This window comes from Ixodes scapularis, unplaced genomic scaffold (genome assembly GCF_016920785.2).
Source record: "Ixodes scapularis isolate PalLabHiFi unplaced genomic scaffold, ASM1692078v2 PGA_scaffold12__126_contigs__length_90152505, whole genome shotgun sequence".
NCBI classification, from domain to species: Eukaryota; Metazoa; Arthropoda; class Arachnida; order Ixodida; family Ixodidae; genus Ixodes; species Ixodes scapularis.
Genome location: NW_024609838.1, coordinates 50,624,544 through 50,696,632, shown reverse-complemented (window position 1 = coordinate 50,696,632; position 72,089 = coordinate 50,624,544). Strand labels below are relative to the sequence as shown.

General features: G+C 46.9%; 1 protein-coding gene across 1 annotated transcript; it reads right to left on the bottom strand.

Moving 5' to 3' along the window:
- Positions 1–41,023: 41,023 nt before the first annotated feature.
- Positions 41,024–52,608, bottom strand: LOC120837060. Its single transcript, XM_040206234.3, has 5 exons — positions 52,499–52,608; positions 52,349–52,390; positions 50,997–51,193; positions 50,399–50,558; positions 41,024–41,174 (listed from the first exon to the last, which is right to left on the bottom strand). Exons 1-5 carry the CDS (start codon positions 52,584–52,586, stop codon positions 41,062–41,064), a joined length of 600 nt encoding a protein of 199 aa, XP_040062168.1. The 5' UTR covers positions 52,587–52,608; the 3' UTR covers positions 41,024–41,061.
- Between the last annotated feature and the right edge of the window lie 19,481 nt (positions 52,609–72,089).

Here is a 72,089-nt window from a genome sequence, read left to right as displayed (position 1 = left end):
TAGTTCCTGGGCAGTGCTAGTAGCATAACGTCTCCAGCAAAGCCTTTTTGTTATGGTGCGTTATCGATTCCCATGTTGGGCTCCATGGCGGGCGGCACACCACAGGTTCCGAACAAACTTCGCCTCTTATGGCAACCCCCCAAACCAAAACCCCAGTTCTGGACGTGCCGCTAAGAGGCATCGTCCCGAACGAATGGTCATAGTGAAAGATAAAGATGAAACTTTTTCAAAATTTATGGTGATCCACTCCGAGGTCCCTGACAATCCTCATTCAAAGATGTCACCGTTCCTTGTTGCGAAAGTCCTTGACAGTCAGATAGGTGATGGTTACAAAGCGAAGAAACTGCATTCTGGTGATCTGCATGTTGAAGTTGCAAAAAAGTCCCAGAGCACAACTCTTCTAAAATTGACATCCCTAGGTGACGTGCCGGTAACAGTGAGCTCCCACAGAACCCTCCACACCATTCGAGGGGTGATTTCAGAAGACTATCTTCTTACCAGCAGTGAAGACGAGATCTTAGAAGGCCTGCAGGCATCTAGAGTAGTGGCGGTCAAACGCATTATGACGAGGCGTGACGGTGCAGAGGTGAAAACTAAACACCTTATTTTGACTTTTGAACGTCACACGCTTCCTGCACTCGTCAAAGCTGGCTACCTGAATTGCCGTGACAGACCGCACGTCCCGGACCCACAGCGATGCTTCCGTTGCCAGCGTTTTTGTCACGGGTCGCGCAGCTGTCGGGGGAGGGAGACGTTTGCAAAGTGTGGGAGCTACGACCATGTGGCCGACGTCTGTGAAAGACCAGTTGCCTGTGCTAGCTGCAGGGGTCCTCATCCTGCTTACTCACGCTCCTGCCCTCTGTGGCGTCAAGAAAAGGAAATTCTTAGCTTACGAGCCAAAGAGAATTCGTCATATCCTGAGGCAAAACAAAGGTTTTCCTTCATTTCCAAAGGCACCTACTCCGACGCGAAGCGCAGGGGCCCTGCACCACGTACGGAATCCAGGTCCACTCAGTTCTCTCTTAAAGACTTGGTAGGCCCCTTTCAGGCCCCGAAACAACCTGCCGGGAAGCAGGGTGCCCCAGGTAACGCTGGGAGCACACAGCCGCCCCAGTCGATTCAGGCACGACCTCCGGCTGACCGGCAGTCTCGTGCCAGCGGCTCTTCTCAAGATGGGGAGCGAGGCCGCGTTCCAATACCTCGGAGGCGGGCCGCCTTGCTACGGAGCAGCAGGGCCCACCTGCTGCTCCCTTAAAGTCAAAAGATGTTGAAAGCGTGAATGCGGGAGGGTCCCGGCCTGGTACGTCGAAGCCTTCTTCGGCGGGGTCTGGCTTTGGCAAGCAAACTCGTGGCTCAGGTCTCCGACCACGTCGGAACTGGCAAACCTGCGTCCAAGGTTCAGGATGCAGTGGGAGTTGCTGACATTGCCGAGTCTTCGTGTCCTTCGTCGGATCAGGAGGACATGGAATGGCAAACCGCTAAATCAAACAGAAAGGAAAAAAGCTGGTGGTCCCTCCTTAGGGTGAAGCAAATGCAAAATGGCTTTAATTCATTTATGAAATCTTTTATCCTTTAAAATGGGCTGTCTAATTCTTCAGTGGACCTGCCGTGGCTTATTCACTAACCTCACAGATGTTGAGTTGCTTTTAGAAGAGTGTAAGGCATCTAGATGCCTTATGCTTGCAGGAAACACACTTGAATACATCTCACACTAACTTTCTGAGACGCTATAGTGTGTTTCGTAAAGACCTCCCTACCACGTCCATTTCCTGTGGTGGCGTTGCGGTGGTGCTTCCAAAACATATTCCATGTGCAGAGGTTCCGCTACAGACACCACTCGAAGCTATCGATGTTCGTCTCTTGTTGCATAAACCCATAACTCTGTGTTCAGTGTACTTTCCACCTTCTCTTTCTCTGAAGCGACAAGATCTCGACTCCCTTTTATGCCAGCTTCCAGAGCCCTTTCTTTTACTTGGTGATTTTAAAGCACATAGTACCCTTTGGGGAAGTGATCATACAGATACACGCGGAAAGATAATCGAATCCATATTATTTGCCCATCCACTATGCAGTTTTAATACTGGCCATCCCACATATTTTAGTCCTTCCTCCTTGTCATCTACATGCATCGGTCTTTCTATTGGCAGTGCAAATCTGCTACCTGATGTTTCATGGACTGTTAATCAAAATCCCCAGGGAAGTGACCACTTTCCCATTATTTTAAAATGTAACGACACTCCTCAGTCCTCACTTCTGCGCCATCCACGCTGGAAGTTTGAAAAGGCAGACTGGAGCCGTTTTAGGCAGTCGTCACTCCTGGCCTGTTCTCGCCTCGATCAGCTTTCAATTGATGAGCTCAACCATCTTTTAACATTCCATATTCTCACTGCAGCGTCACTTTCTATCCGTCGTTCGTGTGGACAGCTTCCTAGACGACCGAAGCCATGGTAAAATGAAGAATGTAAAGAAAATCGCAAACAGCAAAACAAACTTTGGAGTGTTCTAAGACGTTATCCAACTCGGGATAACCTGATATCTTTCCGAAAAATGAAAGCTCGTGCTAGGTACATTCGTCGCAAACGAAACGTGAGAGCTGGCAAAAATATGCGTCTTCTATCAATAGCAAAACTTCTCCCATGGAAGTATGGGACAGGATTCATAAAGTAAATGGCTCATACCATGCTTTCACTATTCCACTTCTTTCCAGAAATGGAAAATGCCCAAGCAATCTTGAAGAGCAGGGCAACATCCTTCGCGAGCATTTTGAATTTATTTCCAGCTCGCAGCATTACCAGCCTACTTTTCTGCAACATAAAAAGAAATCTGAAAGTATGGTGCTGAAAACATCCGGTGGTGAACGCGAAGCTTATAATGCCCCCTTCACCTTACACGAACTGAACATAGTGCTCCAAAACTCTAAGTCATCGGCTCCTGGTCCAGATGGTATTCATTACTGTATATCTTCAACATCATCCTTCCACACTTGATATTGTTTTATACCTTTTTAATCGTATTTGGTTCGAGGGCAACTTTCCATTGGACTGGACAATGGCAACGATCGTACCCATACTCAAGCCCGGTAAGGAGCCATCCTGTGCGGCTAGTTATAGGCCTATCGCTTTGACGAGCTGCTTCGGAAAGACTCTTGAACGAATAATTAACAGAAGACTGATGTATTTCCTTGAACTAAACAAACATCTAGATGTGAACCAATGCGGGTATCGTTCGTCTCGGTCCACTCTTGACCATTTAGTACGGCTGGAAACAGTCGCGCGTGAGGCCTTCGTTCATAGACAACATTGCCTATCTGTATTTTTCGACCTCAAAAAAGCCTACGATACAGCTTGGCGTTTTGGTATATTGAGGGACTTGTATTGATATGGGTATCTGTGGACGATTGCTTCGTACCTCAGCAGGCGCGCCTTTCGTGCTCAGATAGGAACAACTTTATCTAAAGTGTTTGTCCAGGAAAATGGCGTTCCTCAGGGAGGCGTTCTTAGTGTCACTTTGTTTATTGTGAAAATGAACTCCCTTGCATTGGCTATACCCCCGTCGGTGCAATATTCACTCTATGTAGACGACCTTCAGATCTCTGTGTCGTCTTGCAATCTGTCACTATGTGAACGACGAATTCAGCTAACCATCAATAGCATATCCACCTGGGTCAATCAAAATGGGTTTAAGTTTTCCTCAGATAAAACTGTTTGTGTGTGCTTTTCTCGGAAGCGCGGACTATTTCCAGAACCTGTTCTAGCACTAAACAATGCCACAGTTTCTGTGAAGGCTGAGCACAAGTTTCTGGGTCTTATATTTGACAGTAAACTAACCTTTGGTGCCCATATTAAGAATCTAAGATTAACAGCTCACAAATCACTTGATATTCTTAAAGTCCTGTCCCACCGATCCTGGGGTTCCGACCGGACGTGCCTTTTTAGGATATATCGCTCGATAGTGCGATCACGATTTAACTATGGCAGCATTGTTTACGGTTCAGCTAGGCCTTCCATTCTAAAAATGTTCGACCGTATCCATCATCTTGGGCTGCGATTGGCGACGGGTGCACTTCGCACGTCTCCTCTGCGAAGTCTGTACGCAGAGGGCAACGAGCTGTCCCTTGAGAAGAGGTGATTTTCACTGGGCTTTATGTATTCCCTGAGAGCCAGGTCCATCTCTGGTCACCCTGCGCGAATGGCTGTGGAAGACATGCACTCTGAAAGGCTGTTCCAAAACAAAGCCACAACTGTGCCTCCCTTCTTTTTGAGGTTAAAAAGTGCCAGTGAGAACATGGGACTCGATTGGAGGCCCCTTGTAGTGCAGTCTACTTTTTGGGAGCACCTTGGGAGCACCGTCTCATTAAGTGTGACCTTTCACTCACGAGGTACAAGAAAGCTGATACTCCCAATGGTGTGTTTCTTCAGGAATTCTTTGCACTGCAAAGTCAGTATTCCGAATATGTAAGCTTCTACACAGATGGTACAAAGACGGAATCTGCTGTTGGGTGTTCCATGATTGGCCCGACAGTTCAATTCGTGAGGAGAATCAACTCCTCTGCTTCTATTTTTACAGCAGAGCTCTATGGTCTGCTTCTTACCATAGGCTTTATACTTGATAAAAAGCTCTCTCGCTCTATTGTATACACCGACTCCCTCAGTGCATTGCATGCACTGTCTTCACTAACACCCCTCAAGCACTTCCTGCTCCTTGAACTGCAAAATAAGGTTGTTGCTGCCTCGAGACAGGGATACAAAATTATATTTTGCTGGATTCCCAGCCACGTGGGCATTCCGGGCAATGAGGCAGCAGACCGTGCAGCTAGTGCTTGCGTAAAGCGAACAGTTGACCTCCACAACATTCCCGATGCAGATTACAAAGGCCTTCTCAGTCGTCATGTTAAGTGCAAATGGCAGGCTGAATGGGATCGAGAAATCGGCAACAAGTTGCACATGATCAAACCCCTTTTGAGCCAATGGCTGAGTGCACGCCACCAGGAACGCTTTTTTAAGGTTGTCCTTTGCCCGCTCAGGACTGGTCACACTCATCTGACTCATGGGTACCTCCTTTGTGGGGAAGATGCCCCCACTTGTGAGCAGTGTGACAATGCCTTAAGCATTCTACATATTCTAGTTGAATGTCCTGCTTACCATGAAGAACGTCTTTTGTATTTTTCGCGACTGTATCAAGAACAAGTCCCACTTCACCCAGCTCTGCTCCTAAGAGACGATTCTATTGTGACACACACTAATCTTTTCAAATTTTTAGATAGTATCGGCGTTCTACACCGATTGTAGCTTTCTTAACCTACAGGTCATGCCCATCACCCTTTTAATTTGTGGCACCCCATTACCATCTTTTGTCAAACTACTGGCTACTAAAGCCTCTTTTTTCTCTCTTAACCTTTTCCAGCAATAGTCTTGTTTTTGGCGCTCTATGGCCTTAGTAGCTTTTGCGCCATAAACACTAAATCAACCAACCAATCGATGTGTGCAGCGGTCAGTTTTCCTGCTGCAAAATGAAAAGTCCATCTGGAAATTGCCTATTCAAAAGAAATGGCAGCACGTCGTGACCTAGGATTTCGCCTTATTTATCTGCAGTCAACTTTCAGTGAATTTTAACCAGGGACGTCACTTGCCAGTGCCTGGCAAGTGACGGCGTCTCAAACATTGACACAGGAGCGCCTGCTCCGTTCGACGGGCAGCGTGCATTCGGCATCCTGGCTGTGAAGTAAAAGACATAGCAATTAGCAGCAATGTTATTGTCCCATAGTTATGAAAAGCAGTGAAAAAGCACGTTAACTTATACCATAACTCAAACGTGTTTCATAGTTGCGTTGTTGGTGTCCTTCATGCAATGGTTCTACGTTCAGGACACATCGGTTAAGGACACAATATTTAATATAACCTAACTACAAGGAACTAGATCCACTTAAGAACTGATAAAAAAAAAGTCGCAGTCATGTTTGTTCACTTTCAGCGGCTCACACTAATAACCAGCAGTTTATGGTTTCTGTTTAGTTCAGTGTCTGATATGATCGGGTATATTCTTGAGATGATCTCCCCGCCTGAATTCCGGCCGCCAAACACGTCGTTGCTGGTCCCATAAAGTGCAAAAGGTGCACTTGACGGCGAACACGACCACCTTCCAATGATCCAGTGTCCATGTGAAAGGCACCCGAGCAAACTCAAGACGCAGTTGCTTGTGCGTAAATGTAAAACATGGTTTCCGGCGTGCCACGCCCGAACGGAGTCCAACTCGTCGGAGTCTTCTTCTTATGGTCTTTGCGCTCACCCGAAGTCCGAGCTCCTGCTGTGTCTCTTTAGTTTTAATTGTCGGTTTCTCAACCACCGCTGCAATTATCCACTGAGCTTACCCAGCGTTGTAGATGATAGTTGACGTGCCTGTGGTGCATCGTGAATGCGGCCTTCGTCGCAGAAAGCGCGGATAATCCGAGTGACTGTTTTCACATCGCAACCAACTCTCAAAGCAACGTGTTGCATGCTTTGTCCATTTTCAGCAAGCGCGATTATCTTATTTCTTGTCTTCTTCGGAACATGTGACATACCACGGCAACTCTGCGGCAACCGCAATAATGCTTTAATCTTACACACACGTCTAAAATAGGATTTTCACACGGAACGCGAATCATAAGCGACCAATAGGGTTTCACTTTTTTATTTAAATTCATTGTGAATCATTTCGATTATCAGAGCCATTCTTGCTTGTCTGTGACAGTGAAACTATAATAGCATGACAATACTGAGATGGACAGACGCGTGTGTAAAGTCCGGCCTAAGTGACATGGTCTTTTGTGTTTATAACAAAAAATCAAGAAACCAAATTCTTCTTCCTAGAGGAAACAAGTCGCATGCTCTAAGAAAATCAAATAAAAACATTTGAGACGGTAGGCATGATACTATTTGTATGGATATTGTGTTTATCAAATTGTTTCATATTAAGCCCAATTACTACCGCTTCCCCCCTCTTAGGTATCAATCAGATAATGACCGTCACGTGCTGCTGTTGCGAGACATTCTCTACAAGATGACTTTGCAGATGGCTTTGTGTTCGGCCAATTCTGGCTTACAGAGGGATAATTGTTGCTTCATGCCTAATATTATATAAAACATAAGGGTTTTACATTTTTAAGCATCGAGCGAAAGCTGCTGCGTTATCTACGCCCAAATCAAGCTCCACTTTAACAGCAGCTACAACATCATCTCCGAACACTTGGGGCCAACACCCGACGGCGGCAATTCTAATCGGCCATGTTTTTTTATAATTCACACTTTGAATCTCGATAAAAGCTCTGCGTCCACCCCTTTGATTACGGAATGGTTTGGTCCCAAAAGCCCGGCTCCCAAAACGCGGCAGCGCTCGACGCGCCGCGTGCGTCATTTTCGCTGCTCCGGTCGGCGTTCGGCCGGAGGAGCTCATATAGCCGGTGACTGTACCTGAAATGTGTTGCTCTCGAGGTCGACAACATCCCGAAAGCAACAGGCATTGGCTCACAGCTTCATTGAGGCCAAAGACAGTTGCGTCGGCTAACGTGTACTTTCTAGCAAAACGTTTGCATGTTACAAAAACAACTCCAGTAACAGTCGACATTATTGTCCAGGTAATAAATGAATTCGACCGAAAACGCCGTCCTAATGTGACACCAAAAACTCCCGCCACAAGAATATAACGCAACAACGGCTCTCGCTACAAGAACGACTAGCGCGCGCGTGGTAGATTGGATTGGATCGACTCGAATCACTTCGCAATGATTGGGCCAAATTCTTTGATAAGTTGTTACCGTAAAGAGGTGAAACATCAGAGAAAAATACGGGTTGAAAAATATAGCATTGCTATGTATTGTGCACCGCGAATGTGCGGTGTACATATAAGTGTAGCACTTACAATCGAGATAAGTGTGCGTGTTTTGTTGCTTCTCGTTTCGTTTCGGTTCACTGCTCCAATTCCTCGTCGCCATGACAACGCAACAAATCCTCCTACTGCGCTCGCTTCGAAAAGTTCGTGCGCAGTTTTTCTCGAGTTCTTCATATTTCCAAACTGGTGCAAAAAGAAAAGCCTCGTTGTCTGCTCAGAACGCGGGTAAACAGGCGTTCCCATTCTGTGTGACAACATTGCGACCGCTCTAGCGTGCACGAGATCAAGGCTTGTGCCAGCTTATACATCCTTGAGTGCAGCAAGGATGAGGACAAAAGAAGACAACAGGACACAACAAGGCGCAACTTTCTATTGAATTTTATTGAATACGCGTTCCGGTATTGATAGACTCAACCATCGTCGCAATGACAACAAACAAAACGGCAAAAGCAAAGCAAAACCACCATCAAAGAGCATAATTGAAAAATAACACTAGTTCGTTCTCAGGAAAACCAACTCCTTCTCCGATAACGCAATCGACCTCATAGTAACACACGTGTCTCCTAAATAATCAATGTGCTCGGCTTCTACGATCTCGCTTGTTAATGCTGACTTGAATTTCCCAATTTTTAAGTCTGCATCCAACAATCCGGTACAACCGCATGTCCTGCAATGCAAGTCAAGAAAGCCACTGTTCTTTTTTTTGCACATTGTCATTGTGCTCGCGAAGCCGATCATTTAGGCAGCGCCCCGTCTGCCCGACGGCGTGCCTGCCACAGGACAGCGAAATGCGATAATTCACACCATCGTGTGCGCTTCACATGCCCGAGGCAAGGTAAGTCAAGTGCACTTCACATGCCCGAGTGCGCTTCACATGCTCGAGGAGCTCCATAGTACCGGAAGACGTCCAGCAAGTTCTACATCTTGGACCCAAGTTTGCGGTCGAGCCGAAAAAGTCGCCACCCGAGCTGCTGTCTCTGGTTCGAGAGGTATCGAGGCGCGTCCCTGAAGAGGACTCTGCCCGCTGCGTGCCTGAGGGTGTTGATGTTGTCCGTTCCTGCAAGCCAGCTGCTACCAAGGTACCCGTAAAGCGAGTGTTGACATACCTGAAAGATAATTCTCTTTCCGTGTTAAAAAGCCCTAGAAGCTGTTGAGAAGGTGTTTAATTGCCATGCGAGTGGCGTCGCTGCCAAAACTTCTGGGGCACAGTGAGCAGCACTGCATGTAGAGGGACGGCGCCGGAAGAGAAGAAGTTGAAGAAATACGAGGCTCGTGGTGTGTGCGCGAGGACGGGGACAGTTCCAAGGGCCGTGACTAACGGAGGAGACGGTGCTCAGCGCTCCCAGCGAAGACCAGGTTCACAAGGCAGCCTTGACCCTCCACAGCACCCTACCCGCCCAACTTGACTATCGATAAAGTGTTTCTCCATCATAGCGCTCCCTGTGTGACTTTTTCGGAGCGAGTAGAACTCGGCCTGATTAGGCGATATTGATAGGCGACCCACGTACCTGGCGCCCAACGTCGGGCTCGATGAGTCTGCCGTTGTTTCTTTTCGCTCCCAGGGAGTCCCACGAATCGCGATTTCTAGATTTAGGTATCTTTTGTTTTCCCATTTGAATTTTTGTTACTCCGTTGAACATTAGTGTTCAACGTTCTGCCGCCATGTCCAGGTTACGGAATAAGGTCGCCCATCCCGAGGCCTCAACCCAATCAGTGGCGGATATTGACTCGGGCGTGGGAGAAGGCACGAGTGGGCAAGCGAGCATCGCGGCAGCGCTAGAACCCCCAATTCTAGCTGCGAACACGGGAGACGTCAGCGAACCAATGCACGCCATGACGGCGTTGTTCGCGACGTTTACTAGGCAGATGGGTTCGGCCCCAGGGGTGGTGACGCCCGTGCCTACGCTCGTGCCCCGCCCACGGTTGAGCGTGCCGACTCCTACCTATCCGGACTGCTCCGACGCAGCATTGGTACACGATTTCCTGCAGGATCTAGACGCATACATTGCCGCGTTGCGCGCGTCGGGTGAAACGGCCCTGATACAGATCGTCCCAATCACGTTGACGGGTGACGCAGCGCGTTGGAGACGAATGCAGGGGCCGTTCCTTTCGATGGCAGATTTCCGGAAACGATTCAGAGAGGAATTTCTGCCTGCCGACTATGAGATGCGGATCAGAGAGGAGCTAACCAGCCATACTCAACATCCGGAAGAGAGCCTCGTAGAATACATCCGCGCTCTCCAGGAGCTCTACTCCAGAGCCGAACCTACAGCGTCAGACGCGGAGAAGGTAGCTAGGGCGATCCTCCAGCGTCACCCTAGATTTAACCTACAGGCGCGGACGTGATTTCGCTGATGTGGCAGCACTTGCCAGAGAGGCGCGCATCGTTCAGGCAAGCTTGCTCGCCGAGTTGACGTATCGCCCCCCTCCACGCGCAAAGGAATCTCTGCAGCCGGGTTGCGCCCGGACAGGACGAGGCGCGGGAGCTTGCGACGACCCATATACGCCGGAAGTGGCCGTTACTGGACATATGAGTGGAGAAACTGCTGTGCCCCACGCCTTAGATCCCTTCGCTTTGAACATTGGCACAGAGCAGCTAACGCGGGCTCTTCCAGGGCGCATCCCCGTAGGGGAGGTGGCATAGCCGACCACCGCGGAGTCGCGAATCGTTACGGGGGTCGCGGGAACAACAATTATTTTTTACGCGACACTGCATCGCGTGATGGTGCCGGCAGACGCTCAGCACACAAAGGGAGAAGACAGGTCAGGCGCTATAAATGCAATCAGCTTGGCCATATCAAGCGTCGGTGCACATGGACGGCAGCTCCCCCCCCCCCCCCCCCCCCCATGGGTCTCAGGGCAACGGGAGAGGCCGGCGCCGCTAATTGCACTTCCACTCACGGTTGCTGGCCGCTGCCGAGGCCACTCATCAGTCTGCCAACGGGGCTGGAGTTGCGATCAGCGACAGCTTGGTGTTCGCCCCGTCGGCATGTCGGACTCTGGGTTTGACATCTGAGAAGGGGCCGTACGTGCGCGGCGAGATCGCTGGTAACATTTACCACGCACTAATTGACACCGGCTCGACCCTTTCCCTAATCGGCGACAGAGTCTACGAAGGCTGTCGTCGCAGAGCACTTTAAGTGCGGGAAGTTTCCACCGCGCTGCGTTTAGCAGCAGGATCGGCTAAGGCACAAAGCGCAATACGCCTTCACATTAGCCTTGCCGGCAAACGAAGGAGGCAGCGTTTTCTCTATATGCCAGACATGCAAATTCCTGTGATCTTAGAACAAGACTTCGTCTGCCGGGAGGGGATTATCATAGACTTAAAGAATAACGAGTACCACTATAATCCGTTGACTCCACTTATCCACTTTTCTGTCCCACCGAGTTTCAGTCGGCAGCATCCCCCCTGGGCCGACCCTGGCGGAAGGGCCGAGCGTGGATTAGGGCCGAGCGAGCCGGAACTGCCGAGTGCGGGGGCTAGGCAGACGACTGCGAAAGGGCCGGGAGGGGTGTCGAGGTCGAAAGAGGGGGGAAGGCCGGGCACGGCGGCAAGGCTAAGGGAAGCGTAAGGGCCGATAACGGGGGTGGGAATTAGAGCGATCGGTGCATGCGTGGCTCCTTCCTCGACGCGGGGATTCGTTGCAAAGAAAACCGATAGATGGCGCGCCCTGTTTTCGCTCCTTTCTGTTTGGAGACCTGTTTGGTTTGACGAGTCTGGCGTGGAGCACGGTGGAAGAAAAATGTCTTCCACCGTGGCCTAAAAACCTTCTTTTGTTAAGACACATTTTGAGCGAGCGATTGTAACGACAGTGAAGTCTGGAAAAGCGAAACAACGTACTCCCGCTGCATGAGCTCTCGTGCAGCCAGATCCTCTTGCAGTGCTATGAACTCGTGCTAAAGCTTTCGCTATAATACAGGGGGCTCCTAAATAGACCGATCTCACCAGCCAGTTTGACCACGCTGCCGCAGTGCATCGCGGGAGCTTTAGTCTTTCCGCATGTGCGACAATTGCGCTGGAGCTCTCCGCGTGTGGAGCACTAGCCCTTTCGTGCACTGCCGTTTGCTTTATGTGAACTAAAGTTATGGCGGCGTCACGCATGCGCCAAACGCTTAGTGAGATTGGTATATTGTCTCAACATCTTTGTCTTCTATGTGCTTGCCCAATAGGGCGCGGGTACAAGCCCTGTTTGAATAGAAGCCTGTTGGCTCCCCTCTAGGCTGACTGGCGCAGTGTCTTCACGCGGCAAGGTCAGGAGCTTCGTTTCGTCGCGTACTACTACTTCCGACTTTATAAGCCCTCACAGTGGAAGGCAAGAGGCAGAGCCTCAGTTTTTTCTGCGCCCCTGCCAATAGAAGAAAAATAAAGTTACCATGATCCCACGGATAAATTCGGAATACACTTGATGCGTGGTGTCTGAGCTGGCCAAAAAAAAAGTGCAAAATACTCCTACGAGGGCAGCTAAGCCTATCGCACATATTACACATTCTGTGCACTCCGAATTGTGTGTGCGATCGATCTAGGTAATTTGCAAAGAAAAAGTCTTCTAAGCAAACGTTTGGATACAAAACAAATGAGGAGATCTACGGAATGGGATTTGCACCTTTTTGATCCAGAGGCCCGACATGGAATTCTAAATTGAAACCCGGCTCACACCGCTTACACCTCATACAAAAGACAGTCTGACAGACACGATCGAGTCACCGCGAGATCCGTGTTTCGAATGCCGCGTGCCATGTCTCTTCTTCAACTCAGTGCCCTGCAGCATTCGAAGAATGGACCTCGCGGTGACTCGCGCTCGAATCTGTCCGCAGACCGTCCTTCGTAGGATTTATGAGCAGTGTGACCATGGCTTAACGTTCAGGTATCAATTTTATCATGAAAATCCCGAAAGATTACGTAGACGGGAGCGGTATGTCGTAAAGCAAAAGCGACGGGATTGCCATGGTGGGGAAGAACAATCAGAGATGCTTAAAAGAGATGTAAAAAAAAATTGCAAGGCGAGTAGAAAAAAAGAATTACGATTAATTAACCGCGTCTCTATGAGAAAGAAAATGACGTCGCACTGAGTTGCTATTTGTGCACGAGCTCACTAGGTAACCGGACAAAAGCTCACCGGACAAAAGCTTACCGACAAAAGCTGCAAAAGCTCATCTAATTTTTTTGGCTACCAGGGCGAAAGACAGGCTGGGATAAAGTGCGGACACGATGGACATTGCACCATTTTTAGGATAACTGCTATCCCTTACCATACAAAGATGTCGACAGATAAGCCATAACAGGCAAAGCGACGATTTGGGAACAAAAGTTAGGTCACCGATATTGAGTGGAGCTGATAACATAAAGCTTGCTTAACTTAAGGTATGCCGGAGCACCCTTGCGCCACGCTGAAGGACCTTCGTGGATCGAAGTTTTGAACCACCTTTTTCAATGTTCTTATGTCACGCTAAACGCGCACATAAAAATTATGCAGAATCTACTCATCGACATTGCAAGAACACAGTGGCATATAATGGTCAGTGTTAGTCTGGAAATACCTTTAGCTTATTACTGGAAGCATGCTTAAATAGGCCGGTTTAGGCGTGTTAGCTTTGCCTCGAGAAGTTGAAGTTGCTTGAGCGCTTGCAAACTTTGCTTAATTTTGTCAACGCGCGATTCAGGTGAATTTCTGCAAAGTAAAAAAAAAATAGCGTGTAACAGGAATTATATATGTTTTGCTGTTTCTTTGTGCATATTAAGGCGTCGCAACCAAAATGGGTTCATCGGGACCGCCAACTAGGGCTGCCGTTATGTCCACGCGTCTATGCCTCGCCATTCCGTCGTGGCCAAATGCATGGGAATTTCGCTCTAGATTATTATATTGACTCTATAATCCCCACAGACAAGCTTCGTACCCCAACTGCGGGTTTATGGACAACACTTCGTGTCAGATGAGGAACCTCTTTGCGATTGACTAGAAAAAAATATATTCTGAAATGTGATTATAAAAAGACGGCTCTCTGTCTACGGCACTACCGCTGCCACACTAAGACGCAGAATGCCTCCAACATGGCGTCAAGGCACTGATAGCAGACGACAATGTTGGTTTCGATCGTTTCGATTTCGAGTCTAACCGGAAGTGACGTCAGGTGCAAACTCTAATAGCGAGTTCGTTTCACACGCACTGGCACCGTTCGAGTTCTCTCCCAGAATCCCCAGAATGGAACGCACTTGCAGAGTGTTGCACGGAGAACTGGACTCAAACGAACACGTTAAATGCACCGAGTGCAGAAGACTGATGATGACGCCATCTATGTTGTAGAAAGAGTACCGACCTCAAACCGAAACTAGCGCCTTTCTGTTCGGAGTGATGGGTGCGAATGCGAGAATGTAGTCACTACCAACGTTTATCTATACAAAAGTTGAACGCTGCAACCCGTGGTTCACAGTTGCGATGACTTCAAACAACTCGGCTGTCGTAGAGATAGTTACAGACGGCGTAAATTTCCGCATCCAGCTGTCTACAAAGCAGCTGGTTGTGTTTACAGTGAAGAAAACTGATGAGGCTGTCCGAGCAGAAGCTTGATCAGTTCGAGCACGGTATTATGCGTGAACCACTGAAAGGGTATGGCTTGAAACTAGTCTGTTGAAATATCCAGCAAAGCTTTTCGTGGGACTTTCGATTTCGGTCGTCATTACAGGAGGATCAAATATCAGCCTTGGTGAGGACGTCAAGAATGAGAGCTTTCTCGAACAAAATACAACGGGGCAAGTTAGCTGACGTAGGTAAATGTTAAACATGATGATGTTGCCCAAGCCTCGAGTAAAGTCACTATGTTTAGCCTTCTCGTATGCTTATTGGGCTGACAGAGGTATCTGTTGGAGGAGTTTTGTCAAAAAAGGTTCAATTTTTCACCGCACACGGATGGGGATAAACATCTAGGAAGCCGCTGATGCGTTTGTTCTGAGCATTTCTTGACACAGAGCGGCTTAAAACCTGCAAATAAAGCACGGGTTGTTAATTGCTTCTTTATGAAATAACAGACGCTCACAATTCAAGCTCGCGTTTGATTATGTTGCACGCGGGACGCGATTTCTATCAGAAAATCTACTTTTTTTCTTTTTGGTTCCGCGACACATCGTAGCAGACGAACCCTTGTCGTCTGCTCCCGCTCCTCGTCGGCCTTGCCGGAGCGAGGCATGACGGGATTGAACTTTGGCGCACGCCCGATTTTCTCGGTGCAGCGAGTACATGCACGCGTGGGGTTGCCGCCGCTGAAACGAACTCGGAGAGTGCAACCACTCGTGGAGTGCCTGTCGAAACGAACTCGCTTTACGCCGCGAGTGGGCACGCGTGGACACGAGTGTTGTGAAACGAACTCGCTATTATACTTAAAGACGCAAAGAAAATGAGCACAAAGAAGTAGGCGTGCGCACTCGGGGCACTACAAGCAACTAAATTTTATTTGAAAAAAAAAACAAAAAAAAAACCTATATACGCACTTTATAATACCTCACCCCAAATGAACCTGAATTCCTTATTTGATAAAACGAATGAAGACGCAGTGATGCAACCGTCATACTCATTTACACTGATTTTGAACGCCTCAAAAATTTCTACTCTGTTTTGGGTTCCTACTTCCCCGGAATCTGTGTTTTATCCAGCAAAGGATCACACGAACACTTATTACAGTGGACTTCGAAGTTCCACGAAGGAGACCGCTTTACAGAATGTGATGTTCTATGTACTACGATCGGGTGGTGCACGAAAGCACCCGATGACAAAATCTCTGTGGGAAATGACCACGACTGACACATTGCCCTTTTGCCCCGCCTTAAAATGGCCAGTTTCATCAGGAGGCAATGACACGAATCCCCAGATCAGGTGGCCGGGTCCTCACCGTGACGGCGGAGCATTTTGCGTTTAATTAAAGGGCCTTTGACACGCCAAAAAATATCAAAGTGCCCGCCAGTACCCTGTGACGTAACAGTGTACCGCAAGGTGTCGGGGCGGTCAGAAGGGAAGCATTGACTTATGTCACTAAATTGTGTTCGCCGGAAGTCAGGTGAGTGTCGCTTCTCGTGCTCCCCACGACCGTGCTTAAGACTTCTTTTTTTTTGTCTTCTCCACGAGCGATTGTAAAAAACCAAGTTTCAGTTCCACTAGCTTTTTATCACTGCACCGTTTGTTAGTTTGCGCGCTGTAAAAGTTGAGGACGAAGAGTCAGTAGATTGACGTGATGGATGTCAATGATCAAAGCGTTGCGAGTACAAGCCAGTGCAGGAGTGCATGCCATCAGTCCGAACGTACAGAGCCATACTGGAGACAAAACAATTGCTATCAAGTTTTGAAAATAAAAATTAGAACGCTCGCAGAAATTAGGAGGTGTAGCATACGACACGCTTGATCAAATTGCTGAAGGTTCAGACACCGAGGTCGTCGAATCATTGGATACTCTCCAGGCTGAAAATGTTTACCGTCTAGAGAATACGAGCTGGTGAGTGTACCAAGTACAAGTAAACGTCGAGTATAAAGTACGTGTTTTGTCTAGAACATGAGCAGAACTTGTTGACTAGGCTCACTGACTTTTCTTCTTCTGCCGTTACAGGCTCATTAAATGACGAAAAGCAAATAAAAAAACCCTGTATGCTTGAATTTCTCGCGCAGGTGCGGAGAATAACAAAAATATAAAAACGATATTACGCGCGGTCGCGGTAAGCACGAGGAGTGAGACAGCTCACGTGACCTCCAGTGATGCGTCCCTTCTGACCGCCCCGACCTCTTGCGGCACACTGTTACGTCACAGTGCACTGGCGGGAACTTTGAATTGGCTTCGTATTTCTATTTTTTATGAAGAATCTACGCAACTCTAAAGTGAGACAATTCTTTGGTGATATCCTGATACAACATTTTAACGCTTAGCATGAAAAAAAAAATTTGTGTGTGTGTGTGGGGGGGGGGGGGCGTGCGTGTCAGAGGCCCTTTAAGCGACAATAAGTGGGCACGCGAGCGCGTGTAACGTAATCATGCCGTCATTGGAGCAATGCTGGTTGAAGCTTCTACAGGGATTCTGCACGAGGGGCTATCCTGCTACATACGTACGAACGCCCATGTGTCGTTGATATTTTAGACTACCGATGTAGCGCATCCGACATGTTTGTGTGAATGTTTTTTTTTGTGCGCAGGCTTTCCTGTTTTGTTTATTTTGAAGCATAATCTAGTTAGCCTCAATGGTGTTCTGAGGGAACGGCAACAGGGCCGACAGTTTTTCTTGAAATTTATATCGACCCTTTTTTGTTCGTTGGTAGCCATTTTATTTTTTATTGTCACTTTTTAATTTTTACAGTAGGCTTCAAGTTGAGTTTCGAGCTTCGTGTCTCTCAGTCGCTCTTTTGCTTTTGCTCTAGGTTTTTTTTTTTTTTTTTTTTTTTCTTATATAAGCAAACTTTACCACATTCGTTTTGGGACAACCGGATCAGAGCCTTTTATACTGGGAGTATAGACCATTCCATTTAGCGCTCTCTGGGCGGCACGCTTTTGTTCGACAGCAGCGCCCTCTTCATACATCCGGGAAATTCAGCGGGTTCGGCGGGGTAAAACGAGAGAGAGGGCACGCGCCCGACTCCGGTAGCAGACGACAAAACGGGAGGTTGCCATTCTCCATCTTTGGGCTGTATCGGCGGGCTGTACGGAACATCGAAATCTCGCTCGTGGCTGCCATTGTGAAGTGGTTCGCGTTCTCAGAATAGTTATGGCTACTCCAAAATCAGCCTAGAGCTCTCTGTTGTTCTACTTCAGTAAATGATCAACTGACATATCTTTTTTCCGTTACTTAAATAGCAGTTGAGTCAGCCGGCAGTACTACCCTCAACTACTGCGTGTATTGCGGCAGCAGAGCACGTTTTTATTTATTATTTCAGACATCCACTCATGGTCGCTAAAGGCCTACACCAGTACGAACTTTGTATAGTAAAAAAGGTACAGCCACCGGATTCACTTTTCGCCGGAGAGACCGGCCAGTCTGGCACAGTTTTCCCTATTTTTTTTTTATTTGCACGCAGATAACAGCGCAATCTGACTCTGTTAGTCTTTTTTATCTAGCATTGTAATACACGATAACTGGCATACCACAATCTGCGCGTCTGCACTTGAAATTTCCAAACTGACGCGATTCTAAACAGAGTTTGTACGCCAGCCGGACGCTAGATACAGCCCACTCGGCGGAGCAGACGAGATGCGGGTGAGAGGGGGAGGGTATTTTTTTTTCTTTTGACCCTTTCTGCTATGACCCTAAAGCGCCGTTCACACTCTTGCGACCGAGTACGACCGAAAGAGACCAGACCGGTTTTTAGGACCGGATGCGCTACAGCGGAGCTGGTCCTAAGAGATCGCAAGAGGCTTAAAAACCGGTCTGGTCTCTCTCAGTCGTACTGGGTCGCACTCGGTCGCAAGAGTGTGAACGGGCCTTAATGGAACGGTCTACAAAAGGCTCTGAACCGGATAGCAAATTTGAGCAGAGACAGACGAAAGTTTTTGAGAAAGGGGAGAGCACAGGGGAGGGGCGAGCCTGACGGCCTTGGAACGGATTGCTTACCAAGGTCGCCCGGCTAAACTCACGGCGCACCCTCTTTTTCCCTCAGGAAGGGCGAGAGGCGTGATGCGAGAACAGTTACCCTCCCGTTTTCCCCACACACATCTCCTTTGTGGGCGAAGAGGACTCGGCGTCCTTGAGCGACAAGGAATCCGTTCATTCCTAAGCTGACAGTAGAGGGGGAGCTACGCGCCCGCCGGATCAGTCATCACCTGCTCCGCTCTCTGCGTGTGGTTACGGGAAGGAGCGTGATCACGTGATTAAAGTTAGACGTGCGATTGGTTCACCGAGCACCTTAGCTTCCTTTACACTCTCAGCTCAGGGGTGACGGAGTCCAGCCAGCGAAACACACACAGAAAGTGAGGTCGCGTTGACCAAGGCCACACGATAAGGTAGGGGTCGACTGGAGGGCGGTGGGGACTGTTCGACTGTTTCGGGGAACTTTCGGCAAAATTCGACCAAGTTCGCCATCGTGAACAGTGTTGCGCAACCGAGAACTACAAACGGGCAGAAACAGCTCTTTTCTCCAAGAGAAAAGAATTGCAAGATCAAAATGCGCATATAAGGACATCGTGGTGCCAGTTTTTAAGTTGTTTTAGTGCATTTTATTGCTTAGCGGACTACTTTTATCGTTCGAAGCGGCTCGACATCTTTACCATCCACGCTACCTCTACTGGAAACGGCAAAAACGGTGGTTTTAGAGCTCCGATCACCAGCGGCGCATTCGGTCTTAATGCCACGAGCGATATTGAACATGCGGATTGTCAAAACTTGTGCCACTAAATAAGCTACGCTTCAGAGTAACGACACCTGGCCGTATTGTGGCTTAAAATCATGGTTGGCAGTTATGTGAAGCCTTATCTGAAATCACAGAAAACGCTTTTTCGTCCTCCACAAATGTTTAAACAGTTCGCGTTCTTGCAAAGCTTATTACATGAGCTTCCTTACACCGAATCTAATGTTGAGGAAGTCGCACTTTTGAATCATGACGATCGGCAGCTACGTTTGCTCTGCACAAGCACCAAAAATGGCGGCGCCCGCAACAATGTGAGTGAACGGAGTGCCGATACTCTAGACGCAGCTCATTTAGTGGCTCTAGTCAAAACCATGGATATACTCTCGGCAGCCCCTACACACCTGTGAACTTCCTTTGTTGTGTGCATTCATGTCGCTACTAGCTTCGGCGGATCGAAGACGCGACGGACCGCCCTTCCTTCCATGTGAGTGACAAAGAGATAATAATAATAATAATAATAATATATTTTATTTTCCATTTACAATGGTGGAGGCCGAGAAAAAAAGCCGCATGAAACGGCTTGACGAGCTCTCGGCCCCCGAACTACATTCTGCAGCAGTGACAAGGCAAGAGAGAGACAAGAAAAAAAAATAAAAAAACACACACGTTAAAAACACACACGCCAAAAACACACACACACCAAAAACATTAGTCGTCTACAACAAAATGGTACATCAACGCACGCAATTCTTCCATGCTTATAGTGCCTACGTCAACATCACTGTGAATAAAACAATTAAGCAGTTTAGATAATTTATAGCACAGCATTTCTTTTCCTAGGTTCAATCGGCAAGTAGGTACATTCCAGTAATCAGGTTTTCGAAATTGATAATTGGGGACGCGTTGGTTTAAGCCAGACAGTTCAATTATATAAGTACTGTTACTACACAATTCATGTTTACTTTGTAGAAAGCCTATAATTATACATGTTGTTGATACTTAATATATTATAAATTCTGAACAGGTTTTCTGTACGCGAGCAGAATGGCACATTGGCAATTATACGTAACATTCGTTACCTCTTGACCATCGGGGACATGTGTTCTTGCTACGCAATGTACGCTTTGTCATGATCCGATGAGTTTGGACTGCGTCGAACTCTGTGACAGGAATCTCCGACGAGTCCAGCCTGTAACCCACAGAGATCGGCCCGACAGGCCTTGTACAGCGCTAATTGTAAGTGTTTTTTATTTATTCTAATGGACTATCAGAGACGTTCTTATTGGTTATTTTTTATGTTCGAAGTCATTTTTATTTTATTTTTCCTGTTAAAATATGGGTATATTTGTGTCGAAAGATGTATGTCTAAAGGTGAATACCACAGAAGCGTTGGTTAACCCTTATTTGCCCAGATTCGGTTTGTTGGCTGGAAGTGGAGTTTACTTTATGTCAACACGCTATGTGAGTGTATTTGCCTGTAATTTTCTTTACTCGTCAAGCTTTTTTTACGTGCGTGATTTATTTGAAATTCTTGATTGATTCAAGCGTTATGTTCTGTTCAACCGTAATGTTCCTCTCGTATAACAGGCTATTTATTGAACTGTTAATTTCGTAGTACATTTGACACTGGTGAGCTGAAAAAGGCCAGCGATTTGATTTATAACTTGTGAATGTAATGAAGGAAATATTAGTACATTTGTAGCTACATATTTCTGTGCCGCAAATGCCGTAAATGTAAAGAATTTTTTTTTTCCAAATCAACGTAGAGATATAGGTGTTCACTTAAATGGTGAGATTGTAATTAGCAGGTCTTAAGGCTAGATGAAGGGCTGAGGAACCCTATGATGTCGCAAGAATAGGGCTAAACAATTTATGGATTAACATTTCTACTATTTGATTAATTTCTTTAATCACTATCAATATTTAATACTAGATCGGTTGAGCTCTGACTTATGACCCAAGTAGCAGAACACGCCGGATTGGGGATGGGGCGGTATTGGCCTGCCGGGATAACGATACCGGCCAGTACCGGAAACGCCCCAACCGGCGACATCGGCCGGGCCCAATGCCGGAATCCGGCCGGTACCGGGAACTTATTGGGAAACCGGGATGCCGGGAATACGGGATGTTCCCAGCGAGCTCCCGACACAAATCCCCGGCATGGAACCGGTGGTACGGTAGGAAACCATCAGTGTGCCAGCGTGTTTCCGGGTCAGAGCCAGTCCAATTGCGGATTAGTCCCAGCGTAAAAACAGATCAGTGCCAGCGTAATTGCGGGTCAGTGCCTGCGAAATTGCGGATCAGCACCAGCGTATGCATCATTCAGTGTACCCAGCATAGAACAAGCAGAATGCTAGGTGTGTCAGGCTTTAAAGCCCAGGAATGACATCCTACTGGATTTTTGAACAGCTAACTTCTCAGTAGATCCAATTGACTTAAACGTGGAAATGCTAAATTTCTCAGTCCAAACAATTTTATTGGTTTTCATATTTTTTATAGGTGCTGATCGTTTTTAACATGTTTTTCGGACTTGAACTGAAAAAACCCGGTTTCGTATTTGTGCAATTTTAAGAAACAATTCTGTGTGAACAATTGACTTTCTCCGTGTATACAGTATACTCATGGCAATTATTGTATACTCGTTGAGACGACATGTCCTATTCATCTGTCGCCCAGATGCATATTGTGGGTAGTACAAGAAGGGAACATACAATTTTTTTTTTACCGTGACATTCTTTATTGTGACTCGTGCATCCATAGCAGCTAGCTCCTCAGCCAGAGTGTCCCTCATCGTCAAAGGCGGTTGGAACCACCAGTGGAGTGTCCGTCTTTTTAACAATATTGCCCTTGCCCGCCTCCCTGCCCGTGAGCCACTTCTGCACCGCGTCCACGCTGCACGAGTGCGACTTTGTATGGCACCTGTAAAGAGAATTGTCAGATCACACAGGTTAGTTGAGGGATAGGGGAAGCCAATATCTTGCATATTAGATACACACAAAGGGCTGTTCACACTGCAGTTTGTGAGCGTTTCCTTTGTGTAAATATAGGTCCCTCACCTAGCCTGCAATTCAAAGGTGACAGAAAGAGTGCACCACAGAGGTGGAGATCGTGGGTTTGGCTACCACGCTAAGGTGCAGATTCTATGGAGGCATATGGCTATTTCACACAACATCCTATTAATCTGAAATGGGGGGCGAGACGGGGCAGGGGGCGAGAAGGGGTGGGGTGCAGAATGAATGAATGAATGAATTTAGAGTTTTCTGGCGCAGCAGCAACCTAGGCCTTAGCGCGCCAAACACAGGGTAAGGAAATATCACAAGGCTAAAAGTTTATTATTGCAGCGGGTCAAAATATCAAATATCACTTAAAGAAAACTGTAGTTTAAACTCGATGTAAAATATTAAACTTTTCTAAAAAGTTAAAAACTTGTCTGTACGGAGTAACAGGCTCGTCTCCAAGCAAAAGTGCCAAGTGGAAAGGGATTTGTTTTCTGAAAAAGATTGAAAAGCAAGAGCGACGTTCGTTATTAAATTGTGGGCATACTAAAAGGATGTGCAGTACACTTAAAGTTTCTGAGCAGTAGTCACACATCGGTGGGTCGTCGTTTCTTAGAGGTAGCTGTGAGTCAGGTGTGTGTGGCCTATCCTCAGTCGACATAAGATGACCTCATAGAACCTTTCTCGATGTCTGGCGCTGCGCCATTCACTCAAAACAGGTTTAACTTTATATAGCTTATTGTGAGGGTCGGAGTCCCACTCTACTTGCCAAGAATCTTTGATTTTATTTCGTAGTGTGGTTCTATAGTCAGTCACTGGGAGGGTGTGAATTTCAATGGACCTGTTTACACATGCACCTGCGGCTCGGTCGGCTTCCTCATTGCCGTGTATTCCTATATGGCTAGGAACCCAGCAAAAGTGAATAGTGATGTTTTGCTTTATAGCATTCATTAATTTAACACGAAGCAGACAAACCAGGGGATGCTTCCAGGATCTTGCAGAGTTAAGGGCAAGAAGGGAACTGAGCGAGTCTGTAAATATCACAGATAATCTGTATTTTTGTTTGATTATTTCATCTACAATCACTAGGAGTCCATGAAGCTCAGCTGTAAACACAGATGCATTGGCGTTATTTCGAATAACACGTTGGTAGGACTGCCCAACCGCAGCGCAGCCAGCATAGCCAGCAGCTTTCGTCCCATCAGTAAAAAAGCTTTTGTCCGTCTCGTAACGACTAGCAATCTCAAAAAATTCTTGTTTTATAACACTAGCGGCGGACACTTTCTTGTTGTATTTTGTCAAAGAGAGGTCGCATGTTATAGTTAGGTCATCCCAAGGAGCAAGTCTTTGTTCAGTTTCCATTACAGAAAAAGATATGTCAAAACTATAAGACACTGCAGCATCCTTCACACGAAGTGCAAAGGGACGCGTTACGGATGGCTTGTTTTGAAAGGCCTGCTCATATTTTATGCTTTCAATCAAAGAAAAATTTGGGTGCTGTGGAAGAGTACGGAGTCTTAAATAGTACTGCATGCTAAGATAAAATCTACGTTTGTCAAGCGACCACTCATTTGACTCGGCATACAAGCTGGGCACGGGGGATGTTCGAAAGGCTCCGGTTGCCAGTCTGATTCCCTGGTGATGAATTGGGTCTAACATTTTAAGTGTAGAGGGTTTGGCAGAACCATAAACAATACTTCCATAATCCAAAACTGAGCGAATACAGGCCCTGTAGATTCGCAAAAGGCAGACACGGTCGGAACCCCAAGAACGGTGTGCAAGGACCTTAAGAAGATTCGACTTTCGCTGACATTTTAATCTTAGTTCCTTTATATGTGAGCCAAAAGTTAATTTACTATCGAATATTAGGCCTAAAAACTTATGCTCCGATTTAACCGGAATGGGTGTACCTTTAATATACAGTGATGGCTCCGGAAACATTCCTCGTTTTCGAGAAAAACAAACGGCCACAGTCTTCTCGGCAGAAAACCGGAAGCCATTCTGGTCAGCCCACTTACTCATCCTGTTTACTGTAAGTTGAACTTGTCGCTCACAGGTGGCTAAGTTACATGAAGAAAAACAAATCTGGACATCGTCGACGTAAAGAGAATGAGTGATTGTGGGCGGAATTACTTGAGATAGAGAATTTATCTTTATAATAAACAAAGTGACGCTTAAGACACAGCCCCGCGGCACGCCATTCTCCTGGGGGAAAGGGTCGGAGATTGTAGCTCCCAGGCGTACCTGAAAGCTACGATCCTGCAGAAAGTCAGCAATGCAGTTGAACATTCTCCCTTTTATGTTCATCGACATAAGGTCCTGGAGTATGCCGTATCGCCAGGCGGTGTCGTAAGCTTTTTCAAGGTCGAAAAATACAGACAGACAAAATTGCCTATTTATGAAAGCCTCGCGGACCGTCGTCTCAAGACGTACAAGGTGGTCAACAGTAGACCTGGAAGTGCGGAAACCACACTGGAAATTGCTTAGTAAATTATTTTCTTCTAGTATGTAGATTAGCCTGTTGTTAACCAGTCGCTCAAAAGTTTTCCCCAAACAGCTAGTAAGGGCAATTGGCCTGTAGCTCGTGGCTTTACTTCTGTCCTTTCCTTGTTTTAAGATGGGGATGACAATAGCCTGTTTCCAGGTGCTAGGAAACTTTCCTTTCGCCCAGATGATGTTAAAAAACTGAAGGAGAATGACTAGAAATGTTTCAGGTAGATGAGAAAGCATGCTAGGGTGAATTGCATCAAGCCCAGGGGATGTAGGCTTTGCAGCAGCAAGGGCTCGACGAAGCTCGACGAGGGAGAAAGGTCAATTATATTTTTCAGTCCAATCTTCTGACCTACGAATTGGAATTCTCTCGCGCTTGAACTTAAACTGCAGAAACTCTGCAGTGTAGTTTTCAGAACAAGAAACTTGTGCAAAGTGTCTACCCAGTGCGTTGGCTTGTTCATATAATGATGAAACTGCTTCTCCCTTCTCGTCTAAGAGCAAGGGGATTGAGAAAGGATGGTAGTCACCATCCATTCCATTTACTCTGTCCCAGACAATCTTCGCTGGTGTGAAACTATTAATACAAGATGCATATGAGCAAAAGGATCTATTTTTCGCCCGTTTCCTAATATAGCGGGCTTTTGCACGTAATTGCTTAAATGCCAGGAGGTTTATGGAAGTGGGATACCTCCTAAATCTTGGCCAAGAACAGTTTTGGCGGTTGCGGGATTCTTTACACTCATTATCCCACCACGGTTTAGGACGTCTCGGCAGCTTGCCGGATGTCTGTGGGATGGACAGACGGGCTGCCTCAACAATTGCTGTTGTTATGAGAGCATTTTTTTCGTCCACGGAGGCCGCTTGCGAAAGATCCAGGGAAGAGGGGATATTTGACTGAAAAAGGTTTCAATCTGCTGAAGAGATCTTCCAACAGGGGGGACGACAAGGCAGCCTGGGCAGGACTTCTAAGGGAGTAAGATTCACCGGAAAATGGTCGCTTCCATAAGGGTTATCCAATACATTCCAAATAAAGTCTGTAAAAAGTGCAGCGGAACAAGTAGTGAGGTCAATGCAAGAAAAGGAGTGATTAGCAGAACTGAAATATGTTGGTTCGCCTGTATTTAGTACACATACTTCTCTGAGAGATAAAAACCGCGCCACAACAGCCCCTCGAGTGTCAGTGCGGACACTACCCCAGAGAGGATCGTGTGCATTAAAGTCGCCCATTAAAATAAAAGGTTCAGGGAGCTGATCGACTAAAGTTTCAAGTTGGGCGAGCTCCAGGGCAAATGAAGGGGGGATGTAAATGGAGCAAATTGTAATAAGGCGTTGCTGTAGTAACCTCACTGCAACGGCCTCCAGGGGTGTGTCTAGGGGGACCTCATATGCAGGAGTCCCACTGTCTACGACAATAGCAACTCCACCGGCAGCGCCAGAGGTAGTCACGCGGTCGTTCCTGTAGACTTGATATGATCTAAGAAAGTTGCTGTTGGGTGGTTTGAGGTAAGTCTCTTGGAGGCAAAATGCAGAGAGTTCATGCCTCTGCAACAAGAGCTTCACATCATCTAAATTACAAAAAAGACCTCTGCAGTTCCATTGCATAAAGCAGGCCATAATTTAAAAGAGTGAAATCTAAAAAGCTAAAAACGTAAAAATGAAGAAAAGATTAAATACAGACAAGGAATATATTTTCAGGTCTTAAAATCAATCTTTATACGAGGTGCGTTTTTCTTTTTAGTGGCACCCTTCTGCTCACTGGTGGATCCACCAGTGCCGGGAAGGGAACACTCCGACCCTGACATGGACCTGTCCTCGTCGGACTTGAGCCCACTTTGATCCATTGGCTCGTCGGTGGTTGTCGCCAATGGCTGACCCTTGGATGTCGCTGGCTTGGTTGGCAGGCCAGGGATCGTCTGGGTACCAGAAGGGCGGGGTGCCATACCCCGTCCTTTGGGGGCAGAGCAGTGCGAGGAGCAAGGGTCGCCAAGCCTTGCTCTGTACTGGGTGTGGGCACGCCCACATCTTTCCTAGTGCTCGGAGGCGGTGTTTGCCGCACCACTCCCGAGGTTGAGGGGGACCCCAATGGGACACGCGGGTCATCAGAAGATGTCTGCGTCCCCGTGGACACCATCGGCCGTCCAGGTCCCCTGTGCACAGCCTCTGCATATGAACCACGTGAGGCAAACAAGACACGCTTCTTTGCCTCATGGTATGGAATGTTCTCTTGGACTTTCAATGTAAGTATTTCTTTTTCTTGCTTCCAGAGAGAACAAGACCGAGAATATGCAGCGCGCTTCCCTTCGCAATTGGTGCACTTTGGTTCGTTCTCACGGTGATCTGCGAGATGCTCTTTGCTAGAGCACCTCGCACACGTGTCAGATCCGCGGCAGCTCCGTGAGCCGTGGCCGAACCGCTGGCACTTGAAGCAGCGCAGCGGGTTCGGTACGTATGGCCGAACGCGGCAATGCAGGTAACCTGCCTTGACAGCTTGTGGAAGGGTGGTCATTGCAAAGGTCAGTACGATGTGTTTTGTTTTGTGTTCCACGCCGTCGCGTCGAAATGTGATGCGCCGTGCGGCGATCACACCCTGGCTGGAGAGGCCCTCTACGATTTCCATTTCTTGAGTTTCTAATAAGTCGTCTTCAGAAATTACGCCTTGTACTGTATTTAGTGTGCGGTGGGGGGTTACGGTGACTTTGTAATCAGAGATTGAGTTCAATGCTAGTAGAGCATCACTCTGGATCTTTGTGTGAACCTCTACGAGGAGGTCACCTGATATCATCTTCTTAGCCTTAAAGGTCTTTCCCACAACACCCTCTAGAGTTTTTGCGACAAGAAAAGGGGACAGTTTACTTAGTGGTTTCTCAGTCTCTGAGTGCAGCACCAAAAACTTTGGATACTGTGGAGTAGCTCCTAATGGAACTTCAAGTGTACGTGCTTCGGTGCGGACTCTTTTCGGAGCCCGATCGACGAAAGTTTTGTTTTGCAGACCCATAAAGATGGGAAAGAAGGTTCAGTGCCCGGGTGCACCGCCCACCACGGAGCCCAACAAGGGGGTAGGTAATGTGCCATAGCAAGAAAGGCTTGGCTGACACAATTACACTACCAGTGCTGCCCGGGCACTATACCCTAGTGTGGTTGCAGGGACAGGTCCTGTTTCCACTCAAGGTTGGCCCTTGCCGCCTAAGAAGGTGAAAAAGGAAGGAAGAGAATGTAGAAGAAAAGAGAAAGAGGTGGGAGGAAAAGTGAAAGAAGGAAGAAGAGGGTAGAAGAGGCGACTGACTGAATCATCCTGGTCTGGCCAAGCCAGGACACCCGTCTACGAGAAGCAGAGGCCGAAGCGGTGTATTGCCTCGCCCGGGGGGCCCCAAGGGTCCAAACATACCCCGGGCTCAGCTCAACTACCAGGGTCCCCTTTTCCCCGGACACGGGTACGCCACGCACAGCCAGACGTGGGTGGGCGAACCCACATGGCTCGGGGTTCGTAGTGACGCCACTCACCAAGCACCTACTAAAGTAGGTGCCCCCTGCGTGCGGGTATGGTGGCCCACGTGGCTGGGGTCCGTGGTGACGCTACTCACCAAGCACCTAGCACCTAAGATGCAGGCGCCCCCTGCGGGGCTCGGGGTACGTGGAGACGCCACTCTCCAAACACCTGCTTTCACAGGTGCCCCCTGCGGGGGGGGGGGGGGGGTGGGGTGCAGAGATGAGTGGCTAAAAAAAGAGCAACACTTCCCCAACTGACACTCTACAGAGTACAGAGTACACTCTACAGAGCCTCTTAATGGTCTTCATTAGATTTTCAAACTGTAAACTAACAGGATAACAAGACAAGACCAACAAAAACCTTTTTTAACAGTTCCTTCAAAACGCTGCTTTTGAGTATGAAGGTTCCGAGAATGCTAACACAGGAGATATTCATAATAAAAAAATGCAAATCGAATAAAAAAAAAATAAAAAAAACGACAAGAACTGATTATAGAGTTATTATAATGTACGCTAGAGGTTCAGCTGGCGCTAGTGTCTATGCGACTTCCGGGACGGAAATTGAAGCAGACAGCAACCAGTCTACTTTTCCAGTCTTCCTGTGTATTCCTATGGGAAAGCGCGCGTGCATTTTGTCTCTTCGCCGGAAAATAACACGGAACACTGGTTATTTGGGTCGTACCGAATAGTATGTACCTTGATTAAAACTGTAAAAGTGTAATTGCTTTAGTTAGCGCATTTTTCTTCATCAGTGACCGATGTTTAACTTCGCTACATTTCAGTCCCAAACGTGTGTTCCGCAGCAGGTGTGTAGAAACAAGTGACGATTCGAAGCAAAATTACAATTGAAAGGAATGTAGAGTGTGTTCAAGGCTCGCCAGCAATCCGGTGACGCTTATATATTGATAATATGCCAGTCCTGTCACTATATAAAAATGACCCCGTCGTGCATGAGCGGATAAAAACATTCAAAACGTAGAGAATAAAGTCCGTGGGCTGTAAAAGTTGTCTCTTTGTATTGTTTTCTCTGCCGGGCAGCTTTTATCGGGCGCTTGTTCTCAAAAATTTCGAGCGTGCGAGTGATATTTTGAACGTAGAACAAGCAGCTTCGCTCAGAGCAGAAAGAATAAAACGGTACTTACTTATTTAAAATAGGAATAGATTACGTGGCCTTCAATTAATTTTGATCGTATATGCACGTGTAGTTACTGATCCGGTGTTACTGCGTAGTTCTTGCCGTCTTTCTTAATTTCCAAATGTTTTTCGTTCGTTTGGCACGTATATCCCCCACGCTGAAAAGCGCCGACGTCGTGTTCGCGCTAACAGTGTCCGACAGTGCACATAAATACACGTACGAAGCTGTTTTAGCACCGTTTTTAATGCGATGAATTTGAAAGAAAAACACCGTAACTGACGAATTATTTCGTCGGCCTGACTGAGAAATGTTCCAAGCTACCTAGCATGTATGAATTATTCGGGATATTTGCTCTTATGATCGAGCGCAGAGAGAAAATGCACTGACTTTTTCCCATAGAAATGCATTACCGGAAGTCAATTTTTGACTGGTTGCTGTCTGCTTCAATTTGCGTCAGCACACTAGCGCCACTTGAACCTCTAGCGTACATTATAATAACTCTATGGAACTGACGACTTAAATTTTGCATATTGCAAGACTTAACGGGAAACTGAAGCTGTTCTGTATTTGAGGAAGAACACCAAAATCGTCTTGATATGGCCTCCAGGATCGCGACTATCGAGTTTATTTTTTCAATCTGGTGCATGGAGGCTGCAGAAATTAATTTCTAAAGTACAGCTGAAGCCCCTCCTTTCCGGGGCGTGACGTCATGCTGGGAGTTTTCGGAAAATTGAATTTGTAAAAAGGTCAGAAATAAATTTGTAAAATTTATTTCGGACCTTTTTCTTGAATTTAAAAAAAAGGTCAGAAACAGACGCCACAACTGGCGTCAGTGTGGAAAAATACAACTGGCAAGCTTGCAATTGCACGCGCCGCCCACACGAGCGACACCTGCTTGGCGCCCCAAAGATCCTAGTACGATGTCACGGCTGCTCTGAGGTTTTTCGTGTTTTCTCGTGTCTAGTTACACCTTCGGGGACAACGAAAGCGATATTCAGATTCACAGGACAAAAATACGCCAGAAGTCACCTATAACTCGTTTTTTTGTCAAGAAGTGTTTCAGTTTCCCTTTAATTGTCAACATATTTCAAAGATTGTGCTTGTCTATTGAGCTCCAATAGAGATACCATCAATTTAATAGCTAGTAAAGAATATGCATTACCGATGACCACCTTTCACATCATGGCGTCCCTGAACCTTGACTTTTCTTGGTAGCCCAGAAGGGCCGGAGAACTGCTCCTGGACTTGCTTTGAGAACAGGCGTCCCACCATCTCTCGCACCACCTTCTGCAGGTTCTTGCTGTCTCCTAGAGACACGAGCTGCTTCTCCTAGAAAGACAAAATGTGTTCTCAATATGTCAATAAAGTTATTTATATGCAGATACAATGGTATGAACATGTCTCAAGTAAGAGAATGTGAATGCCCAGGTAAATGCTGCAAGGCACACTATATATGCATCAAAATGTTACAATATTTACTAGAGAGAGAATAAAAAATATCAGAATATATGGCAACTCTACCTGTCTTAGACGAAACCAGAAAGATTAAAATATTTCCCTCCATACTCCGCTAAATCTCAATAGTCAGTCAAATTCGTTGCAACGTTCAAATTGTGCAAACGTTTTGATGGATCCTCTTTGCCCATCAGCATCCACTCAGTAATTTTAATAATGTATGTGGTTCTCAAAACAGTGCATTCAAGACCCTGCGCATCTTGACTTCGTCAAAGCTTAGTCTAGCTTTTCGCTAGTCACCCTGCAAATTTATCACCTACTTTACGAAGACTGGAATTGAAAAAGGCGTAAAAGGCAGGAATTGACCAAAACCGTCATCATAGTTGCAAAAAATGGCAACAGCAGCACAGTATGAGTAGTTACATTTCCATATTTTTGTTTAGTGTTGACTCAGTGGTGGCCCTGTAGGCCAATGGACCAACTTACTCAGCTCAAGCTCGCCTCGTGTAATAATCGCTTGTGCGACTACCGTATGATATGCCTGGAGACACAGCTACGCATGCACTCACACCCCCTGAATAAAGTGGCGGATGCAATGACAGTTACTCTTTCAATTTGGAAAATTTGATTTCCTCTCATAGGGTGACCTTCGGTTAGGACTGGTTAACATCTCATTTTAGAAATGCACTACTAATGTTAAGTAAAGATGGAATAAATTAAGATTTATCTGGCAACCCCTTACAAATTTGTTTGGGCATACGCATATGGTGGGCACGCTCAAAAGCGATTTTAGACCAGGCTAAAAGTTATTTTCAAGCATGTACGTTTACTTCTGTAGCAGATGCCGAAAGCACAAATGAATTTATCGCCCTAAATATTTAGATCTCTTGACTATAGCCTCAAGTGAGAACAGGAACAAAACCAAAAGAAGCCCAATATATACTACAGCATCTCGATCCTTTTGTCAAGCAAGCATTAAACACAAAAAGCACGCAGGCAGGTTTGTGCGTGCTCCGCACACATACTCACGGCGAGAGTTGTTGCAGGTGCAGAATTTAACTTCTAAGGATAAAACGGGCAGAAGTGTCGTAGCAAATCAGCATGATTTATGATTATTTGCAGGCCGACATATTGTAAGCACCCAAAGGCAAATGTGTTGGGCGATTTTACTTCCCCCGTTGTGAAATGTTTAACTTTAAAATATTTCAAGAAGCGGCAGTTGAAAAAGACTTAAAATGCCATTCAATGAGGATGCACATGAAGGCCTCTTGTCTACACGACCTTCGGGTGGAAAGAACTGTTCAAAAATGTAATGATGCACAAATATTTAATTTTTGGTGGCCACCGTCCATCGTTTCTCCCTTCAGTAGCCTCTATGAAACGCAGTTTAACAATTGCACAAACTTTACGCAGGCTACTAAAGCTGACTTGCAAAAGGTGCAACAGGCGTTGCGTCACCTTGACACAATTCTATCGCAGGGTTTAGTTTAAGGGTACCCCTTACAATAAATAGCCTTCCATCGTGCACTGGCTGTGCATGCACTCTGCTGTTATAAATAACAGAAGGCCCGTAATGAAGGTAGGGCAACTTACTTATTTTTAATTTGCCACCGACTGTGCTTAAAACATAGTTTGGGTGGGCATCCATTTGAAATATTACGGTAAAAGGCTTCAGTCCACATTCCAACCCTATTTGCATAAATCTTCAGATAACCTAAGTTAAACCACAAAGTAAGAATCGCAGCTTTATACCCGTCAATATTGTGAAAAAGAGGACACATAATACCGGCAGCGTCCTGTTGGTGTTCTTCAGCTGCGCTTCTGCAGCACTAAACTGTTCCATGTTGCGGAGAGGCATCAGGAACAGCTCGGATGGTTCAGGCCTGGCCAGTTCCTGGGGCGTCGCCTGTTCCCCGGGCCTCCCCTGCTCTCCCTGGTGCTTGAAAGACACCACGTGCCCAAGCACCTGCCCAACAGACTTGCAGTTCCCTGTTCTGCTGCTGTAGGTGCCCATTCTGGATCTGCAGGTCTATCACGGCCTAAGCAGCTGAACGTCGAAGGCTGCAAGACAACCAAGGCATAAGAAAGCATTATCCTTTTTGCTGATCAACATTATGCACTGATGATGCGAAGAAACTTTTTCAGAAACTTGGATTTCGGGAAGTTTCAGAAGAATGCTTGAACCTTCAGGTGTTTCGGATGGTTTGGGTAGCTTTGGAACGGTTGCCAGACACAGTGAGTGTTTCAAATTTTTGTAAAAATTTAAGAGACGTTATAATTTGTATGCAATATTCATAAATTTAATAAAAAAATTCTGTTAATCAAATAAACTTTCCGAAAAGGAGACACGGCCCCAATTTTCAGAACTTCACAGTTTTGGCTTGTATGGTCAAAATGAATGCTCCCACAAAGTTTTATGATGTTTTTTGACAATCAAAGGAAATACAAATACTGATTCGTCGGCGACGCACGCGAGACGCGCTGCGCTTGGCTGCGATAAGCACCAGTTTAAAAATATGATATATAGGTCCGTGCCTATTAGGCCTAGCTTGGTGCCTATACCCTTGTTGGAACTGCCATTTTCTGGGCTTTCAGGACGGCCTTTATTTGTTAACTATCAACCGTCTAAGAATGGGAGAGAATCCCGTTAAGAACACTTGCCCTGGTATAGAAAAAGAAATTGGCTGCAAGCGGCTGCTCTGTGGTCACATGATACCTCGCGCCTAGGCATATGACGCTTTAGAATGAATTGGCACTTCCAAGTAAAGCACAGGTCATCGATTTCGCCCCTTGTTAAATAGCAGAAGTTCCCAATGCAACTTCGTTTTCTACCATTTCACTTGCAGCATACAGTGTGTAACAGATGATCCACCTTTCTTCGGTTCTGGTAGCAGACGACGCAACGGCGTCTTGTTTACCGCAGCAAATGACACTCTAGGGCAGACAAACCCTCCCTGTTTACTCACGTTAGCAGGCGACGTGTCTGTTAAAGAGAGGTCAGCTCTCACAGTACAAGCCTGCCGAGATCTCAATCTCACAAAACACCGAAATCGGGCCATTGGTACAACATTTCAAGGTACAAACAGAAGCTGCACAGCACGGCGCCGAAGCGAACTTGCTGCACCTAAAAACAAGCCTCTAAGCTGTCCGTCGAACCTCTCCAGAGTAGGACAGCACCACGGCCGTTCTTGGCAGCATGCAATGCTTTCCCACAGCATTACGAGAAAGTTTTGTGACCAGTAGCGTATTGAAGGACTCGGTTACTACTGTAATTGTGCATGTGTCACTACGAAGATTATGGAGCTAACTAAACTGAGCAACTGCACGCAAGCTAATCTGGTCAAGCATGCTAACAGAGGGCAGATCAAAAACGTGTGCTAGCACATTATTAGGACTTTAGATGAAAAACAACAGTACAAAATAATATTTACTGTATTTCTGCAAACTTGATGCTCTGAACGAAGGCCACCCTACTGAAAAAAACCATTTGGCGCCTATATGAAAATAAACAGGTCCATACCGGTAACAGTTTTACCATACCGGTCACCAGTTTGTCAAAGGGGTCGCCCGTATGGCTCAAAGGGTTCTCCCGTATGAGCCATAACGCCCACCTATTTGGACAAGCAGGTCACTCCTTTGTCAAACGGGTCGCTCGTTGGGCAAATGGGTCGCTCGTCTGGGCTAATGGGCGACTCGTTTGGGCAAAGTTGTCGCACGTTTGCTCAAACCGGTGACCATGTTGCAAACTGTACCGGTTTAATCAAACGGCTCTCAGGAGCCCGTTTGATACTGAACGTACAGATCGGCGGCGTGGGCACGCCTAGCGTTTCATCCGTGGCAGCCAATGTTTCCGGAAGGCTGGGAGCGCCGGTTCATCGATTTCAGATCGTCCGCGTAATGCAAGTAATTAAATTTATATTTCAATTGCGCTGATGTTCGCTTATATTGCAACTAAAAATAACACCTTTTTTGTTGTTGTTTTACGTAAACGCGGGGCGCCGGTGAGCCGATATTTTTGACAGAACTTTAAAACTTTGTCCATCTTTGTTGCCTCAATTTACTTATTCAGCTCGAATCTCTCTCGCAGAAGACGCGACCGCGTGAAAGAATGTACGTCTAGACTCCGTTTCAATTTAATTCAAGACGCAGCGAAGGTAGCACGCGTACACGCGGTTGCAAGAACATCGAGCATTGCGAGAGCACGCCCGCCGTTGCAGCAGTGAAACTAGTACTTTCTTCGCTCGGGCGCAAGCCGGGCTTCTGGCCGCCCCGCCGCCATTTCCAAGGTTCGAGCGTGCTAAAATGCGCGCGCGCGTCTTTTTTTTTCTTTCGAGGTTACAAAAACACATCTCATTGGAATGCCTGGGGAGAGGGAGAGGGGCCGTTACTGTGGTCCTCGCCCCCTCCCTCCTCTCTTGTCTCCCATCACGTGACCTGCAGCCGCGCGCGAGCTACACGCTGATAAGCACCGAGATCCGGAAGGGTGCCCCGAGCAGCCGCTTTTTTTATTTGTCTGCTTGTTGTCAGTTCCAGCTCGACCTTCGCGCGTCCACCTGCTTCGACCTGTCGCCTAACCCCGCGGTCTTATTAGGATGTCTCTCGACAACGTATTGGATGTGCACGAAAGCTATCAGTGTTCGAAAAGTCCTACGCCTATATCGGCAACACGCGATTTTTCAAAGAAGTCAGGAAATCTTGCGGTTTGGTTGGGTTCGGCAACTGACAGCTTGTGCGCCACATCGTGTTGAAACTTGCAAGAAGCCGTTCCCTCTCATTTGTGTTTGTGTGGTTGTCCTGCTTTGACCGTGTCGACAAATATCACGGATTAGATCTTTGAAGTCCGCTATTTTTATGGTAAGTGCACTGCAACCTTACTTCTTGGCAACGATTTACCGTTCTTCTGCTCGTACTCTTCCAGATTATCTATATAATTATGCAGCCACTATTCTCGCGGCAGCCGGGCGAATAATTTCCCGAAAGTCTACCTTCATAGTCTAGAATTACCTCGGTTCTTGTTTGGTTTGCTATCTTCTCAGTTGTATAAAAGCTTAGAGTGCCTCTCACATTTCACAGATCGCTTGCACGTTTGTACTTGTCTACAGAAGACGTAATAAACATTGAGGAGAATTGAAAACAATCTTTTGTGTCTGTTTTCCTGTCCATTTGCAAGCGCCTACGCGAGCACATTTGTTCTACGTGTTTCCTTCATGTTATAAATAGGTTTATGAGTCTCGGAACGTCTTAAATAAGTTTAAGATAACCAACCTACCAGACGATCCCCGTTTAGGGCTAGCGCATAATTTCCCGATTCAAAAGGCACGTTCAAACGTGTGGTCACGTGCAAGGTCGAACGGGCACCTGTATCAAACGGGCACCCGTTTCAAACGGGCACCTGTATCAAATGGGTACCGTTTCGAGCGGGTACCGTTTCAAACGGCTACCCGTATCCCATAATCACGTTTGATCCAAACGGGTCGACAAGTTTGCATCCGTTTGATTTACCAGTTTGCCACCCGTTTGAATTTCAAATGGTTTTTTTCAGTAGGGCAGTCAGGGTATGGTGCTTGACCCGGTCGCACACGAGACAAAATGTCCGCCCCAGGCATTTTGCTTGGCCACACACCGTTGTTTCATACTCACGTCGAACCACAACAGAGGGACAGACGCCACCGTATTTCGTCATTCTCTTCGATGAACAGTACTCCTCCTCACTAGAATAAAAGGCGTGGTCAGATATGATGTTCATTCAAGTTACTTCACACTGTCAGGTCTTCGCAACCTTTAGCATATATTATAATAACTCCATGGCTATATCCCCATGCACGGCCACAATGAAACACGACGGCGTCGCATTCCGGTATACGCCAAGTAATAAAAGTAGCAGTAAAAGAGAAAAACGGTGCTCATTTCGCGTAAAGGTCTGTTTACACCATGCTTTGTAGCTTTTTACTTGCAACGATTTCGTGATACCGAGGTTTCGTGCAAATAGCTTATTTACATCCAGTTTTTCAAGCAATGGCAATGGCGTTTCGACTATACTCCGTTCATTTTTAAGCTGAGACTAGAAGCTCCGCCTTCAACGCAAGCTTTCTGCCCTTGCTAACACAAGTGCGATCACGCAGACACGCGCAACCAAAGCACTGCAGAAGCCAGCGAGCTCGCACTGAAGGCGGAGATTCTAGTCTCAGCTTAGGGGCGAACGGAGTATACATTCCTTGCATATGACGACACGCTAGGTAAAGACGGGGCCCTGTGCCACGCCGGTAGTGGACTTCACAACGCGCGGTTGTGCTTACCAAGGCGTAGGGTGCCGCTAACTGCCTGGACATACCGTAGAATACCGTGCATCCGCCCATTCCACATTAAGCGCCCATTACCAAATTTGTGAGATCTGAGGAAATACGCACAGTACATTTATAAGTAAAACTGACGACCGGACAAGCACCCATCCCCCATTTTTTTGCTATTATTTCCAAAGTTTGAGTGCGCTCTTGCCCGGTATTTAACGGTAGACCGTATTTTCATAGAAGGAACCTAGTTTTGTTTGATGTGAACTCGGAAAAACGAGCCGAGCTTACGATGATGACGGTTAGCCAGTACGTGCGGAATGTTTCAGCATTGGTGCGATTGCGCTAGGAGCAGAAAGTTTCGATATACCGCTAAGTTATAATGCAAAAAAAATGTTGTGTCGAAAAAAAAAAGTTGTATTGCGTGCCGCAAAATTTGACGAGCGGCTCTAGGAGTCGCCTGTAGAAAAATTGTTACGACTTTGCGAAGTATGGCAAACAATGCAAGGTTACCATCATAATCTAAAACCTGATGCAAGGATAAATAAAATAACGGACAAGCGTCTCGCGGACGGCACAACCCGATGCCCCGTCAGCAGCGTCTCGGCGAGCTAGCCTGCCTCCACCAAAACGGCGCGTTCGCCCCCGGAGACCGCCTTGATTACCGGACACCGCGCGGTGCGAGCCACCAGTGCTAACCCCCCCCCCCCACACACACACACACACTCACTCACTGATTAAGCCCGACGATGGGATGACGAGCTAGCGGGACGGTGCGACGACGCTCCTGACGCCCGACCCCTACTTCTATCTTGTCCCCCACTTTTCTCCCCTCACCCTACCCCAAGTCAGTGAGAAATGCGCCTAGCGCGCGTACACGATTGACTCTATTCCCTCCCTCCCTCCCCCCCCCCCCTTAATTTCACTTCAACGCTTACAACACACGGAGGCCGCCGCCGAACGATCGCCGTCTCGCCGGGCTAGCGGCGCGACGCTCGTCCCTACTCGGCCGGGAGTCCCGAAGGTGCGCTCGAAGCGTGGAAACAGCGCGATGCAACAAAAGGCAAAGGGCATCTACACCACGAACGGGCAGAAGGCGATGCAAAAACGTGCGCGAACGTAAACAGAAAAGTGCCGCCGCTCGCCACTACGAAATAATACGCGGCCGCATCCCTTTCCTGCTGCTCGTAATTTCTCCTACTTGACGGCTACTAAGTCTTGCGGGACATGCCGACAAAACGATCGTCGGGATACGGCGAAGGGCCGTCAGCACTGTCGAGTCAACCACCAGCAAGCGTTGTTGAGCGGAAGTTGGTTCACTAGGCCTACATACGACGAAACCGACACAACACGAACATCAAAATCAAAGCACAGGCGGTAACTTCGAGCGACTTCTGCCCCGCATAGATTTACATGCAGCGCTTTCACTCGCCACCACGGTCACATACAATTTTTCAACCCTGGAGCCAGCGTACCTGAACCATGCCGCGAACCATGCCAACGTCCCGCTCGCCATTTGTGTTTGCTCACCTTGTCCGGCTTTGGATTGGATGCTGGATCGACTTTCTAGCAAAGTCTATCAACGGCTGGCTCGATGCATGATGCTGGATGAGGTCCGTGCTAGTCTACACACGAAGTCGCAAATATATAAATGTGCTACTGTGCTACTCTATAAAAAGAAAAAAAAAAAGAAAAAAAAAACGGGGGCACAAAGAAATACACGACGCCTCGACGAAGTGCCCTCTGGGAACTAGTTGCCCACTCAGTTTCGGTTTCGATTGAGCAGCTTCCTTTCATGCTATCACGCCGTGACCGAATGCTCCGCTTGAGTTTTCGATTATCTGACTTTTCACGAATGTACAATACATTCATTCTCGAACGATACAAAACCAAAACTGGGGCAATTTCCTTGCACACAAATTACTGCACACAAATTACTATGATGTCTTCCTCGTGTCATCATATATCGTCCACTCAAATTTAACGCTGATAGATTAGGTTTTCGCAAACGCTGAGGTCGGCTAGCTACGACGGAGGCTCTAACAAGCCTCTCCTACTCTTCGCTAAGCCTTTTTGGACGAGCTTTTACTGACGCCCAAGATCTGTGTCTGAAGGGTGTGTCCGAAATTATCTCGGCATACTCAGTCAGGAAGAAAGCAAACACATAAATATTACGGCCATTAGCAACCATCAAATGGGCTTTGAATAATTTCGTTCCTTTGGCACACCGCGTAGACACCAAAAACGTGAGATCACGGCCGTTCGTAGTCCACGCTGCCGATCGAAACCGATACCATGCCACCCTCCTCCCTGGCCAACTAGTTCCCAAAGAGCAATGCGCGCCGTGTCGCACGCAGGGGTTTATGGAAGTAGTTCATAGAATCCCCTAGCAGTAGTAGCGAGAAGCAGATCTGGTTTTAATAAGCGCGTAAGAGTTAAATGTAGTGACCCTTTCTGGTTGAATATAGGGTGCACGTGATGTTTCGATCACGATCATGCAGAATGATCTAAGAAACGAATGTGCCGCCCAAACTGTGTCTTCCTCGGACAGACCGCTCGGACCCGGAGTAGTTCTCCGCGCAGCCTTTTTCGGGGGAGTACGATCTGTAGTCACTCGCAACATTTCAGTTTCGTGATCAACGTTGCCGCGGGGGAATGAAGGAGTTTCACTGTTTTTTTTGTTTCGATTGTTGGGTGGGCTCTCTTGCTGTGCTTGGTTTCGCTCCTCTTGTCATGACCGACTGGCCCGAGCATACTGCGGCGCTGACATCGCTGCAGTTAATTTCAGGAGGTCTAATAAAACGCAGTAGCAGCGAAATCAGCGACAGCGAAGAAGATACCAGCTTAGCTCCAGCTAGAGTGACGACGAGGCAGCCGTTCTCGGCGAAGTCTTTGCCGACTCATTCGCCTTGCCAGCGAAGAGGCCCAAGATACGGCGTTACGTCGAAGACGTTGTACGCACCTATTCGGATGAAGAGCTAGGTATGTCGTTTGCTAGAAGACAATACGACAAATTCCCCTCAGATGGAAATCGCCTGCGGAGACGACGATCGCTTTACGGCATGCGTGTTTGGTATTGCTTAATAGCCCCTTTGCAAAACGTACAGCGCCACGACGGCAGGAAATTTTGGGAACCCTCGGTACAGATCACGCGCACGCGCTTTCTCGTTGCGCCTCCGCGACTGCGCGCGCGTCCCGGCAGCTACCGCCAGCAGCCGTTGTAGCCATCCCAGAGGGCAATTTATGTCCCTAGGACATCCCGCGTTCGTTCAACTTCGGACATTTAGAAGTCCACCGGATGTCCATTTACCTCCGAATGACATTCACCGGATGTCCATCGGATCATCCGATGCAAGAACCCTGAACGTGGCACGGCTCATCCATGGGACCCACCGAATGACCCTCCTGTGCAATAATATTGCATTTTCTTTTGAATAGTATTATTACATGCCATATGTCAAATATTAATATAATTATTGTTTGTTCTTTTTGCGCTCATGCTTGGTGTAGTACTATTGTCGAGTTATCTATCTGTACTATATATGAAAAATTCACATAAACTGGGTTCGATCATATCATGCACTAGTTTATTTCTGCATTAAATTCACACCACTGCTTCGCTTCAGCTGGGTTTGCATGCACACCTATCAGTGAAGCGTAGCACCGGAGTGAACGTAATGTGGAAACAAACTAGTCCATGATATCATCGGAGCATGTTTATGTGAGTTTTGCATAAATAGTGCAGACAGATAACCTGACAATAATACTACACCAAGCATGGGCTCAGAAAACTAGACCAAAAGTAGGTTCAGTATTTGCTTTAGTAAGCTAAATTGTGACAGTATGTCTGCAAGTAAACTAAGACAAGTGGAATTTCTCTTGAACTTTTATTGCATACACAATGAATGTACCTGGTCTTTGCTATGGGCCTTCATTAGCACAAATAAAATATAAAAAGATAAATAAATATAAACATTGGCAGAGCTAGAAGTCTTAGCTAAAACAAGTAGAACCAATACCTATAAAATGCAAAGTTCAACGCTGGCTGGCTTTTCCATATTCTCGTTCTGGGGCATGTCTGAGCCATGACTTTGTTGTGACTTCAACATCATCCTTTGTTGATTGTGTAAACCTCTTGTTTACTGCAGCTGGAAGAAAAACAGTATAAAAGCAAATATAAGTACAGCCTTGCTGGAATCACTGTACCCTTCAAGGGCAGTATGAGATAGGAAAGAGAACAATATATTCCTTCATCTGGTGTTTAAAAGTGTATGGAAACAAAATTCTTGCACCTATTTTATTGTTTAATGTCGTCTAGGCAATGACATCTGCTCGCAAAGACAAATGTTCTGTTGAAAAGGACAAGAAAACAAATGATGAAATGAACTAAACGATTTTCGAAGGGCACATGGGTGATGTTTCAAAAACAGTGTTGTATGTCATGACCAGACTTGTACACGTTACTGAAAAATAGTAAGGAATTACATTTACAATTACTCAAGGATAAATTGTAATTTTTTACAATTACAATTACCCTCCCATAAAAGTAACTGACCGTTACCCCAAAAAGTAATCCGTTACTTTCGTGGCGTTACTTTCAACATTATTGTCCTCAATTAAGAAACAAAGGGAAGGGGTTATTTAAGTTCTTATTGGTGCCACCTTCTCCATTTATTTGACCTTGAGTATTTTGAGCAACAGCTGGCTCTCGAAAGTCTCGTCAGACATTTTGCGTCATTTCTTACTCAACATGTCGACTGCTACGCTGAACACCCTTTGAACACAGGCGCTGGATTGTGCCTCAGTTCATATTGTGCCTCAGTCCATATTTTGCCTCACGAATGCTTTATGATCTGCATTGAGCTTCTTCAGCGCAGCGATGGAAGTACTATTTAGCTCGAAGATAGAGCAAGGCTTCATCTTTGCCGCCGTTGCCTGATATTCGAGAGTTTTAGTAGAGTTGGTAACAGTAAGGTGATAATTAAATAATAAATAAGGTTTGGCTCGATATTCTTCTTTCTTTGGTTATGAACAGGTCGAGCCTCGGTTGAGACGTTGGCGAATATGAGTTTCCAATATATAAATGTAAGTAATCGAGAGAAAAAACAACACCAGGACACTCATAACAACAATTAATTACAACGTTTTTTTTTAAACAAAGAAATGTAAACGGACGTTTGGTGTATGCACCTTTCTTGGTGCCGTTCAAAAACGCACGGAGCACGTACCGACTGCAGTTTACTCCGGTGTTCTCCAGATAGACGTCCGCTGATGCCACGGGCAGTGAAAGGTAAACGACTAAGTGAGACACACTCCGGCCCCACTCACGATTTTCACTCGCTCCTCCAGCCCAGAATATCAAGTCTGCGTCAGCCACCATTATGTTTTATTTGTAAAAATATCTGCTTGAGATAAGATGCGTCCAGCTGGGGTAAAAATAGGAAGAAGAAAAAAAAGGAAGATTATTACCGTTTTCGAAGTGCTCGCGAAAAGTTGACTCACAAAAAGGGTGTCTGAGATGCAGATAACCTGGCTGGAGTTCATAAATAAAGTGGGACAACCCTAGAAGTTGGACTACAAAAAAGTAAGTAGCTTTTAAAACAGGGTCAAATAAGGTGAAAGAAGCAGAAAGAATACATCGTGTTAAGAGAACATAAGTGTGTAGCAACGAACGAGGATGGTTGTGGCAATAACGCCTTCACATATTATCACATCTCTAATGAATTTTCGGGTAGACGGAGCGTTGTCTCGTGTTGTGACATTATGAAAATGGTCGAGTCACACTAACCGAGAAGGACATTGTTACTTCTTGACTCTGCACTTACCGCCTCAAGCTTCCCGAAGAAGCACACAATCACTAGCTGTCCTCCTCTCCCCATCTTCGATCGTAAAGAAAAAAAAACAGACTAAAAAAGCGGATATACCTTGCCCCCCCCTCCCTTCTTTTTTTTTGTAGAAATGTTTATTTGGATCTTTTGACAGTGTTGTTAGTGTGAAAAAAAAAAAGTTTCAGGGGCTTGGTGTTGCAAAAAAAAGACTTTGCGGAACTGGAGTGCCAAGCCTCCCTTTGCGCTCACTGCGTTAAAATTTACCATAATAAAAACAATATTTTCTTTAGAAGGGGGGGGGGGGGTTGGTCCTGAAAAAAAATGTAACGGATTACAAGGAATCCGTTACGTAAAAATTGTAAGGGAATTACTCTAAAATTACTCCAGAAAATATGTAATTTTTTCCGTTACTAAATTACCGATAAATGTAAGGGATTACAACTAATTTCGTCACTTGTAACGGATTACGTACAAGTCTGGTCATGACTATGAACACTGTATTAGGACATTGCTTATGACATATGGGTAGTGCCCCTCTGTGGAGGTATGGGTATACCCGTGGAAGTCGCCAACGCCTGAACGCGAAGTTTTGGTCGAGAAAGCCAATGTAGAGCTGGCCACGATGACCCCGTTTGGTTGATCGCCCCGGTTGACCCAATGGCCTATCGGTAGTGTGCTTCGGTGTGGCATTTACTTTGTTGGAAGGTTCAGAAGTGAAGAGCTTCTGTGGGTTTTAATGCCCAGATGCTGCGCGATTGTGTGGCAGAGGACTTTAATAACTGCATGCTACATCGCGAGCTGCCAACGCATTAATTTCCGAGCAACGGATGTGTCCGGCACATCTGTCGTTTTTCATGTGGATTCCGACAACAAATGATTGTTTGTGCTCTGACCACTTTCGTGATGAGGATTACGAAAAGAGCCCCAGGGCGATGAAGTGTTTCAGTCCGACTGTGCAGCCGCGGCAGTGTGAGCGGGCAGTCTACCATTGTAGTCAGTGCTGTGGCATGCGGCTGGTATGGCCCTCAGATGTCTCAAAAAGCCTAGTTGTGATGCACTGGCGCCACCGAGTGGTAAAGCTGATAATTAAGCCAGCCTCTGTAGCCTTTCATGCTGTATGGGATGATGTCACGGGTGTGTCGAAGACCCCCAAGACGCATTGCGCTCTCCGTGACTGCTCTTGGAGCGCTTGCTAGAGAAGGCCGTTGAGAATGCAAAATATTGCCATCCACTAAAAATAAAAATGTGTGATTGTCATATCCGGGTAGTAATGATCACAATTATCCTACTTTTGAACTTGATAGTGATATTTCAATTTCCGTTTCAACATCCCTTTAAGCTAAGAAATAATTTTTTTTATTGGGTTTTAGTGGCGCAAAAGCATCTAAGGCTATAATGCGCCAAGTACATAAACTATTGCTGGGAGAGGGTTAAGGAGAAGAAAGAGCTTTAGTAGCAGATGATAGGATAAAACAATGGACATGACCTATGTATAAGTGTAAAAGGAATGGACATGAGTTCAAAACAGTAAAATCACAGTCGGTGTAGAAAGCCGGTTGCTTTGAGAAAGTTAAAAACACAAGAGTGTGGTATGAGGGGTTCATCGCCAAGTAAAATCATCAGATGTAGGGGAGTATGCTCTTTGTAAAGCTGTGAAAAGTGGTTACGGCGTTCTAGGCCATACGCATTGCATTCAATTAAAATATGAAGTATAGTCAAAGGACAATGGCAATGTTCGAACTGTGGGGCATCTTCACCCCGCAAAAGATGCCCATGTGTGAGCCGTGTATGGCCAATCCTTAGACGGCAGAGTACCACCTCGTAGAATCGTTCACGGTGCCGAGCACTCTCCCATTCCTTCAAGAGTTGTTTCACCATATGCAACTTATTGTTTATCTCAGTATCCCACTCATGTTGCCATCTCTGTAGTATGCAATGTCTAACCACCTTGTGATAATCCTTGTGGGGAATTTTTTAAGGTGCACAATTTGTGTGGCCGCAGAGTGCGCAGCTTGATCTGCCTCCTCATTACCCGGGATGCCAACATGACTTGGCACCCAGCAGAACACAATATCACATTTGTTTTTGATCGCACAGATTATTTTACTCTGCAGGTGTGAAACCAACGGGTTTGTGGGGATATTCAGGGAAACAAGGGCTTTCAATGAGCTTAAAGAGCCTGAGTATACTACGGAGCGACGTAGCCTCTTCTCTACAATATGTTCAACAGCAAGAGGTAGACCATGCAACTCTGCCGTTAAAATTGTGGCAAAGGGGTTCAGTCTTTTTACCTTGGAAACAGATGGTCTAATCATTGCACAGCCTACAAACGATTCAGTTTTAGTACCATCTGTATAAAAGCTTGTGTAGTGCTGATAGTGGCTTAGTAGTTCGAAGAACTCTTGCCTCAGCACTTCGTCCGGAGTGTCTTTGTTGCTGTGTTTTGTCAGTGTAAAGTCACAATGGACGAGGGAGTAATCCCAAGGAGCTACAGTGTTTCTGTGCTGTGTCACGCAGGGTTTGGGCTCCAGACCAAAGAGTTCTGCTGCCGTAGTATTTCTCAAGGTAAAAGGAGGAACAAAGCTTGGCTTATTTTGGAAAGTCCTTTGAAACCTAATTTTTACAACAGAATCATGAGCAGGATGGAGAGGAACAGACTTTACTCGGAGTGAATACATAAATCCTAGAGCAAAGCGTCTTTTCTCAAGAGAGACCTCATTGGCCTCCACATAAAGGCTGGGAACTGGGGAGGTGCGGAACGCTCCGATAGACAGCCGTAGCCCCTGATTATGAATAGGGTCTAACATCTTCAATACTGATGCTTTAGCTGAGCCGTACACAAAGCTGCCATAATCTAGACGGGAGCGAACCACTGAACGATAAATGCGTAAAAGGCACAGTCTATCAGAACCCCAAGATTGATGAGACAATACTTTTAGGATATTAAGTGATTTTGTGCATTTCAACTTCAACTGCTTAATGTGAGAAACAAAAGATAATTTTGAATCAAACAGAAGACCTAAAAACTTATGTTCACTCTTCACAGCTATAGGCAATCCATAAATGGTTAATGAAGTATCTTGAAAAATTCCTCGCCGGCGAGAAAAACATACACACACAGTTTTTTCTGTGGAAAACCTGAAACCGTTGGTATCAGCCCAGTTCGTCAATTTGTTGATTGCCAGTTGAACTCTCCTTTCACATATGGAGCGGTTACATGATGATACTGAAACTTGGATGTCATCAACATAAATAGAGTATTGAACTGAAGGAGGTATTACTCTGGCAATGGAGTTTATTTTTATAATGAAAAGAGTGACACTAAGTACACCACCCTGGGCAACACCATTTCCCTGTACAAAATCCCGAGAGAAAGTTGTTCCAAGTTTCACACGAAATGAGCGGCACTCTAAATAGCTTTTAATGATGCCGAACATGCTCCCGCAAATACCGATGTTGATGAGGTCTTGCAGGATTCCAAATCGCCAGGCAGTATCATAAGCCTTCTCCAGATCAAAGAACACAGAAAGGCAGTGCCGTTTGTTCACAAATGCCTCTCTCACGGCTCTCTCGAAGCGAACCAGGTGGTCCACTGTGGATCGTGCCGACCGAAAGCCGCATTGATACCTGTCTAGAATTTTGTGAGTTTCAAGATAATGCATAAGCCTTCTGTTAATTATTCGTTCCAGAGCTTTTGATAGACACCTAGTCAATGCAATAGGCCTATAACTAGAAGCACTAGAAGGATCCTTTCCTGGTTTAAGCAAGGGTACTACAAAGGCCACCTTCCAAGAAGTTGGAAAGTGGCCTTCAGACCAAATTCTATTGAAAAGATATAAAATGAGTTGAACAGTTGAAGGATGAAGATGTTGAAGCATAATGTAATGAATTCCATCTGGGCCAGGTGCAGTCTGCTTAGGGGAATGAAGAACAATTTCAAGTTCATGCAACGTAAGTGGAGCATTATATGGGTCTTGATAGCCACTCGAACTATTTACTGACCTTTTTTCTACCTGTACTTTGTGTCGAAGTAAAGTAGGCGTGTAGTTCCTTGAGCTGGAAACGAACTCGAAGTGTTCGCCGAGAATGTCTGCCTGTTCTTCGAGGCTTTCAGGGCATATTCCATTTTTTGTCAAAAGAGGAATGGAAAAAGCATGGTAAGAGCCATTTATTTTGTGGACTCGATCCCATACCTCCTTTGGTGTCGCCTGACTATTTATAGATGACGAATATTTCATCCAACAATGTCGTTTAGACAGCCTGCGAACAAATCGCGCAGAAGCCTTCATTATCTTGAAAGTAACAAGGTTGCTCGGTGTAGGGTACCGCCTAAAAATGGCCCGTGCTTTGTTTTGTTTCTTTTTAGCCTTTTGGCAATCTTCATTCCACCATGGCTTCGGTCGTTTGGGAAGGTGAGTGGATGTCATGGGTATTGCGATCATAGCAGCTTCCAATATGAGCTTTGTAATATGGTCTACTGCCTCTTCAATAGAAAGTTGATGGTGAGATGTAATAGCTAAAACAGAGGATTGTTTGAAAAGTGTCCAATTGGCTTTGTCAATCTTCCACCTAGGTGTCCGAGTTGGAAGTGTAATAGGGTGATTGTGAAAGTCTAAAATAATGGGAAAATGATCACTGCCATATGGATTAGGAATGACTTTTCATGTTAGAAAAGGAAATAATGTGGGATGCACAATTGAAAGATCAATTGATGTGAATGTATGTGTTCCTGCTGAAAAATGTGTAGATTCTTTCGAGTTGAGCAAACATAATCCTGAGGAGAGTAAAAAACGTTCAATAAGTGCTCCTCGTGTATGTTTTCGTCCACTTCCCCAGAGAGGATTATGAGCATTAAAATCACCCACAAGCACAAAAGGAGAAGGAAGCTGATCACAAAGTAATTAAAGTTCCTCATACTTAAGCTGGTAGTTTGGAGGTATATATACTGAACAAATAGTAATCAATCGGTTAGTCAGTATACGGGTAGCAACGGCCTCTAGTTCAGTGTTTAAGGGTACTTCCAAACATGGTACAGAGCGTTGCAAAACGACAGCAGAACCTCCAGATGGATGGCTTGAATGCTGCCGATCTTTCCGAAACACTTGGAAATGCCTGAGGACATTTGTGTGACTCCCTTTTATGTGAGTCTCTTGCAAACAGAGGGCAATGGGACTGCGTTCCTCTAGTATATCAGTAATATCATCATAGTTTGCAAGAAGACCTCGACAGTTCCATTGTAGAACAAGTGGAGGCATTATTATGTAAAAGAGATGCAAGTATAAAAATACAATCAACTACTCTGGTCTTGGGATGACGTTCCCAGAGGAAACTACTTTGGAGGTATTACTGGTTTTTTCGTTTTTTTCTTTGTTTTAGAAATCTCCCATTCCATATCGTCCTGATCGGACGAAAGAGCGGAAGGCTCGGTGGCCTCGTCCCTCGCCTCCACCTCTTGAGACGAGGCTTGTTGTGTAGGTTTGGGCAAAGTCGAGGTACGGGGCCGGACTCCCCGGCCACGACCGCCCTCACTCAAAGGGGCAGCAGTGGAGGTGCTGGGCTGAACGACACCCAACTCCATCCGTCCCCGCTCCTCAGCTGTTGAAGGAGCGGCGTGATGCCGCTCCTTGGACGAGGCCCTCTCCCGTGAGTTGGGGCGAGACTCTCGCTCCGTCTCCCTGGGGGGACACCTTGGAGTGGAGACAGCTAGGGGGGCTCGCTGCCTGTCCCGTGGTCGAGAGGCAGCTGGTGCGCTTCCTCCAGAACCAGGGGAAGCTGCTGACGCTGCTGGGGGGTTGGGGACTGAAGAGCCACTGCCAGGACCTCAGGAGAGACCTGAGTGGCCTTCGATTCTGTTCGCGGTGCTGGTCCCCTTTGCACCGCCTGCGCAAACGTGCCTTTTGCGAAAAAGGAATACTGTTGTTTTGCCTCTTGGTACGTAATATTATTTTGTGGTTTAAGGGTTAGGATTTCTTTTTTCCCGCTCCCATTGTGGGCATGTTCTAGCATAAGCAGCATGGTTGCCTTGGCAGTTAACACAGTTGAGAGTATTCTCACAAATGTCAGCAACATGGTCGTTACTGCCGCACTTTGCGCAAGTTTCACGGCCCCGACAGTTTCGCGAGCCATGCCCGAAGCGCTGACACCGGAAACACCTTTGTGGGTTGGGGATAAAAGTCCGGACTTTGCAGTGTAGGTAACCAGCTTTAACGGTCGTAGGAAGCGTATGCAGTAAAAAAGTCAGGATCAAGTGCTTGGTTGGCTGCTCCTGCCCGTCTTTACAGATGGTGATCCGCTTGACGGCCACCACTGCCTGTTTCTGGAGTCCAGCCAGAATTTCATCCTCAGTGCAATCTATCAGATCAGGCTCAGAGATAACACCTCGAATACTATTCAGTGTCCGATGTGGGCTTACTTTTATCTGGTGTTCACCTAGACATGTCTGTTTTAGAAGCGTCCTGCTTTGAACTTCTGTTTCAACCTCGACAAGAAGGTTACCACAGAGCTTTTTCGCCTTAAAAGCTTTGCCAATAATGGCATCAAGACATTTTGAAACTAGAAAAGGCGAGAGCTTAGCCAGTGGCTTTTCTTCATCTAGGGCTTGAATGACAAAAAATCTTGGAAACTTTGGCGGTTCGGATGCGTTTTCGAAAGTAAGTACGGAGCAACCCCTTTTAGGGGCACGCGCCGTGTTCGGTTTGGAGGAGGGGGAGCCATAAGAGGCGGAGAGTCCTCAGAACCTGTGGTGTGCCGCCCACCACGGAGCCCAACACGGGAATAGGTAACGCACCATAACAAACAGGGCTTTGCTGGAGACGTTACGCTACTAGTACTGCCCAGGTACTATACCCAAGTGTGGTTCAGGACAAGGAGTCTGTCGCCACCCAAGGTTAGCCCTTGCCGCCAAAGGAGTTGAAAAAAGAAAGAAGAGAAATGAGAAGAGTGAAAAGAAGGAGAAGACAAGGGTGAAAGAGAGGAGGGGATAGTAGAAGTGGCGACTAGGCTGAATCATCCTGGCCGGGCCTTACCAGGACCCCCGTCTATGAGAGCGGGGGCCGAAGTGGTGTATTGCCTCGCCCGGGGGGCCCCGAAGGGTCCAAACCTACCCCGGGCTCGGCTCAACCACCAGGATGCCCTTTTCCCCAGACACGGGAAAGCCACGCACAGCCATACGTGGGCGGGCGAACCCGCATGGCTCGGGGTCCGTGGAGACGCCACTCTCCAAAGACCTGCTTTCACAGGTGCCCCCTGCGGGAAGCTGGGAAATAATAGTACAGTAATGAAATGAACATGTTCAGAAGTAAACATAATGTACATTTCTCTTTCAGGGGTGTATTTTTAGTTCTGTTTTTTCAAATTTAGCGGATTAAAATGTTTGCCCAAAATTGCTACCTTATCCACTCTGGCACTCACTATGTTTCTTTTGATCATATTTCTCTCTCCCAGGGTAAGAGTAAGATAATTTTTCACCTGCAAACAGAAACCTTAAACAATTGTGACATAAATTTCAGTAATGAACTTCAAAGAATGAAAAAAGTGACACTAACCACACATGAGTTGACAAATACGAAGCTTGCAGAACTTCTTCTTCCCCTTCTTTCCCTCCCAAGAGTACTCGGCTGCTAGTTTATCAGTCAGCAGGTAGGCGAGCATCCGCTTGGTTGCGGTGTTGGGGTTTCGTCCACCAAGTTGAATTAGTTCCTTGACCTGGAAATTTCAAAGATGCCACACAAATTGGGTGTAGCATTTCAGCAGAGCACAGCCTATGTGAGTTGCTTTACAACCTATCAGAGCTATTCTCTAAAGGGTCTATTATAAAAATACAAGACAGAAATAAGCTGTATCTACCATTCCTTCTCCTCAACCTTTTCACATAGCAAGCTGCAACCAGAAGCTTCGGAGTCTGGTGTGTGCGAACTTTAAGACACTCTTTATTTTTGTTAGTTCCTGCCAATTTAGTAAACCTCAGAGTCTTCACAAAACTAATATTTCTTGAAATAATTTGGTTGCACCTCAACACTTGGGAAGGAACATGCTGAAGAACTGCTAGCTATGTTTTCTATTTTACACACACAGGTGGCATGCACAACACCTAAGGTCCTACAGCTATCAGCCCAAGTCTATGTTATGTAAACATGGACGCACCAGAAGAGCTTCGTCAGATGCGCTGAGATCTGCCTCGAAGTTAGAGAGACCCTCGGCTGTGTCGAACGGTTGCGGTACAACCGGATTGGGTGCAGCAGTAGGCTCGCTGGAGGCGGTGAGAGCGTCGAGCGTGCTGGCAACTTGCTGCAAGCTCAGTCTTATAACATTGAGTAGCCTTAACACTTGGCCCTGAAATTCTGAAGAATAAATAAAAATTACTTATTAGCAAGGTTGTGAAGTACCTAGGTACAAGTAGCTGTGCATTGGTAACTACCGTTAAGTAACGATCAAGCGGCGCTCATTCAAAATTCTGAGATAACTGCAAGAAAGTGAGGGATGGGCACTTGTTAGATCACAAATTTGATCTATATTTGTACTTCGCATATTTTTTCAGGTGCCACAACATTTAGGAATGGCCGCTTAGTGCGGAATGGGCGGATGCTTGGTATTTAACGGTAGGTAGTATTTGTTTATCTGAAGTACAAATGTAGACACTTTTATTTCTTGGTAACTAACTGTATTTTAGGTACAATTTCTAGTAACCTGTAGCTATGGCATGCTACTTTTTTGCAAGTACATTTCTGGAATTCCTAATAAAATTAGAAAGTGTTCCAACCTGCAAAGGAGAGGTCAGTGTGGAGGAGTCATGCGAAGACGGGCTCAGGCATTTCCCAACATGAGCATTTTACCCCAAGCAAAGTGGACAGTGACAATCATAATGCTGCTGGTGTAACATCTGGGTAAAGCGTTCTTGTATGAAGCATTATGGAATGAGGAGGGCGGTCTGTCATGCTGGTCGCGCCAGCTTCATTAAAAAAAAATCTTAATTCGCCCATTTGGCTGCTGCTTCCCGCGACGATAGAGGATGTTGGGGGACGTCACAGTAAGTTGGAGAAGTTTATTGGTAAAAATGGCGGAATCCATATGCGCTCTTCCACTTTCTCAGCAATCCGACCATATTTTTTTTTAATACTATGCCGGCTTACCTCTTTGAGTTTGAGGTGGGTTTTGCCTGAAACTACCGGCGGAGCAAAAAGAGTGACGAGATAGCTGCGCACACCATAGCACAGGTTGTGAGTCCTCCATAGCCTCTATCAATAACCTCATTGAAAGAGGTTATAAACACTCAAAATGCCTGCATGTACAGCATTTATACCTCCATGTACATAAGACAAACAAAGGGGACATATAGAGCACATAGAAATGTTATGGTCCACTTCCTAATTTCTAAACATGATGTTAAGACATGTTGACAGCACACATTAAAAAATACTTGCACATTTAGCATGACAAGCCTACTACTTGAGCCAGGAAACAGAATGCTGGATAAAATAAGAAATATCGTAACTCACCACGCTCTGGCAAGGCAGTGGGCCCAGGGCATGGAGTCTGTCCTGGAATATTACAACAGGTGTGATCAAGACAAAGCTTCGGCTTACACCAGAAACAGCACTTAAAATATGCAAGCATTCCGACTGACGAGAAAAGGCTAACAGTGTTACCAGAGTATGCCTGCACCCCGTCTTGAGGTGTTCCATGTGGCGACGGGTTAGCCAAGGCTTGTCCTGTGTTATTAGGGTTTGCATGCATCAAAAAGTTCCGCTGCCTTACTGGCGACTCTGACACATATCTTCGAACCTTGTGAGCAACGTACTTGGTCTTGGTGACGCTGCGCAGCAAAAAAAAAAAAAATTATTTCATTTCTTTGTTTGTTTTTTAGACGTTATTAATCTATATATCAAGTTATTCACACTCAAACAAGCAATTAATAAACATCTTGCTATGAAAGTTCAATGGGACCGGCATTTGTGAGCATGGCAGCAGGGAAGACTTAAAAACCAGAAACATATCAACGAGGTTCTACTGTATAAAGCACTGTCATTTAAAAATTATCAAGAAAATGTATGCTATTTAATTTATAGCATAACATGTTCTAAATAATTTGTAGCATAACCTACTGTCTACTCACCTCTTCCATGCTGGCTCAAAATTGGGGACTCCACACGACATCAATCAGAGGCAACACAGGCTGCACATCAGTACAACAGTGATTAAAACCAAAAAGTTTGGTGTAGCACGATCTGTATTTTGTTCAAACCTTTTGATATAAACACATAAAAGGCTGACACGTTAAATGGCTACAAATTATCAGAAAATTATAATTACAAATATAAATATCTATCTTCATCGGTTACCTTCCCGAAAAGAGCTGCATGCCGTCAGGAAAAAGCCCTGTTGTTGAAAAGGCTCCATGCCTATTAAACACCGGGTGTCTATACCCGTTTTCACCTCAAGAAAGAAATAAGTTTTGTGCATTGTTCATACGCAGCACGAAGTAGTTCTTACTAGATTTGGTTGTCGGAGGAAAATGCGATGTGTTGGGCGTTTGGAATGTGTATGTCTTGATAAGATAACATAAAACTAAATCACCTACCCATATCTTAAAGGGTAACTGCAAAGAAAAAAAAATATTTTTATAAACAGCCTAGTTGGGACAAACATGTCACAAAACAAATCTTACATGAAAAAACAAATTTTTTGTATCAACATTTACGCCACAGGACGTAATTTAGTCAGCACAATTTCTCCACATTTGAAACTCCCGTTCTTTTGACGCGCGCAGAGTGGCTGCTATACGTCACTCCGTGACGTAGAATACCAACTTTGTGGCACGCAGTTTAAAACGGACGAAACAGCCGCAAACTAAAATCAGTCTGGCGCAATAAATATTGCTGTAAACGTTTTTGTTTTTGGCGAAAAAATTGTTCTGACATGTTTATCCTAATTAGGGTGTTTAAAAATACACTTTTTTTTCTTTGCAGTTACCCTTAATTCTCTACATAAAGGGGGAAATCAGTAATGCTCCGCAAGAAGCCTGACTTTTTTTTCCTATGGTTCTTGGGGTGAAAACAGGTATAGCAAATTTTTATTTTGAAATTCTGACTTTTCCAGGTTTTCCCTGTCAATGCTAGGTGAAATTCTCTGACCACTGTAGAAGCACTTAAATATGTATCATTAAAGCACAAGGCATGGAGCACTCAGCACTGAGTATCATTTTGCACGGGCTTAATCCAACTTGCATATTCCGAAACATTTGGGTTCGTCCAGTTCGGAATAAACGAGCACTTTGTTGCTGCCGACATCGCCAGTGAAGAGGCCACTACCGGAAACACTGCGCTCAATCACACGTCAATAACCAAATGTCAGCTTGGCCGCTAGATGCACACTTTCGGCTTAAGGCTTGGATTAGGATCTGCGGCTTTTCCATTCGTTACTATATCTAGTAGTTCTAACTGGATCTTGCCTACTGTCGCGCCCTAAATCCAATCCAATTCAAGGCCTGGACTAGATTTGTCGACTGTTTCCTTTGGATCGGGTAGCACACCCTACATCGAGTGAGCAGAGCCAACGCTCTGCTCTAAGAATTTATTGCCTATTTTTCTGCCCCCGAGTCTAAGTCTTTGCTCAGGGCACTTGATGGCGTTTGCGGCTCATTTTCCTTGACTGGGCTTGCTTTTTGATAATATTCCTGACTATTCCCTGATTTTCATTCTTAGGTATGTTGATAATTAAAATTTCCCTGGGAATTCCGGGTGCTAGACACTCTGATACATTACATAATCAAAACCAATGTGGGAAGCTTTGAGTGGCATCACATAGCTTCAGGCAGGTGCCCTGGAATTAGAATTGAACTGTGATAGAGCTGTGGCAATATACCCCAGGCTGTCAAGGTTTTCCACTGGACAAGGGCTATTAAGAACAAACTTGGAAGTAAGCGGATGTTGATGCGCTTGTACTACTGGAAATACACAATCGTTTATCCTTTTCCTGTTGAGCCACATTGACAACACTGTGCATACCAACAAAACACCATGAAACCTGAAGATACGTAGCACAAAAGAATGTTGTTACTCTCACTTGTCTCCTGAAGTAAGGTTGCTTCCAACAGGTGTCTCCTGAACTGAAGTTCTAAGGTCTATAGCACTACAACAGCATAGATATAACTACCGTTTTCTAGACAGCATGGCTTCAAATTGGAAAAATCGACACTGTTATTATGCAGTCTCACCCTGAGGAAAGTCCGTTGGAACTTCAGGAGGCCAAGTGCCCGCACTGTCTTCTGACCACAAGCTGCTGCATGTATCATGAGTAGGGTCCCATCTTGTAGCTGGTGTCCTCCTCCCTTTCTGAGGTGGCTCATCTTCGCTTGCCAAGTCGGACGTGTATTGACTCTTGTCCAGCTTCCTTCTAGCTTCATCGTACAAAGCTGCACATGCAAAAGAAAAAAAAAATCAAACAGTGTCTGTACTCCAAACGACTGCTAGAAACATTGCCAAAACATGCTATTCCATGCCTAAAGTGACTCATCAAATGTAGAATGAAGTTGTAGCAACACAACGATGAGCATTTATCACTTTACCACCATACAAAATAGTTTCAGCAGTGTGAAACAAATTATAGATGTCATACTACATTTATGGACTGCTGTGTGTCAATACAGTGACATGTCTTCTTCATGGTTGACCACCAATGATTCTGAGAAAGTGGGTTATCAATTCCAACTTTTATGTGCTCGCCTTGGGGAGTGATTAGGAAGTGTTCTAGTGTAGTATTATCAGATATATATATATATATATCATAGAGTTGCCCCCTTACACACCAATACCTGCCTCCAACGTCACTCCTCTGAAGTGGTGCTTCCCCAGGTACTGTGCACACACTTCTCATCTCCCAAAAACCTACTGCATATGTGCGTGCCCACACCCAGCATTCGTAAACAGCGCGCTCGTCTAAAAAAGTTATGTCTTTACTGCTAAAGCATGAATCCACTTACCAAAAAGTCCTTTGACCTGAAACTCATACCTCTGCCAGGGCAATGAGGATGAACAGGGGCTGTTTTTCTTCACCATTGTCTTCAGTTTATCAAGCGGAACTTTTGGCCACATGCAAGTGCTTCCACTAATCCAAGAGCATGGCACAACTTCTATTTCTTTCCGACCAACAAAATCTACAATAGCATATGCCATCTGAAAAAAATAAATATATGAATGCCCTTTATCAGTCTTTTCACAAAAAACAGACTAAATTACGTGTAAATAGCACAAAAAACAACCTTGAATTATCAATCACAGGAAGTAATTTATTTCACTGGCACTTCAGTACTACGATGAAAATTGAAAGCACCAAGAGTTCAGTTAGTATGAATTTCTGGAATTACCACAAACTTGCTGGAATAGGGCAGCATGAGCATCTTCTTGGGGCTCTTCAAAGGCCATGCTTTTGTTCGAGACAGCCCGGAGACAACAAATATTCCAATGCGTGAGGATTCAAATGGAATAACATAGGAGTCTTCTTTGCAAAGAAATTCCTGTCCAACAACACATGCTTCATTTGAGTCTTTCATATAGGCAAAGACCTGAACAACAATGATGTGTCCGTCAACCATAATGCAGTTATCACCAGTTTTTGCACTAACAATGAAATCTTTTCATTTGGCCACACTGAATTCAGGTCCTGTGCAAAGAGACGGCAAGGGCCCGAAGTTCAGGGGGTTACTCAGCACAATAGTTGGCGACTTTTCCTTAATGACAGATGGCAGCTGCTGTCGTTCCAGCATTCGGTTTCGAAGTTGTTGGAGTGGCCTCTCATGCTTTAGCAGCTCTTTCTTCACATGTCGCATGTTGTTTTCAAATGGGAATGCGCTGAATCTGTCAATGGCTCCATGAACCTTGACATCTTCGGCCAGATGAATTAGACAATGGACATTGTATGACACTTGATGTTCCCCATAGATGCTCATAAAAGTAGCCACAAATTGTTTAAGCAATGCTCCAGCATATTCAGCATGCCGACAGCACAACTCGCTGTTTGCCAAAATGAAGAGCCCAGCATGCAAAGTTAAAAAGTTTTCATAGAGTTCGGGCTTCAACACTGGCTGTAATATCAATGGGCCTGTGTAAAACAAAAAGAGCCGCAACTCAACCGCCATCCAGCGTTCAACGTCGGTCAGAAGCCGCGGTGGTCGAGAAAACTCTCGGGGAATGTGCTCTTTCAAACTTGCACTGGCATCATTCATCAGCCTGTGTTCAAGAGGGCCAACACGAGCAGTCAGCGGCCCAGACATCCAAAGCAGCACTAGTTTTCTGACAACACCAAGGAGCACCAGATGCATATAGTCTAATGGAATGTCCTTCACCGTGTCGATGGGAGCTGAACAAGAACAGAAGTACCCTTGTGGTGGTCAGGGTCTTGTTGTTGTCGAAAGCTGGCATCTGTGCGCATTTCACAGCTTGTGTCCAGGAAAGCTATCTTCCCATCTTTATATGAACCTTCACATGTGCACTTTGGACAACCACTGTAGCCAGAGTGCCCCTTGGTACACAAAATAAATGAACGTGCTGGCGCATCACATATGATTGCCTCCAGGGAAACACAAACACTACAGCCGTTAACGATGAGACCGTTTTCCAGCAGGTTCTTAAGCTCCATTACAAATGGCAAGAGAAAGTCATTTGCAGATGCCGGCTTGCTTGGTCCAGCAAAGGCACCGACGAGAAACGGTACTTGGTCACTAAAATTCACGATGAGGCATTGCACTGGCCAGAGTTGGAGGTCGGCGCTTTTTGATAACGGCAAGCCGTCAATGTTGAATGAGAGCACCAAATCTCTTGGGAGCTCAAGGAGGGCACTGATTGCATACAGCAGTCCTCCTTCAAGACTGAAGTGGCAGTAGTGTCCAGGGGAAAGGGGCGTAATTGGACATTCCACACATGGGCCCCGGGGCGTGTTCAAAATTGTGCGCGCATCACTAGGAAGAAAGGAATGACAGGGATGCCGCCTCAAAAGGTTTAGGAGATCACCCAATGCGTTCCTCCTTATCCTATTGAGAATTGCCTAGCTTTGCAGCTCTCTACCAAGGTCCTGTTCAGTAGAACATGGCTCGTTGGCACTGCTAGTGTGAGAGAAAGCCACAAATCCTCGTGTTTGTTGGGAATTGTCGTGAACCTCGGCCGCAGCACTTAACGTTGTTTCGGGTCCGTCGGTCAAAGAATAACGCTGAGGAAAGTCGCTGGAACAAGCGTCTCCTTCGGGTAGGCTGCACAAGTGTGATGAATCCATGCACATGCTTGCACCACCAAGTTCCAAACAAGCGTCCTTGGCACAGCCTTGTGATGATAGCGCCACGCTTTCAACGTCAGGAGCGATGCCTTCATGACCATGCCCACTTAACAAACACATAACCTCTTTTTTGTGTCGGGATGCTTTCTCCAGAATACCCAGACGTCTCCGTTTAGGATCCATGCTGGCTGAACACATTTCTTTGTCCCTATGAATCTTCAATGGTGAGCCTAGACCCAAAGCAAAAAGCAGAACAGAGCAGAGTGGACATTACATGTTTTGTTTAAACAGCACGAAGCCTGTCTGACATGGGATGCCGCACTGGTTCATGCTGCTGATGATAAACTTAGCCAGTGCAGCACAAAAGCTACATGTGCGAGCTCCATGTTCATGGTACCACCTCCTTCCTGTCTGTGCATAAACGATTGCAGAGCCCTAAAAAAATTTGTGTCTGTGGATATTCAGACCATCTAATGTTCGGTTATTGAAACAAGGTGACGAATCTCCGCTGAAGATGAGCAATTTAGCCAGTGCAGTATGACTGCCTGGGGCTTTAACGTGCAGTAAGCAGCAGTGATTACACGAATGCATGCCGGTATGTTGATCATCCATAACAAAATGGCAGGGGTGGGGATTGAACCCAAGATCCCTGGGTTCTGCAGCACGAGATTTTGCACCACGTGGAAGCAGCGATATGCCAACATACTCAACCACCGATCCTGCCTAACCAACGCAGAGATAACATGTCAGGAGCTCATCCAGGGTTCTCAATGTCTGAGGATGTCTACACATTTTCTGGAAGTGTGCTCTAATCTGCCCCGCAGCTCCACGGCTGGCGCTGCGGGGTAAAGTAGTGAGGCATACGGCAGGCCGCTCCCAAGGGGAGTCCTAACCAAGCGCCCGTGCCCCAGTGTTGCGAGACGCGATGACCACACCATCATATAGCCAACCGGCGCCAAGCGTGCGCAAAAGGATAACAATTATCGCGCGGCCCGAGCGGTAAAAGGCTCTGAAAACGATCTACTCCGACCATGCATTGCATAGGATGTCATTCTGCAGTGGCTGTGGTTACCCCTGCCTACTGTCAGCTTTCAGATAGAAGTTCGATTATGTTAAATTACCACAGTAAAGATGCGCTGGCGACTGGTATGCCACCGGCTTGGCTGACAATCGCGTCAGTGCGCCCATCTATGACCATGACATCGCCACCAAGCTTTTAGAATGTTAGTAGATCGTGTTTTCCGGCCACGCTGCGTGGCGGGAACTCGCGCAGCCACTTCGCTTTGAAGCATCGCGCGCCCGGAGCGCTAGCGGGCCTCTGAAAATGACCTAATAAAACTCGCTATTAAGGAAAAAGCACTTACCGTAGTACGTGTCGATTAATGCTGCAGAGAACCGCCGGAAACAACAAAGAAAACGTGACCACGACACGCTGGTTGTGAGTTGTACCTGATTCGACAAAGCTAAACAATACAAACCACGCAAGAAGTGCGCGTGCAATGCATGCCAAAGGCGAACTGGAGGGAAAGCCACAACAATTGGATTGACTTGGCTTGGCTGTATTAAATTTGCCTAATTTTTTATCGTCCGTATTATTAGGTATGACAACATATTATACATTTAGTTTTGTGCAATTATAGCGTAACATTTGCAAATTAAAAAAAGGTATTTTTTGCGCAAGCGTTCTTTAACATTGATCAGTGTACTTCATAGAGGGCGCTGCCAAGATGCTGATTTAGCTAATTAGCTGAACTGTGCGATGGCTTCGGTCACGCTTCGGTGGCTTTCTGTGCTCGATCAAAGAAATCTTTCGCTCTTTCGTTACGACTCTGTCGTGCACGGTTAACAATTCAGTAGAAGTTCCGCGGTTCCGCCTCCAGCCCGAGCTTTCTTCCCTTGACAAGCGTGGTACACGCGAACTGCGCGTACTCGCGGATTGAAAGCACGTCCAAGCGCCCAGCACGGCGAAAGGCGAACCGGCAAACTGTTACGATTGATACTTGTATCGTCCCTCATTTTTCCCCGGTCTCGGGTTTTTTTTTTTTTTTATAAAATGTTACGCTTGTACGGACGTAGTAAGCATAGCTCACGCGTCCGGTGCTCCAATTCCCGCAAGCTCGTTGGCTGAACGAAATCGATGGCGCGGGAAGGACTGCCGACGTCCTGTGGATATCGTGGTTGGGACATCCGATTCAGGACATTTGTCGTACATCCGATGGATGTCCGTATTCGGCTTCGGACGTACGGATCTTGATCGGACATCCGACGGATATTAGTGGCCCTGTGGGATCCCACCGAGTCGTACGTCGTTGCCAGCGTACCGTATCTGTGGCAGCGTAAAGGCATCGCGACAGGTGAACTCATTCCAATACGTTATTCGTCGGAACTTACCTTCACGTATTGAAGTGTCACCAAGTCCATTTAGTTTGCACCGCAACCATGGCAGGTTTCGACCAGGTTCGACAAAGCGCTTGTGCAGCAGACGACAGAGCCGGTACAAATGAGTGTGATACGAAAGGGGCAGCCCGTCGGATCGTCGCACGCCCAACCAACGGCCCAACTCGGCTGCTCTATTGCCGTGGTAAGCTGTGCCTGCTCGCGTATGCCACGTCGTAGCGGGAGGAGGGGCGTACCGAGGACTCCCATTATTTGTCGCGCGGCGCGCGCGGGCTTTTGGGATTTTTGCAAAGGGTCTATTGCATTCTGCGGCTCGTACAAAAGTACTTGTAGTTGTCTTCATCGGGTTTATATAACTGTAAGGAAAAATAAATAATGTCTCAAAGTCGGGGTCACCGTTAATCAAGTAGTAACAATCAACATTTTTATCAAAGCATGAAGTTCCGATCAGAACTTCATGCTTTCAGCAAGATAGCAACGGGAACCGAAAATGTTAAAAAGCGAGGGCAGACGCTATGAAAGCGGTGGCAGCGCGTGCAACTCGGTGGATCGCTTACTGAGGCCGACCGCTCAACGACCGCTTGCGCGGAGCGCTCGGCATCTGCCTGGGCAAAGGGCTGGATCGCGCATCCCCGCTTGTTCGCTGCAGCTGCAGCGCGAGAGTGAAGCCACCGATCGGCGATTTTGCATGTTGAAAAATCGCGTTTTTGGAGCGTTGCGGAGGCTGGCGGCAACATGCTGAAGACACGTTTTCTACTCGTTCGTAGTCAATTGTCGAAGAAGCTCTTTAAAACCCTGTGTAAGCCCTGAGACTTGCCGTTGAGAACATGTGGAAATTTTTACGGAAGCGCAGTGCCGCAGTAAAAATGCCCAACTCATCGAAAACACGTTTCGCCGCCACGATGCAACGCGCAGGTCACGAGTGACCTGCGCGTTGCATCATTGGACTTTTTCCATAATGCAACGTGCGGGACCCTTGTGACGTCACATGTGACGTCAATTGTGACGTCATTATAGGAAACGTCCCATAATGAAATACGCGGGTCACGAATGAGACTGCACGTTGCATTATACGACGCTTCACATAACTCAACGCGTGGTTACGCCGACGGCGACGTTGGCGTCGCCGACCCGCGCGTTGCATCATGAGACGCTTCCCATAATGCAATGCGCGGGTCACAAATGAGAGGGCGCGTTGCATTATGGGACGTTTCCCATAACGCAATGCGCGGTTATGCCGACGGCGATGTTGGCGTCGCCGTTGCCGACCGCGCGTTGCCTCATGGGACGCTTCCCATAATGCAACGCGCGGGACCTTTGTGACGTCACACACGCCGTCATTATGGGAAAGGTCCAATAATGCAATGCGCGGGTCACGAGGGAGACCCGCGCGTTGCATTATGGGACGTTTCCCATAATGCAACGCGTGGTTACGCCGACGGCGACTGCGACGGCGATGCCGCTCAAGCCGGAAACGGGCGTCAAAGAGCTGCTCTCTAAAAAATTAATAGATGTAAACCAAATTGAATTTTCATTCCACAGCCATGTTTCATCCCGTCTTTTTTAACCAAACTGAAATAAGCCTTTGTTAACTGGTTTAAGGATGACGCGGCGTTAATACTAGGACAAGGATATTATTAGGTGTCACCTTTTAGCATATTGAAGACATGTCCACCCTAACGGTCATTTGTAACCATCATATAGTTTCTATATCAGCGAAAAAGCCATGTCGGTTACATATCAAAACTTGCATGGCTCGAATGGCCTGTGAAAGCAGCGAGAAAACGATGTCGGTCAGTCACTGAAAACTCCGTGGCTGAACTGGCCGGTGATTACAGAAAGAAAACGATGTCGGCCAGTCAGCGGAGACTCCACGGCTAGACAGGCCGCTGACTACAGCAAGAAAACGATGTCGGCCAGTCACCGGAAACTCTATGGCTAGACTGGCTAGTGACTACAGCAAGAAAACGATGTCGGCCAGTCACCGGACACTCTATGGCTAGACTGGCCGGTGACTACAGCAAGAAAACGATGTCGGCCGGTATCGGGAACTTTCCGGCTGATGCTGGCCAGTTTTGACAACGAGTCCCCGATATCGGTCGGGGTCGGTTTCTTACCGGCGTCCCTGGCGGGGTCCGCCGTACAGCTCCCGGTACTGGCCGACGTAATCCCAGTATCGGCCGACATGGTGTGCTACCTGGGGACAAGTGGTTCGAACAAAACAACAGTTAACGCCTATGCCGGCTTGCTGGAAACAGCGTATCAGCTGAGACTACGGAAAGCACTGTCGAAGCCAGCGCAGAAGCTGAGCGCGACTCATACCTCGTCTCAAGACTCTCGCGCGCCCCACCCTTTGCAGTGCTTTTTTTCACCCATTGTCGGCTGGGGCGCTGATTGCCGCAAGCCGGCCCGGGTGTCTTACTTTGTCATCTATTTGTTATATCAGGCAGTACTGCTATCTCCTAGAATACTCAAGTTTATTGTATACAAAATAACGAAAAATATTCGCTGGAGAAGACAGTTTTCAATATAGAAAATTAAACATTAAAAGAGTCGGTAGGCCTTTCTGAGATTTTATGTTAGAGAGCAACTGAATCGATTAATCGAACAGTTGATTAAAGGGCGACGAATAATAAAGCTCTATTTTATTTTGATATTCATAGTTGACAAGGGTAAGAGAGAACTGACAGTGACTGAAGATGAAAGGTAAATGAATCTTTAAAATTACAGTGGTATGAGGTGGCCTACTGGGAACTGGCACCTGAATCGAGGCCCTCGCTTCTGTTTCTTTCAGAACTGTGTTCCCAGAACTCTGCGTGCGATCCCATCACGTTCTTGCCCGGTTCAAAGCTTGCAGGGGTGAATCCTGGCACTCAATTATGCTTTAATTTTTCTTTAATTATAATACTTAATAAAATGTATTGACGGTACACTTTGAATTGCATCCTTCTATATTTACCTGGATGCGATAAAAAAAAATTCCACAGTGAATGTGGCTTCTTTACTGCAGCTTTCTTTTCAGATGTATACGTAGTGTTCAAATAATCACTATAAATACATCTGAAAAGATAGCTGCATGTCCGCTAAAATGGCTGCCGAAAATAGTACAACCCGCGCTTGAAATCGGATGCCAAAATTTAAATAGCCAGGGCAAAAGGTTGGTTGCTAATATTGGATAAGCCAGTGACTAAACTTTGATGCTAATATTGGTTGTAGGATTCACAATCAATAGTGGTTCAATGATATCTTAGGTGTTGGTGAAATTGTTGCCCAATGTTGGGCTTAAATTTTGGTTAAAAGGCGGCCCAACGATGGCATAAATGATGGTCCGATATTAGCCTAAATATTGGTTGAATCGTGGTCCTACATTGGCATTAGTTAATGGTCCAACGTTGGATCGGGCAGCGGTTTCGAGAAAATCAACATTAGGTCCACATTGGAGCCAATATTTGCCAGTTGCGGGCCTATTTGGTCAGGCAATGGTATGCTGCTTGGAAGTTGGGGCGCAGTAATCGTCTAAAAGATAACGCACTATGTTGTTTTTTTTTTGTTTTTTTTATTTGCGGAAGTGATGTGTTTTGTCGTCTGCTCTCAAGCACGTTCTCGCTGGGTTGAATCATCGGTCTTCCTCGCGCAGATTCCGTCTGCGACGCAGGTGACTTCTACAGTCATTATATAGATCTGCGACTCTAGTGTGTAGTTACTTCCAAGCATGCTTTGCGATCGGTGATCCCTCAGTTTTAGCAGACCGCTTTGCACGTTCGATACGATACCTCAGCGGTGCGATCGGCCATGGAGTAGTTATGCCTGGGCGCGTATCGGGCCGGCTGGAACCACGACTACTGTTCTCGCACCGATTACAAAATTTTTATTCCGGTGTCGTAGCGGGACTCAACAGGTTTTAATCACGACTGAAAGTAAACATCTTGCTGTACTTTAATAATAATAATAATAATAATAAATCTTTATTTTACGCGCCCACAAACAAATTTACAGTCTATGATGTGGTGCACACAAAGAAAATTAAAACAGCACTATATCAAACATTAAAATACTTGTCACAATGAAAATATAAGCAGATAACAGAAACTGAAAGACTATACAGAACCCGCCTTACCATAGGTAATTCAAGGACATTCACTTTCGCACATAAAACATAAACTGGTTCGAACAAAGAAAAATGTCAAGATGGGTCTTATTAAATGCTAATTGGATTCTCGATAAAGGAGACACAGATGACATACAATATGTGTAAAAGGTTACCACATTCCTACTGACCCTTGACGGAACATGAAAGTCTATGAAACGCAACAGATCAATTGAATTCACTTCTCTGTGTACAACTTTGTGAAGAAATAGAAAATCTCTGTATTGCCTCGCACAACAAGCTTGTGCAACGCAAATGGAACAAGTAACGTTTCATAATGGTAAAAATATTTCCTTCCAATATGACGGTCATACACAATTCTAATCATTGGTTTTTGTATATTGCCGCGCCCAGGGCTGAGAAAGCAACGCTCGGTCACGGACCTCCAGAAAGTTCTCGTTTATTCATGTACCGCTCGTAACTTCTATCATTTATTCCTGCTTTTGTTTTCTAGAAAGTGCGTGTTCATTCTCGCCCGATCACGCGACGCTCGAGCCGCTTTCGCCGAATCTTCGAGATAGCGACGCACTCTAGATAAGAGGCCGCCCGCGACCTTGTCGAGTCAGTTTTCGCCCCAGCGTTCGACTCTGCTGACATGCCGACTTCGACGCCGGCGACGCTCTGCTTTCTTCTGTTTCCTTCTTTATTTTTGGCACAAGTTCGCCACATTAAACGTTCATTTATTTCTGTTCATTTATTGTTTATTCGTCACCACCCGTGACATTCTGGTGGAGGTGCGGGGTAATCACATGTCCGTACGGCGCAGCCCTCCAAGTTCCCGCAGTACAAGTCCAAACCCCAGCTCCGGAGGATCCGACGAAGACCAGATCGAGACCCGGTCAAGTCGCCGCATCCGAGGTCTACCCCCGGAACACGGACTTCTGCCACCCACGACCAACCCGAAGACGACGATGGCCAACCAGGCGCAGACCCCGGCCGCTTCTGCCGTTGTGTACCTGCCGGTCGCACCCAGGACTCCAACGCCTTTCCACGGAGACGTCCACGAGGACGTTGAAGACTGGCTGCAACACTACGAACGTGTAGCCCGCCACAACGGATGGACGACTGAACAATGCCTCCACAATCTCTACTTCGCGCTTGAAGGAACTGCGAGGCATTGGTTTGAAAACCACGAAGCGTCCTTCACTACGTGGGAGTCCTGCGCCGCGGAATTGAAGCGAACGTTCCTCAACCACCACCGTCGGCAGCGAGCGGAGGACCTTCTCCAAACAAGGGTGCAGGGCCCCAACGAAAGCGTGACCAGCTTCGTAGAGGATGTCATGCGCCTATGTGCCCGAGCCGATCCGGAGGCGGCCGATGAGAAGAAGCTTCGCGTCCTCATGCGTGGCGTGAAGGCTGAAATTTTTGGGGGCCTTATCCGCCATCCCCCGACAACCGTCGACGGTTTTGTGGCTGAAGCCACTAACATCGAGCGAGCGCTGTCGGCCCGAGCAAGCCATTACCATCGACTCGCCGGCGTGCCTGCTCCTCGAACCGCCTCATCTTGCCGACTAGACCTGAACGCCACCGGTGTCGACGGCCTTCGGGAAATCGTCCGCGACATCGTCCGGGAGGAGCTCCGCAAGCTTCTGCCTGCTGCCAACCAGCCGGCTGAGCTGTCGATCGCCGAAGTGGTGCGCGAAGAACTCCAGCGAGCAATTCAACCGGAGGCTCCTGCCTGCGTAGCACCACCCGAAGAGCCCGCCCTGACCTACGCCGCAGTGGCCCGACGGCCACCGCCACCTCGCCGTATGGGATCCCGTTTCGCGTGGTCACAGACCACCACGCCCTCTGCTGGCTCGCAAACCTCAAGGATCCGTCCGGACGCCTCGCCCGCTGGAGCCTTCGACTGCAGGAATTCGACGTAACCATTGTGCATAAGTCCGGCCGCAAGCATAATGACGCTGACTGTTTGTCTAGGGCTCCAGTCGAACCTCCAATCTCCGGCGCGGACGACGATGACGACGCCCGTTTTCTAGGCGCACTTGACGCTACCGACATGAGGGCACTGCAACGCGACGACGCGGAACTTAGCTCCGTGATCGACAGCCTCGGAGGTCGAGGAGGCTCTGTCCCACGGGTCTTTTCTTGGGACCTACCGAGCTTTGTCCTGCGGCGAGGCGTGCTCTTCAGAAAGAATTTCGGAACCAGCGAAACCCCCTGGCTACTGGTTGTCCCCGCCAGCCTCCGAGAAGAAATTTTTCAAGCGTGCCACGACGACCCAACGGCCGGACATCTCGGCTACAGCAGGACCCTTGCCCGGATTCGTGACAAGTACTACTGACCAAAGCTTCCGAAGACCGTCCATCTCTACACACGATCGTGCCATGAGTGCCAGCGACGCAAGAAACCACCGTCAAAGCCAGCAGGTCTCCTTCAGCCGATTACCCCGCCAACCAAGCCCTTCCAGCAAATTGGAATGGATTTGCTGGGTCCTTTTCCACCGTCGACGATGGGGAACCGCTGGATAATCGTCCCCACCGATTATCTCACTCGTTACGCCGAGACGAAAGCCCTTCCTTCGGGGACTGCTGTCGAAGTCGCCAAGTTCTTCATCGAGTCCATCGTCCTCCGCCATGGCGCCCCCGAAGTACTGATCACAGACCGAGGGTCATCGTTTATGGCACAGTTGACCCAAGAGATCCTGCGTCTAAGCCACACGGAACACCGTCGAACAACGGCATACCATCCGCAGACCAACGGGTTGACGGAGCGGCTCAACAAAACAATCGCCGACATGGTCTCTATGTACGTCGACGTGGAGCACAAGACCTAGGACGAAGTGCTGCCCTACGTCACGTTCGCCTACAACACAGCCGTGCAAGAGACCACAGGAGTGACGCCCTTCCAGCTGGTGTATGGCCGGGCGGTGACGACTATGCTAGACTCAATGTTGCCGCACGAGTCAGTCAATGACGGGAGCGATGACGCCCAGGTGGTTGCTCAACGGGCAGAAGAGGTCCGCCAGCTAGTCAGACTACGAATTCAAGACCAGCAACATGTCGACGCTCACCGGTATAATCTTCGTCGCCGCGACGTCCACTTCCAGCCCGGAGACAGAGTTTGGGTGTGGACGCCGATTCGTCGTCGCGGTCTCAGCGAAAAACTCCTGAAGCGCTACTTTGGGCCCTACAAGATCATCCGACGCCTCGGCGATCTGAACTACGAAGTTCTACCCGACGGAACGCGCCCATCTGCAAGACGTCAGCCGCGACCCGAGGTGGTGCATGTCGTCCGGCTGAAGCCGTATTACGAACGATAGGACTCTCCACTCTCGTCGACGAGTGAACTGTGGACTGTGAACTCCGGCTAGCAATTCTGCTGTCCTTTTGTTTTTTTGTTTTCCGTTTTTGTGCTGCATCGGGACGATGCACTTTTAAAGGGGGGGATAATGCCGCGCCCAGGGCTGAGAAAGCAACGCTCGGTCACGGACCTCCAGAAAGTTCTCGTTTATTCATGTACCGCTCGTAACTTCTATCATTTATTCCTGCTTTTGTTTTCTAGAAAGTGCGTGTTCATTCTCGCCCGATCACGCGACGCTCGAGCCGCTTTCGCCGAATCTTCGAGATAGCGACGCACTCTAGATAAGAGGCCGCCCGCGATCTTGTCGAGTCAGTTTTCGCCCCAGCGTTCGACTCTGCTGACACGCCGACTTCGACGCCCGCGACGCTCTGCTTTCTTCTGTTTCCTTCTTTTTTTTTTGGCACAAGTTCGCCACATTAAACGTTTATTTATTTCTGTTCATTTCTTGTTTATTCGTCACCACCCGTGACAATATTTTCTATTAAAATAGCCTGAGATAACGTTAATGAATTCCAAATGATTAAGCCAAATTCTAATCTTGACCTCACTAATGTCTTAAGCAAGTGCAGTAAACAACGGGGCGTAGAAAACTGGCGACACAACCGTGAAATCATTCCCAACACTCTCAGTGCTACATTAACGGTTATATACACTTGATTATTAAAGGATAGTGAACTATCCATGAATACACCAAGATTCTTGATAAAAGGAACCCGAGGATTCGAAGCCCCTCCCAAATTATATAAAAAATAAAGTATATCACGCTTTCTGGAAAACATAATTGATTTAGTTTTGTTGGGGTTAAGTGACAAGCGGTTTTTGGCACACCATTCAGAAACAGGTTCTATGTCAGCCTGAAAACGGGAGCAATCAGATAGTGACCTCACACTTATAAAAAGCTTAACATCATCGGCAAACAAAAGATGTTTTTGCATCTGTAATACAGGAAGCAAGATCATTTATGAACAAAAGGAATAAAAGTGGTCCCAGGATGGATCCCTGGGGTACACCAGAACTTGAAATAAACTCGTCAGAGAGAGAAATAAACTCATCAGAAATGCGAACAGAGTTTCGACGACCAATGAGATACGTGGAAAACCACGCGCAAAGGTGCGGTCTGAAACCATGCAAGTATATTTGAGCTGCGGCAATTATATTTGAGATTGCTAAAATTGGTGATAGAAAGAAATGAAAAAAAAAAAAAAAAAACAGGAGATGTGCATTCTCGTTTTTTTCTATTTATATTCCTAAAAAGTTGACGCGAAATCCCTCATGGATCCATGGCCTAGCGGATAAGAGGTCTGCTACTTTGGCCTACCTAGCGAGTGGATTTTCAATTAAAAATATTAAGGAAACCAACCCGTCCTGGGTTTCGAAACCCAGGACGGGTTGGTTTCTCTCATATTTTTCTTTATGAAAGTTTTGCTAATAAACTGTGCGTTAAAAAAGAAAAAAAAAACAGGTTTCCAGGCTAAACTTGTCAGACCAAACAGGTCTCCAAACAGAAAGGAGCGAAAACAGGGCGCACCATCTATCGGTCTACTTTTCAACGGATTCCCCGCGACGCCGGAGTAGCAACGCGTGTGCTGATCGCTCTAATCCCCACACCCGTTCTCGGCCCTTTCGCCTCCCTTAGCCTTGCCGCCGTGCCCGGCCTTCCCCCCTCTTTCGGCCTTGACACCCCTCCCGGCCCTTTCGCAGTCGTCGGCCTAGCCCCCGCACTCGGCAGTTCCGGTTCACTCGGCCCTAATACACGCTTGGCCGTTCCGCGAGGGCCGGCCGATCTGGTAGTGACCCGTTTCAGTCAGGACGCAGAACGCTCACTCAGCGGATCACGAGAGGAGCAAACATAAGCTGCGCGAGTCGTATCGAGAAACGTTGAAGCGATTGTCGCTTCTTACAACGGGCCGCTAGAACAACGGCATAGGTTAGAAGACGCCTTGCATCGACAAGCAGCTATGTTTACCGAGAGACCGCGACTTACAAACATTTTACAACATAGAATTGACACAGGAGATGCGAGACCATGGGGTTGTAATCCCAGACCGCTGAGTGCGCACAAGCGAGCTCTCCTAGATGAAGCTCTCGATGAGATGATAGACACAGGGGCCGTGAGGCCGTAGCAGAGCCCCTGGGCTTTTCCGGTAGTCTTAGCGCCAAAAAAAAGACGGTACCGCTCGCCTCTGCGTTGACTACCGCCGACTTAACGAGATGACACGAAGAGATTCATATCCCTTCCCATATATTGAGTCCCCCATGTACTCGGTGGGCAGCGCGAGGGCTTTCACTACCATGGATTGCAGCAGAGGTTTTTTTGCAGATCCAGGTAGCACCACACGATGTTCAGAAGACGGCGTTCATTTGTCACATGGGTCCGTTTGAGTTTATCCGCCTTCCGTTCGGATTGTCTAACTAGCCATCGAGTTTCCAACGGCTTACGGACATCCTGCTGGGGGACGCGAAGTTCAACTTTGCCATAGCATACATGGATGATGTCGTCGTATTGTCAAAGTCATTCGAGGAGCACCTAGCGCACCTTGAGATCATCTTAAGCAGAATGAGCAAAGCGGGATTAACGATTAATCCAAAGAAGGTACAGCTCGCGGCCTCAAGGGTCAACCTCTTGGGTTTTATCATAGATGATGGTACATAGAGGCCGAACGAGGATAAGTTGAGGGCCATTCTTGATTACCAACCACCGCGTGACGCGAAGAGCATTCAAAGGTTTCTTTGAATGGTTGGTTTTTATCGGCAGTTCATTCCAGGGTGCGCTGGACTCACACGACCACTGAACCTGCTGCTTCAGAAAGGCTCGAGATGGGCCTGGAGCCGAGAAAAAGAGGTAGCTTTCTCTTCCCTCACGAGGGCGATAGCAGCCACGGCTACCCTGTGCCTGCCAGACCTTAACCGTCCGTTCGTGGTACAGACAGACGCGAGCGACTACGGCGTCGGTGCGGTGTTATTGCAAGAGCATGACGGACAGCTGCGCCGGGTGGCATTTGCCAGCCGAACCCTTACACCGCCAGAACGCAATAACAACGAGGAGGGGCTGGCCGTGATGTTCGCTCTAAAGAAATTAGACCTGTATTTAGACGGGACCACCCTTGTCATTCAGACAGACCATGCCGCTCTAACCTGGATTCAAAGGTTGATGGAGCCGGCGGGAAAGTTAGCTCGGTGGGCGCTCACTTTGCAGCGATACTCCTATACTGTCGAGTACCGAAAGGGCTCCACCAACAAGGTTGCAGACGCACTTTCTCGGGAGCCGCATGATAGTGGTTGGAAAGAGATGCAACCAGGGGATTGCGAGAGACAAGCTTCCCGTGCGGCCGCTCATAAGCGTGACAGTGGGGAGGGATTGATGCAACAGGAGCTCGTCGCAGTGTTAGGAGGCCGCACGAGGAAACAAAGGACCGTGGCTTGGGGTGAAGTGGTGAGCAAGGAAGAGCTTGTCGATCAGGCCCAAAAGGCAGATAGTTTTTTTCAGCGGGTGTTGGAGAAAATTTCGGAATTGGCAAGCCACACCGGGAACACTGGCGGTCAAGTTAACGAACACATTGATTCACACCTGCTGGGTCAAGAGGGCTTATTGCTCCGCTACATTCCAACAATCGAAGACAAGGTGGTGATTCAGGGTGGTGATTCCGAGGAGGCTACGGAGGCGGTTTATCGGATACTTCCACGACTCGGATTTGGCTGGTCATGGCAGCGGCAGTAAGACTTTTCAATAGTTATGTCGCGTCGCGACATGGCCGGTGATGAGACAGGACACACTCAGATACGCCCGTAGCTGCGCAGCCTGCCAGAAAGCGAAGCCGCGAGGGGGAAAGCCCCCAGGCCTGATGCAGCCTGTAGTGAGTCACTACCCGTGGGAGATGGTTGCTTGCGACATCGTCAGCCCACTAACAAAAAGTTCCCGTGGGAACCAGTATTTATTGGTAATAACCGATCATTTCTCAGAATGGGTTAGTTACACCAGCTGAGGAAGCTGGTTTCGGAGCGCTTCTCGGAGAAGTTGTTAGAAACTTTCATGCGTTTCGGCACACCTACGTGTCTCATCAGCGATAATGCTAGCTATTGTACCAGCACATTGTTCACTGACTCCTGCTTGGCACTAAACATAAAGC

Bases quoted from the DNA above. Each gene is read 5' to 3' on its own strand.
- LOC120837060 (XM_040206234.3), bottom strand. From the start codon at position 52,586: ATGCATGCAAACCCTAATAACACAGGACAAGCCTTGGCTAACCCGTCG. The intron at 52,391-52,498 runs GTAACACTGTTA...GTAATATTCCAG, and splicing joins CGGGGTGCAGGCATACTCTG to GACAGACTCCATGCCCTGGG. The intron at 51,194-52,348 runs GTGAGTTACGAT...TTTATTCTTCAG, and splicing joins CACTGCCTTGCCAGAGCGTG to AATTTCAGGGCCAAGTGTTA.